We start from the raw sequence: 72,089 nt of genomic DNA on the forward strand, positions 1-72,089 counted from the left end.
CAGAGGAATTCCTGGACGGAATCCACTAAGGAAATCCTCGGAGCAGTTCTTGGAAAAATCATCGAGGGAATTCCTGGAAAAAAAATTCCCCAAGGAATTGCTGGAACAAATTTCCGGAAAATCCCAAAGAGAATTTGTAGATTAAAACTTCGGAAAAAAATCCTGGTGCAAATCCGCAGAGAAAATTCTGAAGAAAATTCTAAAAGGGATTCCTGGAGGAAAACCACGGAAGAATTTCTGGACGATATCCATGGAGAAGGAAATGCATACCCGAAGAGATTCCAGGAGAAAATCCTCAGAGATATTCCTGTAGCAAATCCCCGGAAGAATTCCTGCAGAAAATTTCCGGATGAATGCTTGAAAGAAATCCCCAGAGGAGTTCCTGTAGGAAATTCTGTTGAAAAACCCATAGGAGCTTCAATAGAATTCTTGGCAAAGCACATGGAGATATCTGTAGGCAGACTTCGTAGTGGAATATTTGAAAATATTTCCGTTGAAATTCTTGGTGGAATCCTTGGACGAATTCCTAAAGAATTTTCCAGGGAAATACCCTGATGATTCCTAGAGGTATCATGTATGAGATTCTGAAGGATTCTCCGAAGGAATAGCCGAATTAATTGCCGGAGGTATCGCTGGAAGAATAATGAATATTGTTTAAAACTGCTTCGATGAATTTGTTCTTGTTTTAACTTAACTCAAACGAGTAGGAACTAGAACGCAGTATCAGCGAGAAAAATCCGAACTGATAAACAAACATGTATCGAACCAGTTTATGAACAGTTCAAATCTTGGTCCAAATCCAACCATAAATAAACCAGGCAGTTAGTCTGTTCCGTAAAAAATAGACCAGAAAACTGGTATAAAATAAAATTGGAACAATATTGGCAACACCGGTGCAAGCTCCAATTTATAACATGGTTCAACAGACATGTCTTCCAACCTGGCATCCCTGGTGTTTACTGACTGGCAATCCACACCACGGAATGATTCAGTGAGTGGGAATCCGCTCAGTCAGTTCAATGCATTCGGCGAATGGATGCTTAACGCGTTCACTCGTGCCACGCAGATACAGGTGTATTGGTATTCACTTCTCTTCGTGTTCCTTCCGATTCTCGCTTTTACACAATCGATTTTGACGCTTTCTTGCTACACTTCACCCAGTACGATTCAGCTATCACTGAATGTTCGGTAACAGCAGATTTTTTGCTATTTTTTTATCGGTGGCGTTCACCCGAAGTGAGTGAATTTTCTCATGCTTATATGTTGTACCCCATATTCATCGTCGTTGCTAAATTCACAGTCATCACTTGAAGCATCATGACTGTTGTACAACTGGAATTGAGTTGTGGTTCTACCAAGCGCCGGTGGATATCTAAGTGAAGATAGATTCAATCTGGATGGATTGACCGATGGTTGGTTGCATTGCGATTCAATGCCAACAGGGGTAGAATTTTTCGGATAAGCGCCTCGGTGATCAGCGTTATTTTTGATTCACTGGATTTTGCGTTTGCTCCTCCAATGTCCTGTCATCTGTAGCATTTTCGTGCGCCTTCTGCTTCCTGTATCTCTAATGGAAATGGCTCTCGATCCATCGTGTTCAACGGACAATTCCTCTTTCCTTTTCTGAAAACTTTCTTCGGCCATCGTTTTCATCTTTAGCATCTCCAATACGCGTCTGCTCTTGGCGCTTTAACTCCCGTTGAAAATTCCGTAGCTTGATTTGCCTCATCAGCTCCAGACTAGGTTGATGTGCTTCATCGGCCTTTTGTTGGTCCTTTTCGTTAGCTATCCACTGTTCACTTTTCTCGTATCCTGTGTCGCTCTTTGTGGTATTTCTGCATGCCTCGTAGGTCCACGAAATATCATTGACCTCGTCTGTAACGTCCACTCACGAGAAGTGGAACCAGTGCTAACAGGCATCGCAGTAAACCATCTGCTGGTCTGCATGATTCAGCTTATCACAAAGTCCACAGTTATAGCCGGTGGCATTGAGGTTAGAACTATCTTCCTCGTTATCACTCATCATTTATTGTTGAGTTTGTTCGTACGAATGAAAGCAAAACTCCTTTTTGCAGCAACCTTCTACAGTGTAGCTGAAAACTAAAAGTAAAGCATTTCATTAGAATTATTTGATAGTTAGTGGATCGATTTCAATATTTTTCTACCACTCACATAAATGGTTTTCTTTTTCCCCTTCCAACTCCGAACAATACATTTGCGCTATATTTCGCTTAAAGCACGCCTTTCTTTCGTCTGATATATAGGCAGTCTGCTAACCTTACCCCTATACCTTCTTGCATAAACTGGTGTAAATGAAGGGGTATATCCGGTCTGCTGTGAGCCAGTTTTAAAATGCAACACCAATTTCTTCTCCTTCCCCTCGCTGGTTTGCATGCTGACGTGGTAGGCGAAATTGTTGCCAGGAAGTCTAGGAAATGTCCGTGAAGAAAATATTTCTGATCGTATGGGAACCTAACCAAGACACCCTCAGCATAACTTTGCTTATAGCCGCGGGCGTTACCACAACGACTAGAAACACCTAAACTGACGAGACGAACCAGCCAAGGGCTGAAAGTCTCGTTAATAAAGACAATAATAATAAGAACAACACATAAACTGTATTTCAAATATTCAATTTATCATAAAATATGTACCTGGGTAATGTTTTTTTGTACCAAAATAGAAACATAAAACAACAATGACGGGGCAAACACGGGAAATATCGTCAACATCCCGTGAGCTTTCCCTCTTGATCCAAAACAACGAGAAAAAAATCTTCTCAAGTCGATATTTTTGCTGCACTTCTTCTCCAAGAAATGCACTTTCTTTCCAGCTTAGTTTCAATATTGCATGAATGACTGCAGCAAGGAACAAATACAACTGGGGGAAAAGTAGAACACTTCTTGCACCGGAAATGGGTGGCACTTTGCTCCAGCTGTCGTCGTCTTCGTCGTCGTCGTCCAGTGGAAATGATTGTAATTCTTTATAGCAGATCGTCATGCCTTTTCCCGTAGATGGGGGCCACCAACTGTGCGACGGGACAACCCCAGCTGTAAATAATTTTCTTATCAAGCGGCACTTTTTCTTCCATTTAACGCCGCCTTCTGGCTTTGCTCGCCAGAAAATAAGGTGATGATTAATCCACGTTTGATGACGTTTTGTTCTTTTGTAAGTAAGTGGCCCACACAGTTTTATATACATGTTACATTTAACTTGAATGCCCTCAATGTGATTTTTAAAAGTTTTATTTTTATCTAGCATGAACCCTTAGATGCTTTACTTCATCTGACCAATTTATTGGAACCCCTCTCATCGTAACAACATGTCTATTTGAAGGTTTCAAATAAAGAGCTTTTGGTTTATGTGGGAATATTATAAGTTGAGTTTCGGAAGCATAAGGAGAAATCTTCCTTGTGTCATCCGCAAACAAGAATTTTTGACATGACTAGCTCTTACAGGAAGTCCTTCGGACTTGGAGTTCTGATAATTAACTTGAACAGATAACATTGGATTATTGTAACAATGTATGTTGTAAAATTTTTGTTTTAATTTTACGATGAAGCCTTCATTCAAAATCTGTCTAGAAAAACAAGACCAGTAGAACAGCCTTTAGATTTGTTGGAACGACGCAACGACTCCACCACGCAAGAACAGTAAATCACCCTCTGGGAAAAGCGGATGCTGTTGTTTGCCCAGTGCAGAAAAAAACGGTCATAATCGGAAACATGCTTTCCCTTAACGAAAAGGTGGTGTACGGCGGAAGTGACTCAACTCGACGACGATGACGACGGTTGAGCTTTTAGCAATCATGATTTGCCTCCTTCGACGGTCGGTGAACGGATGGACGATAGACGGTATGGTTTTTTTTCGCTGCCCGAAATGAGTTTTGAATTGATTTTCTGCTTGCTTTTCCAGCAGCTCTGTCTCGGATGACTGAGAGTTGTACGTGATTATCCGCCAAGATGGGGGCTACGATGGAATAAAATAAATGCAAATGAAGGCTCGTTATAAATCGCTTCGGCGATTTTATGGGTTCGATAATACAGATACTTATGATTATTGGTGGGTTGTTTAGGAAGTAATTTGAATATTGAAATGTGAATTTTGGAATTTCGATGAATTTTCAACTGAAGAATTGATGAAATATTTAGGCTCAAGTTTAGGCTTCATACTCAGTAAGCTTAAGTTCATAACTGTAGCTACACGCCAGATGCTATATCGACTCATAGCTGATAGATCACAGCTGGAAGCTATTCCAGCTCCTAGCTAGAAGCTTTTTCAGATTTTAGCTAGAAGCTTCTCAATCTTTAGGATGAAACTTTTCCAGCTTTTTGCTGGAAACTTTTCCAGTTATTAGCTGAAAGCTTTCACAGCTCTTAGCTAGAAACTTTTCCGGTTGCAGATGGCAGCTTTTACGGCTTCAGCTGGAAGCATTTAAACCTATTAGCTGGAATCTTTTCCAGCTTCTAGCTGAAAGATTTTCAGCTCTTACGTGGATTTTTTTGTCCAGCTTCCTGCTTGTAGCTTTTCAAGCTCTTTTTTTTACAGCTTGAAGATGGAAGATTTTCCAGGTTCTATCTGGAAGCTAGGGGCCCAGATAGCCGTAGCGGTAAACGCGCAGCTATTCAGCTGAGGGTCGTGGGTTCGAATCCCACCGGTCGAGGATCTTTTCGGGTTGGAAATTTTCTCGATTTCCCAGGGCATAGAGTATCTTCGTACCTGCCACACGATATACACATGCAAAAATGGTCAATTGGCATAGAAAGCTCTCAGTTAATAACTGTGGAAGTGCTCATAAGAACACTAAGCTGAGAAGCAGGCTTTGTCCCAGTTGGGACGTAACGCCAGAAAGAAGAAGAAGAAGATCTGGAAGCTTTCCAGCTCCCAGCATGGCGCTTTTCCAGCTCCTAGCGAAAGGTTTTCTAATTCCTAGCTAGACGCTTTTCCAGCTTTTAGCCGGAAGCTTTTCCTGGTCACAGCTGGAAGCTTTTGAAGATTTTAGGTAGAAGCTTGTCAAGCTTTAAGATGGAAATTTTTCCAACTTTTAGCTGGAAACATTTCCAATTTTTAGCTGGAAGCTTTCACAGCCATTAGTTAGAAACGTTACCAGTTGCAGCTGACAGCTTTTCCTGCTTCAGCTGGAATCTTTTCTAGCTCCTAGCTGAAAGCTTTGGATTTTTTCAGCTTCCTGCTTGTAGCTCTTCCAGCTCTTTTTTAACAGTTCGAAGATAAAAGATTTTCCAGGTTCTATCTGGAAGCTTTTCCAGCTTCTCGCAGATAGCTTTTCCAGCTCCTAGCTGGAAGCTTTCCAGCTCCTAGCAAAAAGCTTTTCCAGCTCCTAGGTGGAGGCTTTTCCAGCTCCTAAATGGAAGCTTTTCCAGCTCCTAGCTGAAAGCTTTCCAGCTCCTAGCTGAAAGCTTTTCCTGGTCACAGCTGAAAGCTTTTCCTGGTAACAGCTGAAAGCTTTTCCAACTCTTAGATGGAAGCTTTTCCAGGTCACAGCAAGAAGGTTTTTCAGGTCACTGCTAGAAGCTTTTCCAGCTCCCAGCTGGAAGCTTATCCAGCTTCTAGCTTAAAACTTTTCCAGCTCCTTGCTGGAAGCTTTTCCAGCTCCTGAATGGAAGCTTTTCCGGCTCCTAGCTGTGAAGACTTTCCAACTCCTAGCTGGAAGCTTTTCCAGCTCATAGCTGGAAGTCTTTTCTGCTTCTAGCTTGAAGCTTTTTCAGTTGCTATCTGGAAGCTTTTGCAGAAGCTTGCTCGAAGATTTTTCAGCTCCTCGTTGAAAGCTTTTCCAGTTCCTTGTTCGAAGCTTTCCAGCTTCTAGCTGGAAGCTTTTCCAGGTCACAGCTGGCTTTTCCAGCTCCTAAATGGAAGTTTTTCCAGGTCACAGCTTGAAGCTTTTCAAACTCCTAGATGGTAGCTTTTCCAGGTCACATATAGAAGGTTGTCCAGGTCACAGCTAGAGGCTTTTCCAGTTCACAGCTGGAAGCTTTTCCAGCTCATAGCTGGAAGCTTTTCCAGCTTCTAGCTGCTAGAAGCTTTTCCAGCTCATAGCTGGAAGCTTTTCCAGCTCCTAGCTGGAAGCTTTTCCAGATCCTAGCTGGAAGCTTTTCCAGCTCCTAGCTGGAAGCTTTTCCAGCTCCTAACTGGAAGCTTTTTCAGCTTTTAGCTGGAAGCTTTTCCAGCTCCTAGCTGAAAGCTTTTCCTGGTAACAGCTGGAAGCTTTTCCGACTCTTAAATGGAAGCTTTTCCAGGTCACAGCTAGAAGGTTTTTCAGGTCACAGCTAGAAGCTTTTCCAGCTCATAGCTGGAAGCTTATCCAGCTTCTAGCTTAAAACTTTTCCAGCTCATAGCTGGAAGCTTTTCCAGCTCATAGCTGGAAGCTTTTCCAGGTCACAGCTAGAAGGTTTTTCAGGTCACAGCTAGAAGCTTTTCCAGCTCATAGCTGGAAACTTATCCAGCTTCTAGCTTAAAACATTTCCAGCTCATAGCTGAAGCTTTTCCAGCTCCTGCTGGAAGCTTTTCCAGCTCCTGCTGGAAGCTTTTGCAGCTCCTTTCAGGAAGCTTTTCAGCTCCTAGCTGGAAGCTTTTCTAGCTCCTACCTGGAAGCTTTTCCAGCTCCTAGCTGGAAGCTCTTCCAGATCCTAGCTGGAAGCTATTTCACCTTCTAGCTGGAAGCTTTTCCAGCTCCTAGCTGGAAGCTGTTCCAGCTCTTAGCTGGAAGCTCTTCCAGCTCCTAGATGGAAGTTTCCCAGCTCCTAACTGGTAGCTTTTTCAGCTTTTAGCTGGAAGCTCTTCCAGCTCCTGGCTGCAAGCTTTTCCAGCTCCTAGATGGAAGCTTTTTCAGCTCCTAGCTGGAAGCTTTTCCAGTTCCTCGTTGAAAGCTTTCCAGCTTCTAACCTTTTCCAGCTCCCAGCTGGAAGCTTTCCCAGCTCCTAGCTGGAAGCTTTTCTAGCTCCTAGCTGAAAGCTTTTCCAGCTCCTAGCTGGAAGCTTTTCCAGCTCCTAGCTGGAAGCTTTTCCAACTCCTAGATGGAAGCTTTTCCAGCTCTTAGCTGGAAGTTTATCCAGCTCCTAGCTGGAAGCTTTTCCAGCTCCTAGCTGGAAGCTTTTCCAGCTCCTAGCTGGAAGCTTTTCCAGCTCCTAGCTGGAAGCTTTTCCAGCTCCTAGCTGGAAGCTTTTCCAGCTCCTAGCTGGAAACATTTCCAATTTTTAGCTGGAAGCTTTTCCAGCTCCTAGCTGGAAGCTTTTCCAGCTCCTAGCTGAAAGTCTTTCCAGCTCCTAGTTGGAAGTCTATCTAGCTCTTTGCTGGAATTCTTTTCAGCTCCTAGCTGTAAGCTTTTTCAGCTCTTGCTGGTTACCCTTTGTGTTCCATGCTGAAGGCTTTTTAGCAGCTAGATGGAAGCTTTTCTTAGTCATTTATGAAATCTTTTGTAGCCCACATCTGGAAGAATTCCTTGTAGACAGCTGGTTGCCTATAATTGACAGTTTGCTTATTATTTTTCTGTTATCTATTTTATTATTTCAAGTTAACAATTCTAAGGCTCTCTAGATCTTATTTGGTTTTGAGCTTTTCTTTCACTGCTTTTAGTTTTTCAAACTTACATCTGAATGCTTTTCTAGAAGCTCGTCCTCTTAATATCTTAAAGCGTTTAGATTTCATAGCTGAAAGCTTTCTTGGTTCTTAGTTGAGGACACTATCCAACGTTCAAATGTGTTCCAACAGTAGGATTGCAAAAAATTGCAAGTTTGCGTGAATCTTCGAATGATCTAACAGACATCTATGAATAATTTGACAGAATTTTTTTTGCCTGTATTTTTTGTTATTTCATAATACATTACTTTCCATATCTCACACTTCATTAAACACTACACGAAACCATGCAAGCCGTTACCTTCTGCCTGGGTTTATGAAAAACAACTTGCTTGTTGACTTCCTAGAGAAAAAAAAACACTCAAAAGCTCGACTTCATGCCTCCGGTGGCATTGTTTGGTGCTTCCGAAGAATTTATTACCGCCCTGTACGAGTGTCATAAATATTATTTTTAATTTTGTTGGTGCAAATTAAATGAGTGCCAGCGAAATTACAATCCTCCCGCTCGGTGTCGAGGGTAATTGACGGTGACAATGTTATTCCGAGGCTCCTCGCATCTGTCCGAAAGCTTTTTGTTCGCAGTTAATTAATTTTTCGCAACCATTCAAACACAAGTGATAAATAGCAATTTAATTATAATGCTCCATTCAACAAGGTTGCTCGGAAACGAATGTAAGCTCTCGGTATTCGAGACAGAGACATGTGAGCTTGTGCATAATTTCAACATTTCAAGTGCTTCTTTCCCTTGTGGGAGAGACTCTATAAGAGAACGGCAACGTCGGAGAAAGCAGAGATGTCAATCAATCATCGTCTAGCTTCTTGGTCGTCAATAAGAAACTTTCTTGGTGGATGATGGTTCTGTATGTGAGGTTTTCCTCGAAGCACTATTGTCGTCTACCTGAAAAAAAAAATGATGCAAACGAAGTATAAACGACTAAACAAGAAAAGACATAATCAGGTTGCAGTTACAAGTGACTTTCAACTGACACACTTTCAGTGAGTCGCTATTCGATCTAAAGTAGGCAAGATTGCTTAAGCCTCGATAAAAAAAAAATCATACAATTTTTAGTTGTAATCCACTGGTCGGAATATCTTTTTCGATCAGCCGAATAGCACTTTGTTACAATTTTTCTATCTATTAAGTTTTAATCTCCTATATTTCGTCCTAGAGGTGTGAATTATAAACAATTGGCGGCGGCGTGGAGGCGCAAAGGTCTTATCACAACCGTGTGAATGTTGCCAAAATTCAGAGCAAATTTATTTAGCAAATTGACAGAATCTAATCCTTCCATCGTTTACACCATCTCTCGCTCTTCGACTGCTTCCGGTTTATGGGAAAAGTGTGTTTATACTTCCACCGGGAAAAAGGGGTTCATAATTTTCATCCTTTCATTAGGTTCTACCTCCCCGGGCCAAAGTAGAACGAGGTGGTGAGGGACGTCAATGTTTGATCAAGGAAAAAAAATAAACTTTTCCCTGCAAGAATCTATAGAACCGCTTCGGCAGCCAACTCGCCAGCAAAGGATGGCGACCATTCGTCGAAGAGTAGCGGAAACTCTTAATTAAAGGATTAAAAAGCAACGAGGCACGAAACGTTGGAAAAAGCACCGAACGGACACTAAACGGATCATTTTTTGGCTTCTGGCGTCCATCGTCGAGTGTGCGCAGCGTTGGCAACCCTTATAAAATATATGTTTTACCATAAATAGATTTTACTGCATCAGTATCATATTTTCGATTTGCTTAATCATAGGATGAATTGCATTTTACTGTTGTTTTGTACTTCGTCTTCTTCTTCTTCTTCTTCTTTTTGACATAACGTTCACACTGGGACAGAGCCTGCTTCTCAGCTTAGTTTTAACTGAGAGCTTTCTTTGCCAAAGTTGCAATTTCCCCATGCTTATATTGTGTGGCAGGTTCGATGATACTCTATGTCCAGAGAAGTCAAGGAAACTTCCATAACGAAACGATTCTGGACCGACCGGGAATCGAACCCAGACACTTCAGCATGGCTTTGCTTTGTAGTTGCGGGCTTTACCACTAGGTTAAGGAAGGCTCCAACACATTTGTAGGAACTGCGAATATCTACAAGAATTTTCAAAGTTTTTTTGAGTGTTTTCACATTTTTTTACAAAATTGGCAATCACAAAACGTTAGCTTGTAACTCTTCAACTAATGACTCTATATGGTTGTACTTATTCTATTCTATAATTTAAAAGCTATTCTATTGAGTTCAACTATCTTTTTTGAAACTTCTTCTGAAGAAGACCATTGAAGATTTGCAAACCTTGAAGGTATCATTCCTTTTTTGTTCATAACAAGACAAAATTGATATTTGATTGTATTTCCATCAAAAAATAAAATTAAATCTGAAAATCAGAAGAAGCATAATAAGATTCATTTATATAATGAAAAAAAAGATAACTGTACTGTAAGGACAATAAATGTTTCAACTTTGCTGAATCATTTAACAATAACTAAATGATGGATTCTATTGTACACTAAAGGTGTTATGTTGCTCAAAAAAGTTAAACTATTGAATTAATTGTAAATTTTTATTCGGGAACCCAAGCCGAGGTTTGATAAAAATGACCTTTCCGTTTTGAATAGGTAAGTAAGGCAAGAGCCGCTCCCTGTCATTCAACGAGATAAAAATAATCAGGATGGAGAAAAGTGCAACCGGGGCAGACAGGGACAGGAACACGTTCTTTCCATCAAGAATGGTGGATGGCCGGCTGATCGTTCGCCCTCTCCGGAAGATGTTGGAGGCGCGCAGCGGAAATGGGCCAAAGCAGCCCGGAAGAAAGTGTAATTAAAAAGTTTCTCTCTTACAGTTAGCTGTTCTGTTTTGGCGTCGTTTTCTTGCAATTTCCGCTGCATTGGAGGCGCGAGATTGTAGCAAAAGTAGGGTCGGGAGATGTCTCTTCAGTGTCTCCTAGGAATTATTAGTAATTATTTTTGACGTGGTGAGCGAATTGAATTTTGGACAATGTTGGCTTTCGACTGGAAGTGAGGAAGCAAAAAGTGCCGCCTATCGTGGTCGAATGTTCCGAATTTGGGGGATTTAGGCAGGAGATCTTGAACTCCATTAGGGGAATCAAGGTTTCCTTCCAAATCGCAAAGAAAGGAGACTGTCGCGTTTCGCCGGAAACCATTAATGATCGCGAACTTCTTCTCGAATATCTTGAAAAGAAGAAGCACATTTTTTTTACTTATGACGACAAAACTGAACGTTTGTTCAAAGTTGTCTCGAAAGGTCTCTCAAGTGACTATCAGTCACCTGAAGAGATCAAAAATGGTATTTATGATTTACTTGAATTTTCCCCAGTCCAAGTAATCATTATGAAAAAGATAACCCAATCTGGCATTGTTCTAAAAGGGCTTTCCCATGAATATTATTTAGTTCACTTTAATAAAAAAAGATCTTAATAATATTAAAGCTTTAGAAAAAGCAAAACTTATGTTCGAAGTCCTTGTGACATGGGAACAGTTCCAGAAACCTGGAAGAAATTTCCAGAACCCCAGCCAGTGCCGTCGGTGCCAAAAGTGTGGTCATGGTACAAACAATTGTCGCATGGATACTAAATGCATGATTTGCGGAGGTTCCTCACGCTAAGGACGTCTGTCCAGTGAAGGAAGATACCACCAAGTTCATATGGTCTAACTGTGGGACTTATCATAAGTCACATTTTTGGAATTACCCTTCACGCAAAAGAGTCATTGAGGCTCGTGCCAGGCAGATGAAAGATAATATCCGTTACGATAACGGTCGTTTCCGGAATTTGCCTGGTAGAGTATCGAACAATGCTCATTTTTCAGTTAACGATCGCTTCATTAGGAATCATACCCATCAGGAAGATCATAATCATGCTCATTCACAAACTAATTTTTATCCATCGGGTAGCCGTTCGAATCTTTCAATTTCGAATGTATCTACCCACGGTAAATCCTTTGCCGATATCGTAGCAGGTAATTTTACTCCTCCTCTGTTCGTTCTATGAGTACCCATTCTACTACAGGTAATTCCTACTCCGCTTTTTCGTCTACCGAAAATTCCAATGGGAAATCATCAGATGTACCCACTTCAAGTGATATGTCTGCCTCTGATTTTAATTTTCTAACTGAACAATTGAATCTAATGATTGATGCAATGTTCAAAGCCACCACTATGACTGAAGCAGTCCAAGTAGGTGTAAAATTTACAAATCAAATTGTTATTGGATTCCGTTTTTCTAATGGATCCAAATAATAATTTAAATATTTTAAATTGGAATGCTCGTTCTCTGAATGGTAAAGAGGACGAGCTGTTTAATTTTCTCACAGCTAATAACGTGCATATTGCAGTTATTACCGAAACTTATTTAAAACCTGGATCCAAACTAAAAAAAGATCCTAACTTTTTTGTTTATCGTAATGATCGACTTGATGGGGCATGCGGGGGAGTTGCAATCATCATTCATAGGCGTATGAAACATCAACTGTTTTCGTCATTTGAAACTAAAGTTTTTGAAACTTTAGGTGTTTCTGTCGAAACACAGCTTGATAAATATTCTTTCATAGCTGCCTATTTGCTGTTTCAATGCTCTGGGCAGCAATTTAATTTGCTCCAAACTGACTTGCGAAAATTGACTCGCAAGTCAATTTTTGTCATTGGTGACTTTAATGCCAAACATCGGTCATGGAATAATTCTCAAAGTAATTCCAACGGCAGAATTTTATTTGATGAGTGCTCTTCAGGATATTTCTCAATTCAATACCTTGATAGCCTTACTTGTTTTTCCTCTTCTAGAAATCCATCTACGACTGATTTGGTCTTAACCGACTCTAGTCATCTTTGTAGCCAATTAGTTACTTATGCTGATTTTGATTCTGATCATGTCCCTGTTACATTTCAAATATCCCATGAAGCGATTCTCAATCCTATCAGCTCCACTTTTAATTATTTACGTGCCGACTGGAATATATATGAAACGTATGTTTAGAGAGATTAGAGATGTAAACATTTCTTTAGAAACTAAACTTGATATTGACAATGCTCTTGAAACTTTAACAAATTCCATTGTTGAAGCCAGAAGCATTGCAATTCCAAAATGTGAAGTAAAATTTGAATCCGTGATTATAGACGATGATCTTAAACTCTTGATCCGTCTTAAAAACGTGAGGAGAAGGCAATTTCAACGCACTCGCGATCCTGCTATGAAAACTATATGGCAGGATTTGCAGAAAAAAATCAAAAAACGTTTTGCAGATTTAAGAAACAAAAATTTTGAAAATAAAATTTCTCAATTGAACCCTGGCTCTAAGCCCTTTTGGAAATTATCTAAAATCTTGAAAAAACCTCAGAAGCCTATACCGGCATTGAAAGAGGAAAACAAATTATTACTAACTAATTGCGAAAAAGCTCAAAAACTTGCTATGCAGTTTGAAAGTGCTCACAATTTTAATTTAGGACTAACTAGTCCAATTGAAAATCAAGTTACTCAGGACTTCGAAAATATTCTCAATCAAGAGAACGTTTTCGAAAATGCCTGGGAGACTGATTTGGAAGAAGTGAGAACTATTATTAAAAAATTCAAAAATATGAAAGCTTCTGGCGATGATGATGATTTTCCTGACAAATGGAAAAATGCTAAGGTTGTTCCAGTTTTTAAACCAGACAAAAATCCAGCAGAAGCTTCTAGCTATCGTCCAATCAGTTTGCTTTCCTCCATCAGTAAACTTTTTGAAAAGGTTATTTTGAACAGAATGATGGCCCACATCAACGAAAATTCAATTTTTGCCAATGAACAGTTCGGATTCCGCCATGGACATTCGACCACTCATCAACTCTCACGTGTAACAAATTTGATACGTTCAAACAAATCTGAAGTCTATTCTACTGGTCTTGCTCTTCTAGACATAGAAAAAGCATTCGACAGTGTTTGGCATGAAGGTTTGATCATTAAATTAAAAAACTTTAATTTTCCAACATACACTGTTAGAATAATTCAAAGTTATCTGTCAAATCGTACACTTCAGGTTAATTATCAGAACTCCAGATCTGAAAGACTTCCTGTAAGAGCTGGTGTTCCTCAAGGCAGCATTTTGGGACCAATATTATACAATATTTTCACATCTGACTTACCTGAGTTACCTCAGGGATGTCAAAAATCTTTGTTTGCGGATGACACAGGCCTCTCCGCCAAAGGACGAAGCCTGCGTCATCTGTAGTCGATTGCAAAAAAGTTTGGATATTTTTTCTTCATACTTGCAAAAATGGAAGATTTCTCCTAATGCTTCCAAAACTCAACTAATAATATTCCCACATAAACCAAAAGCTCTTTAGTTGAAACCTTCAATGAGACATGTTGTCACGATGAGAGGGGTTCCAATAAATTGGTCAGATGAAGTTAAGTATTTAGGGCTCATGCTTTAATTAAACATTCAAAAATCACATTGATTGCATTCAAGCCAAATGAAACAAATTTGTAAAATGTCTCTATCCCCTTATTAATAGAAAATCAAAACTTTGTCTTGAGAACAAGCTTTTGATATTCAAACAAATTTTCAGGTCAGCCATGTTGTATGCTGTACCAATATGGACTAGCTGTTGTAATACCAGGAAGATATCGCGGTAGAGAATTCAAAATACAATTTTGAAAATGATTCTAAGGCTTCCTCCCTGGTATAGTACCAATGAGTTACATAGAATATCCTATGTTAAGAAATTGGAACAAATGTCAAATAAAATATTTAATAATTTCAGGCAAAAATCTTTACAATCTTCTATTGGAACGATAAATGCGTTATATATTGCTAAGTTAGATTAAAAACGTGTTTTTTCTCTTATAAGCAGGTGAAATCAACTCACCTGTAAATTATCTGAACTGCTACGGCAAATGAAATGTAATATGTTGTTAACAAAATGTTAATAAAATCTTAATTTGGTTTTACCTCATTAGGATGATAGAAAGAAAAAAAAAAACGTTACAAACAGAACGACACTTTATTTCTCGCGACCACTTAACAGTAATTTATTGCCCATTGCACGGTGACGTCATCAGAAAATTGCTCTCTTTCTCTCCTTCGGGAAATCTGAAAACAACGGTGCCAGTACCTGTCAAAATTGAGAGGTACTGGCACCATTGTTTTCATATTTTGTTGAAGAGCGAAAGAGAGAGCATTTTGCCGTGAAATGCCCAAATGCCGTCTTATACGGCCGACTAGCAATGTGTAGATCGCGACGGATTATTTACAACTTCCAGCTGATTGCTGACTGGCTGGTTGGCTAGCGATCGAGAAGCGATCGGAGAAAATAATACACGTACATGAACAAGTGACGGACTGACCAGATGTCTACATCAGAAAAAGATTCCCGTCGGTCGGGCAACATTGGTTGTTTGTTTTTGGCATCAACAACGGGGTACACTTCGGAATTTTGTGTATTTTTTCGTAGCTCAGAAATCAAAACGTGTATGAAAAGACGTTTTTTATGACTTTTTAAACTTTTTTTTTGTTTATGAAAATTGTTCGAAAAATTGTATTTTTATATAACCTACAAATGCCTAGGGTTCATTTAACGTGTAATATAAAAAAAAAATCGTGCCTTTAATACACAGAAGAAGATCCTGGTGATATTAAAATAATTTCAAACCTATTTTTCCGTTACTTACACGGAAAATAGAAAAGAATCTAGAAAAAAATAAAATTTAATATTTTTAAAAGCACCGTAAAAACTTGCATTTTATTATTTCCAAAAATCAGTAAATAGATGAGGCTTCAAGAAAAGATGAAAAAGGATAGGGATGTTCAAAAATAAAAATTGAAAAATTCATAGATTTGCAAATAAAAATAAATCATTGTCCCAAATATGTTTAGAACGATTTAAGATAACTTTAAATGATATTTAGAACAAAAATATAAATTTGGGTATTCCGCACCACAGCTCCTGTCTCTTTTGTATTATCAAAACGTTGGTGGAATGAATTCTTTATAGGAAGACTGGTACCCATCCAGACTAGCTGAAACTATCAAAATTAAAACTTGATGTATTATTTAGTTACAATCGTTTTTGTAACACTGATTATTATAAATTAGATGCAGGATGTTGTTGAAATAACCAAAATTTTGCACTACAGCGTATAAAATTGTAACATATTTTGTTACGAAAATCACTTTGGGCAAAAATATATTAGGGTAAAAACTAAACATTTTGGGTAAATGTTATTAAGTGTGAAGTATATTTAAAAAAAAATGACAGAAATGAAATAAAAAAGGTTTTATACTGTTTTTAATAACCAATTCTTAAATGGGAATCGACCCGAGACACGTACCTAGCCACCGGAAAGAACCTGACGCCCCTACCACTGAGGCTATTCGTACACTTGAAGTGGAGGGTGATACAAACTCAACTGGTTCTACGTTTTCTCATCCCATGTGAACATGAACTTTCAATTTGCTTCCGCGTCTGAGTTTAAGAAATCTTGACGTCACAGTTAGTGACGCAAGTAACCAGCACACTTCAGAAGGCCGGCTCCAAATGATTTGTAATATATTCCGATACAATCATGTTATGAATCATTGGAAAAATAATACGTTATATCTAAATATCATCAACGGGAGATATTTGTATTGATTATTTGATATAAGTTTGATAAGATCTGCTAGTCGGGATGGATCAATGCTACGACATCATAGTGTTACCCGAGACATGGTTGGATACTCGCACCGTTAGCTAGACATGGTGCGAGTATCCAACCAAGTCTTGGGTAATACTATGAGGAAATATGAGGTGTTGTGCCGTGATCTCTTTATACCAAAAAACCCACCGGTGGAGGAGTTCTTATCGTAGTCAGCTCCAGATTGGAAGCGAAACCATTGAGAATGTTTCGTGAAGTGCAGTTGAACAAGTTTCGGTAGCAATTCAACTTGCAGATCGTCAACTGTTTGCTTGAGGTATCTACCTACCTCCTGTTCGAACTCGTGATATTGAGCTCGTTAACACGCACTGTAGCTCGGTCTCATCCATTCCAGAATACGCAGTCCTTTGTGATGTAGTAGTGAACATGGGTGACTTCAATCTGTGGATTCTTCTGTCCCAATCATGAAGTTTCTTCATTTCATACTCGAATCAAACGCTTGGTAACGTGGAAATAACCGATGATACGATATCTAAAGCAGCTTTGCAACTCAAGACCAAACGGAGCTCGGGCCGTTATTCTCAAATAGTAGTTTACGGAACAAGTTGCAGAATGATGATTTTTACAGCACTCGTCGTTATTATCCTACTCGGCAAGGCTCGTAGGATAAATTTACGACTCTTGCTGTATAAATCATCATTTTGCAACTTGTTCCGTAAACTACTATTCCTGCACTGCATACTTCAGTGCAGGAATGTAGGCAGTTCCATGACAGATTGGCGTGATGAAAAACAGTCTATTACGATGAGATATTGCAAAAAAAAACCATTTGAATGCTTTATAGGTTCATAGAAGTGCTTATGCTAGAACTTATTCGTTTGCCAAGTTTGTATATTGAAGAAATTGCGTAGTCTTCTTATCCGAGTGGTTAGACTCCACGCCACAAAGCAAAGCCATGCTGAAGGTGTCTGGGTTTGATTCCCAATCGGTCCAGAATCTTTTCGTAATGGAAATTTCCTTGACTTCCCTGGGCATAAAGTATAATCGTACCTGCCACACAATATACGATTGCGATAATGGCAACTTTGGCACAGAAAGTTCTCAGTTAATAACTGTGGAAGTGCTCATAAGAACACTAAGCTGAGAAACAGGCTCTTTTTAAGTGAGAACGTAACGCTAAGAAGAAGAAGAAGACTATAACCTATCCGGGAAACCTCATCTTGCTTGTCTTACAAAGACAATGACTGCAATAAATAATGTTCAAGTCAACTTTAATAAGAAAATAGAAATTGCGAATATCTCTCTCTAGAGTCTGACTATCGTGTATAGCATATTAGCATATCTTGCTTGCTCCAATTTCCCGTTCTAGTGAGCAAACTATGCAGCATACAACATATAATTCTTATAATGTTAACGACCGTGGTTTACGTACCTCAAAACAAAACTCTTCCATCTGATCCCTCAAAATAAACCCTCTCGTAAAGCACAACTTTTCACCCACAACCTGCTATCGGCTTTAAATCAATCGCCCTTATTTCAGCCCCACCCCCTCAGCGAGTGCTCTACCACATCCTTCCCACAGGTTGTGAAAGTTTATCAAAACCTTATCAATTTCGTCGTATCCTCTTCCCCTAGCAGAAGCTAACGGCCCTCCAATACGGAGCTAACCCATCGCATCGTATCTTTCACCTCCCAACGGAGCGTCGAACGTCCCAATTTCGGCATTCCGGAACGTGCCTTCCTGTCGGAAGATGCTGCGAAATGCTTGTCGGGTCTGCCCACCAAGATAATATTTACTGCCACCTTCGTCGGCGGCATCAGACAACCATAAGTGCTGCTGCGCGTCTTGCTGGTAGGACGAAATCATACGTGTTCTTCTCTGGTTGAGGACGAGCGGTCGGCTCGGGGGGGAATATTGGTGGAAACGGTTGTTGCTTCATATTCTAGGTCTTCCGACGCGAACGGATCGATCGGTATATTAAATTTATTCCTCTTCCCTTATTTCCAATTTCCGAATGGCTCCAGCAGTAGCAGCCAAGAATGAGGAATGGAATTCTAGATGGAAGAGAAGACTGATGGTATTTTGATATTGTGGAAATTATTGTAGAAAATTTATAGTGAGCTTCAGAAATCACTTCAAATTTCTTCATTTCTTGACTTTTCTGGGATTCTAATGAAAATCTTAGTGTTTCCGTAGTGATGTGTCGGTATAGGCTTGTGATGCTTGATTTATTTTAGCAAGTCACAATACAATTTGGGTTTTCAGGCTTAGCAAAACAAAGCTCTCAGTTAATAACAGTGAAAGTGCTCGTAAAAAAACAAGCTGCAAACAGACTCTGTCTCAAAGAGGACATAATAGCAAGAAGGAGATAGACACCCGAGAGTAATTAATGTATTCATTGTACTCAACTATTGGATAATAAGAATTTATAACAGGTTATCCAGGGGTTTTCTATAATATAATCCTGGGTTTGCTGGCGGTTCGGGCTTTTTAAAAAACACTTAACTGATTTTCCTCACTAAATCACTTTATTACTTAAGCCGAAACGCAATGAAACACGGATAAAAATAAACTGAACACCGGTCACGGTCAGTCCGGTGGTTTTGTAGAATTGAACTGCTGACCTAGCAATTCCGGCTGTTGGGCATAAAGGTGTTGACGTTGCATAGCACGTGGCAGTGGTCCGATCCAAAGGTGATGACGGTGCATGTGACGTTGCACCTGTGGTGGCTGGTTCATGTCGTGACTCCTCCGGGGGGTGAAGAAGTGTCGTCCTCGATACTCAGCTCCTGGTTACCATGTCCTGGTGATTTGGTTTCAGGCTTCCTTTGGTGGGTTTTCCTCGATGTCCTTTTGTGGGTAAACCTTAAATGAATGAAGATAAGGTAAAGGGTGAAGAATAGTAGAGTCGACATCAGAGTGGTTCCTCCTAATAGACTCCATTTCCAAATCTGGTCGGTTTCGTGTTGAAGAGATACTTTTTCCAGTTTGCGTCTGTTCAGAAGGGTGGCTTTTTCTATTTTTGCAACGTCATGATTTTGCAAAATCTCGCTGTTTATCTGCAGATTGTGTAATGCTCCTTGAATAGACTCGCTTTCACTTATTTTTTCGGTAGATGTGAAATTTTGGTCCATAAATTCGATTGTACAATTTGAGAACGATACTATAAAATTTCCAGATAAGTATCTGTCGCTAGGACCGCAATTTGAGCGTAATTCTTGGTTTTTTGCATTTGAGATAAGAATTTTGTTATTGGTTATTAGTTTGGTTGTAGTTTCTGCGTTGATTTCCATGAGACATTGTGGCTCTGTTCCCATGATGAGTGGATAAATACACAGATCCTTGAATTCTTTGATAAAACTGTGTCTTTGGACGTAGTCGTCTGGTTTTGCAGTGGTGAAGAGTTGTTTTGCTTGTTTGATAAGGAATTGAGGGTAAGTCTTAATAATCGAATCATTTTGACTCAATGGGTGGATTCGCATGATTGTCGATTCTTCTGTCTCCAATTCTGGAACATGTAATATGTAGAGTAAAGTATTTTCGCTAGTTGCCATTTTTGGTGTAACAAAATTGAGTGCTTCTTCCGGGATGTCTAGCTGGACTCCTTGATTTCTGAGTATATCCTTGATCAGATGAATTTCTTTGCCAGATAACATTCTGCTGTTTGTGACGTGCATTTTAGAAAAGAGTATCGCTTCTTGAACGCTTGTTAGAATTTTGTTGAGTGTATCTATGTTCAGTATGGTGGTGATGACGTCAAGTTCATCGAGAATGATTTGATTGATTTGTTGTTTTTCGATTAGTTCGTTGATGGTGGTTGTAAGTTCCGAAATTCTTTTGCCGATTTGGTGATTAATTTTTACTTGCTGATTATTTTCGTTGACAAGTTCATTGAGGCTTCTGTCGATTATCCGTAGGTCTTGAGCATCTGGGCTGCCCGCTATCCACTTCCACGCTGTGCCGATGATGTCCCATCTTTTGGACCGTTTGTGCGATATTGGTTTGATTTGCATAAAATTAGAGTACAATTCTCGTATCTTGTATTTACTAATTTCAAATAAAGCGTTATTATTTTGTTTACGATACACCAAATTTGTGAGTTGATTGATAGTAATTTCTATGTCTGTTAGGTTGATCGGGTGTACAACTCGGATATTTCCTGTCTGAATTCTACATAGGCTGTTTTTTTGCATCATTATCAAATCATTATGAAGATTCCTGATAGTTAGGTCTTGACATGAGATGTTTGTGAGAATGAGGGTGAATGTGATAAAGTAGTGAAGCATCTGGAAGCAAAAAGTTATAAAAGTAAATGGTGTTACATTTTTTTCGGTCTTTTGATTTTGTTTTTATGTCTTTTAATGTGACGGTTGTTTTTGAATGTTCTGTCTGTGACTTCATTTGCATTTGTTTTATTGGCTCTGGGTTGAGTCTTTGTGCGAATATTTGGAATAACATAAACTTCTTGCCCATCATTTATAATTGGAGGGTCTTCCTTATTAGAATTTTGAGAAATCATTTGTTTTTGTGCTTTACCCATGTTCAATTTTGCTTTAAGGAATAGCTCTTGGGCGTCTCTTATAATTTCTTCCGGGTTAACAATATTATTCTGGTTGAACAATATTTCATTTGGAGTATATTTAGTTGAAGAGTGTACAGAGTTGTTATATAATGCAACGGATAATTTTACAATTGATTTTGTACCCATTCCTCTGAATTTGTGCTTGTTGGTATTAAAAATTTCTATTATAGTAGAATGTGTACGCTCTATTTGTCCATTCGATTCTGACGAAGCGGCGTAATGAATTTGTGCCCCTAGCTGGCTAAGGAAATTTCTTAGTTGAATTGATTGAAAAGTGGTTTCTTCTTCTTCTTTCTGGCGTTACGTCCCCACTGGGACAGAGCCTGCTTCTCAGCTTAGTGTTCTTATGAGCACTTCCACAGTTATTAACTGAGAGCTTACTATGCCAATGACCATTTTTGCATGTGTATATCCGTGTGGCAGGTACGAAGATACTCTATGCCCAGGGAAGTCGAGAAAATTTCCAACCCGAAAAGATCCTCGACCGGTGGGATTCGAACCCACGACCCTCAGCTTGGTCTTGCTGAATAGCTGCGCGTTTACCGCTACGGCTATCTGAGCCCCCAAAAAGTGGTTTCATGGTCGGTGACAATTTCTCTGGGTACTCCAAAGGAGCTGAAATATTTTCCTAGTGCTTTCTGCACATGTACAAGATTTTTCGATTTCAAAACTATTAACTGTAAATGTTTAGAGAATGAATCTATTAGAGATAAGAAGCTGCATTTATCCATGATGAATATGTCCATGTGGACTCTATCTAATGGTTTTTCTGTTATTGGCCTGGGTGAAATTTTTATGTTAAATGGTCTGCGTTCATATTTGTGAGTATTGCATATTTCACATGAGTTTATAAAGGTTCTGATTTTTGAGTAAATATTTGGGAAAAAATATGATCTTTTAATTTTGGCTTCGACTTCAGTTATACCTCGGTGAGCTCTATTGTGTTCATTTATTATTATTTGATTCTGTCTTTCTTCATTTTGCACGTCTTCGACCATATTGTTAGTAAAAACGAAATGACCTTTTTGATTGAAGTTTTCTTTGAAGGACTCCTGTACCGTCTGGATAAGATTTTCTGGTGCCATAAGGGCTGTTTGTCTACCATTGTGGAAGGTTTTCAAAAGATGTGTGATATTTTCTTTTGTGTAGGTTTTCTGAGATACTATTGTTCTATGGTAGTTCTGGAAAAGGGTTTCTTGGATAATAGTATCTATACGGGAAATACGGAATATTATCTGATTTTTGAAATAATTTAAAGGGCGTTCCGTGAAATGAATATAGTTATTAGCTGAATCATCAGCTGAGTGAACAGTTTGGGAATCAAGGGAATCATGGGATTCAGGGGAGTTATTGGCAATGGAATCTGCATCATCTTCAAGATCTTCGGAACCTGAAAAATAAGGAATTTCATCATTATTGGTTTCATTAATATTTACTTCAACAGGCCTTCTGCTTAGTGCATCTGCTACTACATTTGATTTGCCTTCTCTGTACTTGACTTCGTAGTCATAATCTTCCAGATCTAGGCGCCATCGCAAAATTTTTTGATTTTTCTCTGAACTTTTTATAAAAGTCAGAGGTTTATGGTCAGTTACTAAAGTAAATTTAGTCCCGTAAAGATATGGTCTGAATTTATTCACGGCCCATATGATTGCCAGCGCTTCCTTTTCGTTGGTAGCGTATCTGGTTTCTGCATCGTTTAGTGTTCTGGATGCAAAGGCGATTGGGCGTTCTATATTGTCTTGTATCTGAGATAGAACTGCACCTAATGCATATCCTGAAGCATCTGTTGTTACGATGAAAGGCTTATCAAACTGGGGATAGACTAAAACTTGATCTGTGGCAATTATCCCTTTGAGCGTATCAAATGCTGTGTGATACGATGAATCATTTATATTGATTGATGAATCTTTCTTGAGATATTTGGTCATAGGTCTAGTTATTTTTGAAAAATCCTTAATAAATCTTCTGTAATAACCTACTAAACCCAGAAACTGTTTAATCTCTTTCTGCGTTTTTGGTAGAGGCCACTTCAGAATTTTATCTATTTTTTCGGGGTTAGGTTTGACACCTTCATTTGAAATTATATGCCCTAGAAATTCGGTCTCTCGCTTGAGAAATTCACACTTATCGAGTTGGATTTTTAAGTTGAAATCCGATAAGCGTTTCAGGATAAGGCTAAGATTTTCTAAATGGTCTTTTAGATTATATCCGATAATAATTATGTCATCAAGATAGACATAACATTTGGTGCCGATATAATCTCCTAGGATATTGTTCATTGCTCTCTGGAATGTAGCAGGAGCATTCTTTAGGCCAAAGGGCATTCTCGTGAATTCAAAATGTCCTTTGTCCGTTGAAAAAGCTGTTTTTTCTATGTGGGCAGGATCCATCGGGATTTGATGGAAACCAGACTTTAAGTCGATCGTTGTGAAGTACGATGACTTTCCGAGGCTATCCAGAATATCCTCTATTTGAGGCATAGGGTATCTGTCGTCAATAGTGAGCTCGTTCAGCTTCCTATAATCTATTACGACGCGTACCTTTCTTTTGCCTGACGCGTCAAGTTTTTTCGGTACTACCCATATCGGTGAAGAGTATGGGCTTTTCGAAGGCCTAATGATGCCATTGTCTAGCATTTCTTCAATTTGCTGTTGGATATCGCCTTTAAAGTGGTGTGGGTAGCGATAGTTTTTTGTATAAATGGGAGAATCGTTTGTTGTTATAATTTTATGTTTTGTAGCTGACGTACATGAAAGTTTTTCTCCTTTCTTTTGGATCACTTCTTGGTGTTTGAAGAGAGTGCAAAGCAGTTCTTGTTTCTCTAGTTTCGAAAGATGATTTGTTCTAATTATAGACTCTATATCATTTTTGGAAATATGTTGAGAGTCAATCTTTTCTGGGAGAATTGTTTCAAAATTGTTTACTGTCAGTTGAAGTTTTGGAAGATTTTCTATGTTTTTGGTTGCAGAAATAACATGGATGGTCGATTTATTATTATGTGCTTTATATAGTCCTGGTTGAATGAAAACTTTTTTATGAAGTTTTTGGTATGTGGGTACCAACCAGTCTCCGTTGTTCATTGTATCAATAGTTATGAAATGATTGTAAAGTTTTTTTGCAGGGTAGAATTTTGAGTATGAAAATTGTTTATCCCTTAACGTAATGGTTTCATTCTCATAGTATGACTCCCGAAATGTAATTCTCTTAGAACTTCACAATTTAGGTTGGAGGGGAAGCTCTCTTAGAACTCTTCTCACTCCAGGGGTTTAGCAAATTTTAATTTCTTAATGAGTTCGAGCCTTTCTCTTAGAACGGGCTTCAAACTCACGGAAAAATAAAACGCCAACCTAGGCGATGTTTTCACTTTCACTCGTATTTCGGTGTGGAATAGAGGATAAAGAAAAAAAACACTCACCTTGCAATCGTTGTGCGTGGGTTCTCTCGACGTCCAACTTCACGCGGTGGAACCTCAACTCCGCTGCACCCTCGATGTTAGCGAATGCTTTCGCGGGTTCACTTCGATTCTGGCTGGTAGACCAGAGTCACTACACTGTTTTTCGCGAAATTGTTTTTCGAGCACTGCACGGCTGCGCCAATCCTGGGTTTGCTGGCGGTTCGGGCTTTTTAAAAAACACTTAACTGATTTTCCTCACTAAATCACTTTATTACTTAAGCCGAAACGCAATGAAACACGGATAAAAATAAACTGAACACCGGTCACGGTCAGTCCGGTGGTTTTGTAGAATTGAACTGCTGACCTAGCAATTCCGGCTGTTGGGCATAAAGGTGTTGACGTTGCATAGCACGTGGCAGTGGTCCGATCCAAAGGTGATGACGGTGCATGTGACGTTGCACCTGTGGTGGCTGGTTCATGTCGTGACTATATGTTTTACAAGATTTACCTCAAACTATCTCCAAACATTCCTCAAAATGTTTTTGTAGGTACTACTGCACTATTCTAAGAAATCCAACAGCAATTCCCCCTGCATGACTGGCTCGCATGGTAGGTTCCGACCAAGGAGTAGAACAAAAGCATTTCAATCTAAAAAAACGACGAATGGTTTGCTGAGCACCAGACAGAGTTTGGATTTTGATCCGAATAAGCCGATCGAACCATATTCAGAGAGTGTAACAGTTCGTGAATCAACAGTTGAGGCACATTTCATTCGGAGAGCCCTATGAATGTTATTATTCAGTCTATCGTGTGGTACGTGACTGGAGAGCGTTTAAGAACAGCAACTCTCATAGATGACAACGATATCGAGCCTTCGGAAGATTTATGTTTTGCTTAAAATTCATCACAACTTCCATGTTTTCTAGTGATGCAGCCCTAATCAACTTAACTGGTTCAAATGACACCTTTTTGATCCCTAACATTGTACAGGAAATAGAATATACCGTGATGAATCAAAATCCGGACGGTACTAATATCCGGACACTCTGATAGTATTCATTAGTTAAACGTAAAATTTAATGTAATTCTGCCTGTTTTTAACCATATTAAGTATTTATGATACTTCTGATCATTTTTCTGATAGTTGTAATCTAGTTATCATTGCCAAATAATCAATAAACATGCAAAATAAATATGCCGCTCCGTCTGGACGTAATTTTTGCGCATCGTTAGTTTATTCGGTAAAAGTGTTGACAAACGTAGGTCGAGTGATTTTCTTGTAATAATATTCATTCGTATTGTTATTGAAGTGATTTAAACAGAAATAGACTCAAAACGATAGTTTTACGATTCGGGGACATCAAAGTCGTGGAATAAGGTGAAAATGTGTACTAAGAGGTGTGATAAGAGGGTGTCCGGAATTATGGCCAAATGTTTTGAATCCGGACATTGCATTAGAAACCCAAGTTAAATCAAAATTAACGGATGTAAAATTAGTGGTAATTAAGTAAAACTTGTTAAACAGCTACAGAACGCATTATGAGTGAAAACAAAGTGGTTTATACGGAAAAACTGTGTGAATCTATCATTACTACCATAGAATCAAAAGGAAGTGCATCGCAAGTAATTCAAATACAAACAATACTCATTTGTCGTCTATTTGAAGCACTGTGGGTCGCAAAAATGCTTTATATTGTATGATATATGATGTAAAATTTGAAATTCAATACAATTTTCGTGAATTTTGTGCAAATAGTTCAAATTTTAACAATTGTCCGGATTTTGATTCAATAGTGTCCGGATTTAAAGACACTACCTACTTCAGGTGTCCGGATTTAAGGACAAGACATGGTTCATTATTTTAACGATTTCCATGGTAAAATCGTAAATTTTAAGGAAAAAATTATTACCTACATTAAAATCTGGTTAGAAGTTGCTCATGTAGTAACAGATCTTTGATTGTTTACCCATGATTCTCATAAAAAATACAATTTGAGCATTTGTCGTTGCTTAAGTGTCCGGGTACTGATGCATCACGGTACTCGCTTATGTTGCTGGATCAGAACAAAAGAGTGTCAGCGAATGTAAAACGTGGTGACACACAGTGATCGGCACCGAACAGACGATGGTGTGTGTCTGTTTTTTTGGTTTAGGGACAAAATGTCGAATGCCAAAATGTCGAATGCCAAAACGTCGAATCCCAAAACGTCGAAAGGGACAAAACGTCGAAGGGCCAAACGTCGAGAGCAGTCATTTTGGATAACTAGTGTTGCTAAGGAAAAAACGGTTGCGATACGGACGGCGTTGGAAATAGCAAAATTTACAATTTTCATCGCAGTATGCATGAAATTTTTTTTCAGAAAAATGTCACTCTTACATCCATTTCAGACGAGGACAGAAAAACTTTGTGAAGCAAATTGAATTTGAAGTACAGAAGTGACCAAATCAACCAAGTCAACCATGATGTTGAGGGTATAGGTTCGTGGGTTAAGTTGTATTTTTAGCAAGGAATTCCGCAGATCCCCCCGTTATGTGAATAATCATGTTCCTTTTCTTTCCCAATGAACATCCTTTTTCAACTCTTCTTTTAGTCTTTTCCTTCCGATAAAAGCGTTCAATGGTTACATTCAATAAAACTTCTTTATTTTAGTGAAGCAAGGCGCGCGAATTGCATGTCTATCGATTGGATTCTTACTGACTAATCTTTTGCTGTTGTTCAAACTGATCAGTTTCGTCTATCTTCTAGTTCCGTAAATGTGACATCACGCTATAGTTACTTTAGTGTTTGTAGTTCATGTTGTTTAGTATATAAATTGATATATAACATTTTGTGTAAAGTGGGAAGATATTACCAAACATGATAATTTCAATAACTTAATTTTATTTGAATGTTGAACTTTTCCAATGTGTTGTAAACTAATTACTAACAACAAACACATAATTTTAAACAATTAGTAAATTCGTTATTCTTTAAAAACTTACTCATTCTTTTGTCGAATAAGTACAACTGAATCGATTATCTGTTCAGAAACTGCTTATTATTTTCCAAAACATGATTATCTTTTCTAAAACTTTGGGATCACATATATAGAAGTCAGGATCTCCAGCAAGTTTCCTATATGAACTACTGGCTTTTTTTTTTTTTGGTGTTTTTTTTTGGTGTAGAGAATTTATACAGTTTTATAATTTAAGCGATAATGAGACAGTACCAAAATAGAAAGAACAATACAAGTATCAATTGAAAAAAAAAGGAAAACCGAATACGATACAATTAATTTAATTAGAGTTAATTTTTTTTTTTCATTTCAAAACACGCTAAATGTTTGACTCATATTAACACTTTGACTCATATAGACACTCTAACACATGTTTTGTAACTTGATGATTTAAACTTAGATATTGTTTAAATCATCAATTTCATCAATTTCGCCAAGTCTTGGTAATTTTCAATTTGACTTTTTGATATACCATCCAATACCAACTAAAAATTATGGTACCAAGGTAACAACATTTGAAAAAAATTTGTCACTGTTAAGACAGTTCAAAACACTGTTTAATTTTTGCATCTCACGTTATATTTTTATCGATTTTCTTCATATTCGTTCATATCCTTGAATAGATAGATGTTTTGTCAGACATTCGCTTTTTTGTCTGTTCCATGTTTTATCCCTCCGACGTTTTTTTCTTTCGACGTTTTGGCATTCGACGTTTTGTCCTTCGACGTTTTGTCCTTTCGACGTTTTGGCATTCGACGTTTTGGCATTCGACATTTTGTCTTTCGACGTTTTGTCACCCAACCTGTTTTTTTCTCTCTATCGTGACTCATTATTTTACACGAATTATAGATGTCATGCGTGATATACACAAACGAGCGCATTCAAGCGATAACATTATGGCTAAGACAAACAGACAAACTCAATCCTTTTTTTTTGTCAATTTTTACAAGATTTGTTCGGTATATTCAACGATTTTCCAGGGTTCAGATACCAAGAAAGTTTTTCTTTTTAACTTGCATTTATGTGTTCGTCAAAGAATACACAATTTGGCGAAGTTATCACGATTTTAATTGGGAATCAATATGACCCCAAAACACAGAAAAAGTAACTTATTTTTCTCACAGACAGAAGGTAAACAAAACATATTTTTACTGTCATTACTGTTTCTGTTTGGTCTTAAACAAGTGACATTCCGTCTTCTGTTATATTTTCATTACATTTTATGTAATCTTTGGACTAGGGGCAAGACAACTTTGATTATTTTAGCGTGAAGATCTCGGGCGAACACTCCAGTTCGTTCGAGTCTTGGCGGGGACTACGACAGGGCGACGGATTTTCGTGCCTGTTGTTCAATATTGCGCTTGAAGGTGTCATGCGGAGAGCCGGACTTAACAGTCGAGGTACGATTTTCACGAGATCCGGACAATTTGTTTGCTTCGCGGACGACATGGATATTATTGGGAGAAAATTTGAAACGGTGGCAGATTTGTTCACCCGCCTGAAACGCGAAGCAACAAGAGTCGGGCTAATGGTGAATGCGTCGAAAACAAAGTACATGCTGGTTGGCGGAACTGAGCGCGACAGGGCCCGCCTAGGAAGCAGTGTTACGATAGACGGGGATACCTTCGAGGTGGTGGACGAGTTCGTCTACCTCGGATCCTTGATTGACGGCTGACAACAATGTTAGTCGGGAAATACGAAGGCGCATCATCAGCGGAAGTCGTGCCTACTATGGGCTCCAGAAGAAACTGCGGTCAAGAAAGATTCACCCCCGCACCAAATGCACGATGTACAAAACGCTCATAAGACCGGTAGTCCTCTTTGGGCATGAGGCGTGGACTATGCTCGAGGAGGACTTGCAAGCTCTTGGGGTTTTCGAACGCCGAGTGCTAAGGACGATCTTCGGCGGCGTGCAGGAGAACGGCGTGTGGCGGCGAAGGATGAACCACGAGCTCGCTCAACTCTACGGCGAACCCAGTATCGTGAAGGTAGCTAAAGCTGGAAGGATACGCTGGGCAGGGCATGTTGCAAGAATGCCGGACAACAACCCTGTAAAGATGGTGTTCGCCACGAATCCGGTCGGAACAAGAAGGCGTGGGGCGCAGCGAGCTAGGTGGATTGACCAGGTACACCAGGACCTGGAGAGCGTGGGTCACAGTCGAGGATGGAGAGAAGCGGCCATGAACCGAGTGATATGGCGAAATATTGTTGGCGAGGCTTTATCAAGATAATTGATGTAAAGCCAAATAACACGTGAATAGGGTTGTATCCTTTTTTTTTCGAATTCTTTAAGAAGTTAAGTTTTAAGAATAGGCTTTTTAAGTGAACAGGTTTCTTGTCTGTTGTAAAACTGTGTTCCTAGAACAAAAGGGGCAATTTCCGACGTCTTCAGCTGAACGCAAACTCGAATGTGTGGTACGTGTACAGTTTGAAGCTAAAAGTTTTATTCACCATTAGATACAGTTTTTTGAGATGTAAATCTAACTTACACATTTCGGTGAGCCTTCCTCAGGAAACTTTACTTTTCTTCCTGCCGTAGATTCCGTCTACGTATATCTGTGATATTGATTTTAAGGTAAGTTTTTGTTATGATTGCACAAATGCAATTAACTTTTGTGACTCAATTTTTAGGGATAAATTTAGCTCTACAAATGTAGGAATAAGTTCAACTGTTAATAGATTTTAGAAAAGGTTAATTCAAGTGTTTAACTAAATCATTTGCACATCACGCACATGCATGTTCTTCTACCACGTTTCACATCACAAATTGCTAAAGATCATTCTCTTTCGTAGGGGTAGCAAAACGGAGTGTGGTGTTTCGCCAGAAAATTGGAGCGAAGAACGATCGTCGATCGCCAATTGCGTACCACGACTCCGGACCTGATCCAATGGTAAGGGTTCATTTCGTCACGGGCGGTTAGAGCGCAATACGCGAGGCAGCGCGGAAGTACGTTGGCCCTTATCCGAAGGAATACGGTCAATTCCCGGGCTGCACGACATCAGTCGAGGAAGTCGTTGGCTAGAGACATCTTTAATCAATATTAGCTCACTGGTTCTTAGCAAAATACAGCCACTAATCACATTTACATTTATTTGTTTATATTTATACTATGTTTCATTCATGGCTTTTCAGAATGAGCTTTTCTCCAGCGCTTCAGGTTTAAATCCATTCTATCATTTCTACATGAATGTTGGAGACAAGGCCTTTGAAGAATCTTATCCCATTGTTGACGTTTTAAAAGCTTTAATTGCAAAAATATTGGACCCGATGACTGCATGATAAAACATGGAGGTGTGCTCCCATTTTATCCCTAGTAAGGAGAGAGAAACTGGTAGAATCCATGTCCAAAGTAACGAACATAATCTGAACGGATTAAACAATACAAATAACAAATAACATTTTTGCTTTGTTTTTATTTCCATATACACTCCCGTGCATAAGTTTGGGTTCACCCCCTAAAAAACATGCAAAAGTGTTCTGTCCATATCTCTGTGATTACACGTCCAATTGAAACTCTCTAAGTCGCATTCGGAAGGCAAAGAGTTATTCTTACTTCGTATGTATTTTTCCAAAAACATTTTTTGAATTTTGTACACTAAATTTTTACTTAAAGTTGTGACATTTTTCAAAAAATACGCTGAAAAATCATATCTAATTTCCTCAGAATTGGGTCGACCAAAATTTTAAATCAAAGTGTCATTAGAATCGTAATCTTATATTTTTTGAAGAGACTCCACGAAATTTTGGCGGAAAAATCTGGAAAGTATTCAAAATCAATGAAACAGTCAGTCAAGTCATCGTGCAAAAGTTTGGGTTCACCCCTCAGTATGGTGTATCGTGCAAAAGTTTGGGTTCACCTGAACATACTTAAATCTGTGAAATCTCGAACCAATCATGTACGCGCCATTATTTGCGCTCAAAAAAGCTTTAAACTATTAAAATCGGTTGAAAAACGGCAGAGATATTGACAAAAATGATGTGCGTGCGGCTCAGGTGAACCCAAACTTTTGCACGATTTGCATCATACTGAGGGGTGAACCCAAACTTTTGCACGATGACTTGACTGACTGTTTCATTGATTTTGAATACTTTCCAGATTTTTCCGCCAAAATTTCATGAGGTCTCTTCAAAGAATATAAGATTACGATTCTAATGACACTTTGATTTAAAATTTTGGTCGACCCAATGCTGAGGAAATTAGATATGATTTTTCAGTGTGTTTTTTGAAAAATGTCACAACTTTAAGTAAAAATTTAGTATATAAAATTCAAAAAATGTTTTTGGAAAATTACATACGAAGTAAGAATAACTCTTTGCCTTTCGAATGCGGCTTAAAGAGTTTCAATTGGACGTGTAATCACAGAGATATGGACAGAACACTTTTGTATGTTTTTGAGGGGGTGAACCCAAACTTTTGCACGGGAGTGTAAAAACAACCGTAACACATAATACAGTCGCCTCTCCAAATCTCGATATCGAAGGGACCATCGAGATAAGGAGAGATCGAGACCTAGAACAAATTTTTAATGAATACTAGATTGAAAATCACTCCGTTACTAGGAAAATCAAAAACAAACAGATGTCATTTCGTCTTCGCAAATTGTTTTGATTCCCTCAAATCTAGTCTAGTAACCTTTGACAATGGGCACATCGACATACGGAGAGAAAATTGGGAACGATAATCACATCGAGATAGAGAGATATCGAGATAAGGAGGATATCGAGATATGGAGAGTGAAAATGTATGCAGATTGAAGGGACCGGAAAAATCATCGACATAAGGAGAGATATCGAAATGTAGAACATCGAGATGTGGAGAGTCGACTGTATGACGATTTTCGCATTGTTTTTTACTAGACCATACTGTATGCGCCAGGAAGGCAAAGAAATGTCCTATATTAGGCATTACAGGATTCCTGCTCATTAGATTTCGAAGCCCTATCAAAGCAAGCAATAGAAAACATTCCAATTCGTATCGGTCCATGATCGGCAATGTTTCGCAAGGAGTAACAAGCTTGATAAACAAAACTAACGGACGAGAGCCCCAAAAAGAAAGAGGTGATAAAATCCATTTCTCTCGCTTATATATCAAACTGCTGATAAGAAGTTTTATTTTACTGGCATGATAAACAATCCTCGAAAATCAGATGGCAATAATTTCACCCAGGTTTGGAGCTTGTTTAGACAGGTTTCATAATGAGCAATTCTCGCTGAAACCAGGCCGCCATCGGCACTCATAGTTAGAATTCCAATTTTATGTCACTGATCGTTAGTTTTCGATTAAACTTAAGGGTGGTCCTTTCTGTTTTCTCAAATTGGTGGACCCCTCGTACGCCAGCTAGCTGAACAGTTTGCGAAAAAGCCCATTTTTTGATAAAACTTGGGTATTTCTTCACGTGATATGTCTCATATTTCACTTGGAACACAAAGCAAACTTAGTGGCATCGTATAGAGAAAGGATATAGCTTTCATATAAACTTGAAAAAAATTTGGCAGCCATCTTTTATTTTGTTAGAAAAATCGTATTTTCGCCATTAGCGCACCGCTCGTTTTGAATTCTGAGATCACCATCAGAGAGCTGAGGAAACATTGCGTAAGACTCCCTTAAGGCCGCACGGGACGTCATCATAATCAACCTATCCATTTCAAGAAGCAAATCCCAAGAACCACTCCATATATCGATGCGAAAATGTATCACTATGATTCTATATATGTAGTGCACTACCCGATAAATTTTCAGCTTCATCGGTTCACTAAAACTCGAGATTTGCATCCACAAAGTTTTGATGATTATTGTTAGAGTGAGACGAAAGATAGGGAAAATAACACGGTCTCCCGTGTCCCCTTAAAGATTTCGATTAGAAAAACATGAAATTTGTATACAAGTACCTTTGCCAAACCAACCACGTGACAGGTTGTTCGTTTTGTGTACCGTCCGTTTGTCATGGCATACTTGTTTAAAACTCAGGCTTGATTTTGCCAAGTTTTATAAATATTAGACAGAAAAATTATGATATTAACAAGTGTCTTGACCTTAGTCTTTGGTTTTGTTTCTTCCAAAAATAACACTCCATTTCCTCAAACTAAGATTTCTTATCTAAACCATGTCATCACAGTAAAAAAAAAAACATTTTATCGTAATTCCCGAATCAGTAAGGTATTTTACAAATTGCTCGTTATATCTCATAAATATAAGGGAAAATCTACAAATCAAACCACACATCATTCGGGTTCCTTACAGACTTCTTCCTTGCTCTTGACTTGACTCTTGACTTTTACTCTTGACCCTCAACTGCAAAAGACGAATTCCATGTCAAATCATATTCGATTTGCAGTAAATTTCACAAATGTTTTCGTTATGGGAAAATAAATGTTTTCCACAGAAAAATCAATAATTTTGACTCTAAAATAACTTTTGAAAATGGCCTATGAGTTTTTACATTGAATTTATTGAAAATAATATAAGAAAACAGATGGTTGGGACAAAGTTTTATAATGGAGAACACATCGTAACAAAAACGACATTTTGCGTGCCTCAAGGATTAAATCATGTGTCTCTACTTAGTTGATTTGAGGTCGCTGAATCAGATGTTGTTCTCAGAAATGTCCCTACACGTCACAATTTTAAGCTACAGGTCGCCAAAGTTGTATGAAACACTGGTTTTATTGATGTTTAAATGAAATTTTAAGTATGATTTATCAAACTTTTTTGTAATCCGATTCAGAAAGCATGCAAAAGAGAACTTAAACATTCATTTCAGATATGGTTGAAATTTTACGATATATTTTATATTAAATCAATTTTTCCAACTTTCTTGCTGTCTCCATTCAAATCTTTTTCGTTTCTCTTATATGGCAAAATACAATACTTTTCTAAATCACCAAAAAGTAACTTTTGAGCATCGAAAATATTATGAACTTTGCTGATGAGTATTGTTATACACATAAAGTATGAATTTTGAGGCAAATTAAGCAAATAAATTGCCATACAAGCTGAGAAACTTGCATACAAGTTGGCTGATATTGGCAAATTTAGCATCTTCAACGGCCAATATCTCAAAAACTAGACGTGCTATGATATTTCTGAAAACGGCAAAGTATTCAGCAACCCTTAAATAAGTAAATAGCGGTATTTTGATGCTTGAGACAAAAACTTGTTCCGCAGTGGAATTTTTCAACAAAGAACGATTTTCTAAGAACAACTGGTCAGTGCTAAGTCAGAGTGGGCCAAGTGCATAACTTGGAAAAATGAGATTATTCTGCCATTAGATGCAATAGTACCTTACCTCAATTTCACTTCAGGTTTGATGAATGTTGTAAACTACGAGAGATATGTAGTTCATTTACTTTGGATGATCAATAAAAATCGATATAAGTATGCAGTCATAGCGGACCAAGTGCTTTTTACCATAACAACGAAAATAATCAGACCGCTGACGAATTTGAGAAAATGCAAGAAATTTCAAGTGATCTCTTGTTTTTCGGCATGAAATGAGTCTTATTCTAAACCATAATGATTATCATAACCACTTCTCTGAAAGTAGCCATTTTTTAAGTACCTTTATTAAGTTCGATGCAAAAAAATATTATTTAAATAATAAAATAGTCCATTTTCAATAGTTATTCGTAATTCTTCATCAAGAACAATACGTTCTCAAGAGTACAGGCCATATTTATCTCCTCTTACTTATTTTCTTGATGGTGGTTCGCGAATAACTATTGAAAATGTCCTATTCTATTATACAAGAAGTAATGTTTTGCATTTAACTCAAAGCAATTCAGAAATGGCAGCTTCTAGAGAAGTAATCATGATATTCGCTCTTGTTCAAAATAATTTCAAGATTCCTATTGTATCAGCAGAACGTATTTATTTTGCCAAACACCAAAATGAACCAAAATTTTTATTTTCGATCCAAGTATCATTTTTTGCTATTCAAAATCGATTTAAACACGTTTTGGACAATGATTTATTTTGATTCTCAAATTTATTAATTTTGGTTTTGGTCAAATTTTTATTTCTGAACAACCCTTTCCTTTTTCATATTTTCTTGAAGCCTCTTCTGGGTACCAATTTTTGACAATAACAAAAACTTGTGTTTTTGTAGTTCTTTTGAAAATGTAAAATTTCTTATTTTTAATGAACATATTTTATTTTCCCTGCAACTAACGGACAAATCTATTTCAAAATTGTTTCAATTTCTCCAGGCTCTTATTCTTTATTGTAGAACAATACAAAATGTGCAAGTTTTTGTACATGTTTAATTAGATCTAGGAGTTTGAAGGTTATAGAGTAATAATTTTTTTTTCAAACATTTTCCAAATATACAAAGAAGTTTCAAAAGTTGTATTAAACTTCCCTAGTTTGCGTTTTATGGTTCAAGGTTTAATCCAAAAATAATGACAGTCCATTATTAAAACTTTTGGAAAATGTTTCACTACAGTCCGAAATTTAATAAAGGTTAACGTTTCGTACAAAAAGCGTATTGGAAGATGTTAATACGGCTTTGATGTTGATGAAAGAGAAAGAAAGGCTCTCAATGTTGGATAGGTCGTTTAGAAGAGTTTTCTTTGATTCAATTTCTTCGAATTAAGGCAGCAATCATGGAATTCATGTGTAAATGTTTTTCTGTGCTATGCATGTTTTAAAAAAATATCTCACATGAATAATAAAATTCCCAGGTAGCATATGCAATCCGATTTTGAATTCTAACGCATCACTTTTTAATGACGGTTTGCTCACAACTATCTATCGCACTTGCACAGCTGCAAGTGGATCGAATTCATGCCATTTCCATACAGTTTCAATATTCCACGAAGACATTGATTATGCATTCCACTGCACACTGCAACTTCATTCAACTGAAAACCACTTGTTCATGCGCATTTTTCCACCTGCGATTTGGCTTCGCCTGTTGCAACTTTGACGAATGCATTGGAAACATTTTCACTTTCCTCTCTCTCAAGTGCTCAGAGTTCTAGCGACGACGATATGCACTCGGAACGGTGTTCACCTTCAAATAATAAGAAGAATGAATAATGAGTTTGCGGAAGCGCACCGGATCTCCAGGCCTCGCCAGTCCCCAATGTCCGAACCATTTGTTAAGGGGTCAGTATGGTTGCTACGTGTGTGTGAGCCAGTTAGGGAATTTCCTGAATAAACAACTTTTCACACCCCCTCCGGATGGGGATAGATGAATTAGCATAGACCTCCCGGTCAACAACAAGTCCGTATATAATGCTTCATACGAGTCCAAAGGGGAAGAACTGTACGTACAAATGAAGGCAAAACGGGCGTATATCACATCGACAAAGTGCATTTATATGGCACCATAAACCACCTAACGTGAGTTCACCTCTACATGGACTGAGGCGAAGCACTTTAAATGCCAAGCAACGCACTATGGTCTGAACCGACAATTTAGCTAGATATATATATATATTTTTCTCTGGGCCTTTCTTAGCCGAGTGGTTGAAGTCTACGGCTACAAAGCAAAGCCATGCTGAAGGTGTCTGGGTTCGATTCCCGGTCGGTCTAGGATATTTTCGTAACAGAAATTTCCTTGACTTTCCTGGGCATAGAGTATCATCGTATCTGCCACACAATATACGAATGCGAAAATGGCAACTTTGGCAATAAAAGCTCTCAGTTAATAACTATGGAACACTAAGCTGAGAAGCAGGCTCTGTCCCAGAGAGAGACTTAATGCCAAGAAGAAGACGACGGCTACGTGTAGGTTCCCCAAGAAATTTCGATTTCGAATTCAGATCAAGGTGACCAATGACCAAATCGACACAAATTCTGAAATAAGAAGAGTTTTTTGAAAATTTGTTTAAAATGGTTGAAAAGTATTGGTATTTGAATAATTATTTGTGGTGAGAATATGATGCTAGTAGAAGAATTGATGCCTGTAAGCATCAGACTTATATGATGCACTTTAGTACATTTAGGGTTTCCAATATTATTTTTAAACACAGGTTTTTTAGGGTGGTCAAAACCGGTGCTTCTACCCTAATACAATTTCGAAGCGCTATAAATACTGTCATTGGGCGTGTCTGATTCTAATTTATGGCTTGTTATTAGTGCTTTTGATTATTTAAAAAATGTTAAATTACGAGTTTGATAGATCAGAAATGTTTCCAGCAAAGATGTTCATAATATACATTTTCTAATGAACGAGAACAGCAAAACTAGATTTTTTTTATACTAGAATATCGATTCGGACCATTGTGCAAAGTTGAAACACAGTTGCAGAAACTGTGCTAGCTTGACAAAGTTATTCCGTTCGTCCGTCGTCGATGGACTGACTGATGGTATCCTCTCCACGTCTGTCGGTGTCAGTATGGTGGCATCTGAACGAAACGAGTATGAATTCATAAACATTTTGTAGCTCTCGGTCGTGAAACTGACCTTGCAGAGTCGTTTGCAGACGACAACCTTGAGCAGGATGGAAAGAAAGAGTTGAAAATGTGCCATTGAATGGGCAAAGTCAGTCTGAAATGCTCGGAAGCTAGGGGAACTCATGACAGGAAACTTTTCCTGTTAAATGTACGTGCGAGTTGTTTATGGACAGTACGTTGTTTGTTTGGATAATTCCAAATTACGTACATCAATGCAGTTCATGTCAGGAGTTTAATTCCATTTACGTCATAAAACCCATTTGCTTTCTTCACTGAATGCAAAGAATTTTATGAATTTTTTGGAATAATGTTGCATTTTGATTAATTCTATGAAACTATCATATATTTTTTTTTAATCTGAACATGAACATGAAAATGGTTTTATGGTAGTCTTGTACTCAAATCTTCAAGAAAATTCCTAAATATCTTTTCATCTGTGACTTCAAATTACAAACTACGAAGTGTGTATGGTTCCAGTCCAGTCTCCCCACAGTATGCAGATGGAATTAAAAGGAACTTCAAGAGTCCGTTGCCCCAGTGGAAAGGAAGACAAAACAAAAAGTGGGGGCGACACAGAAGTCATTCCAAGTCATTAAAAATATATACCGGGCTAATTGGACCACAGCAGCAGCCAGGGGATTGCTGAGGGCTGACTGGCAACAATCACTCCCCCGTTGGGACCGGTGCCAAATTGAGCAGAACTTTGCGGGACGGTCATTTCTCGATTTATTTTTTTTTTCAGGAATGGAAGACGATGTTGTATTGAATTGATTTATTTGAAAACTGCAAAAAAAACATGCTTCTAGGGCAAACCAACATTATAGTTTGACTTCACGCTCTTTTTACACTCTGAAAATTAATTTGAAAACTTCTATGAAAGCTTCTGCACAGAATAATGTGAATTTTAATTTCGATCTTCTTCTTGCCATTACGTCCTCACTGGCACAGAGTCTGCTTCTCAGCTTAGTGCTCTCATTTGCACCAGTAACGCAACCTGGTTTTGGGGTAGTTTTTACATTTACATTGTGAAAAATGGAAATGTAAAAACTACTGATATTGATATTGATTCTCACAATTAACTGATACTCAAAACTTAGTTACAGATATATAGTTGTAGTTGTCCCACCCCCTCAAAAACCAAACATAATAATCTTCTTCTTGTTCCTGGCGTTACGTCCCAACTGGGACGGAGCCTGCTTCTTAGTTCCTATGAGAACTTTCACAGTTATTTTCTAAGAGCAATTTTTGCCGATTGAAAATTTTTGCATGTGTATATCGTGGGGAAGGTACAATGCTCTGGGAAGTTGTTTGAGCCCTCAGCTTTGTCTTACTGAAATGATGCGTGTTTACCGCTATGGCTATCTTGGCCTCGCAAACATAACATTGTGATTTTTGAATACCCATGACTATTTCCGTCAGCACAAACAAGCAAGCACACTTCGTACCTCTAAGTAAAATGACGTTTTATCACTGACGAATAAGGACTTTCGACCGCAAACACAAACGACCAGTTCAAACATTGCTCCAGGAATTCCTTCAGGAAATCCTCCAGAGATTACTCCTGAAATATCTCCAATGTTTCCACCAGCCGTTTCTCCGAACACTCTTCCAGAGATTTCTCCAGAAATTACTTCGAAGATTCCTCCAGGGATTGTATCAGAGATTTCTCCAAGATAATCTCTACCGTAGTTCTTCTTTTTCTTGGCATTAACGTCCTCACTGGGACAGAGCCAGCTTCTCAGCTTAGTATTCTCATGAGCACTTCCACTTGTATTAACTGAGAGCTTTCTTTGCCAAAGTTGACTTTTTCTCATTCGTATATCGTGTGGCAGGCACGATGATACTATATGCCCAGGGAAGTCAAGGAAATTTCCATTACGAAAAGATCCTGGACTGACCGGGAATCGAATCTAGACACCTTCAGCATGGCTTCGCTTTGCAGCCGCGGACTCTAACCACTCGGCAAGAGGAAGGCCCTTCAACCGTAGTCCTTACAACGATTTTTCTAGGAATTCTTCCAGAGATTCCTCCGAGAATTCATCTAGGAGTTCCTCCAGAGAGAAGTTTTGATCGTGACTAGATTTTTAGACCGTTTCCGACAGGGCTCCAGGAACACCTTCAGAAATTATTATAGGAATTCTGTTAGGTGTTCTTCTAGGGATCTTTCCAAAGATCATTCCCGGGATTTTTTCAGGAAAATCTTTCCAGGGATTCTTCTAAAGATTTTGCAAGGAGTTTCTCCAGTGTTATCTTTACAGAGTTTCCTCTGAGAATGTCCCCGCGAACTTTTCAAGCAATTACTCTAAGGATTTATTTATTTATTTATTTCGTCAAGCATAGGTAGACTACATACAATAATTACAATACTTTCTTACATGCTATGGATTACTTCTATTGTTCTTTAGTTGTGTTTTAAGCTGCTCTTTGGACATAGTAATTCCAATAAATTCGCAATGTACAATATACTGACGCATCATACGGTTTATTGGTCCGTTTTGATCATAATGCGTTCTGCATGATTTTTCTGAAAATAATTTTCTTGTTCTTAAATGCCGAGACGGTGTGTAGAAGTTTAGTTGAGAAAGAAGTGCAGCGGAGTCTACACGGTTCGAAATAATGTTGTTTATAAAGAGAATCATTGCGAATTCCCGGCGTTGCTTAAGTGTTTCCAAGTTGATGAGCATGCAGCGTGCTTCATACGACGGAAGTGACAGCACAGTCCAATTCAATTTCCGAAGGGCGTATAAAAGGAATTGCTTCTGTACTGATTCTATGCGTTCTTCGTGTACGACATGATACGGGTTCCATACTAGGTGACAGTATTCCAGAATTGGTCTTACATATGTAGTATACAATAGTTTAATAGTATATGGGTCTTGAAAATTGTTGCTGAACCTCTTAATGAAGCCAAGCATGCTGTTTGCTTTGTTTATTATGGAATTATAATGTTCTACAAAAGTGAGTTTAGAGTCTAGGATTACGCCCAAATCCCTTACAATTTTACACTTCTGCACTACTTGATTTCCTAAAAATACTTCAATTGGTGGTGTTACATATTTTCGACTAAATGCTATTGAATTACATTTTTTGATATTGAGCTGAAGTAAACTTTTTTGGCACCAAGTGAAGAATAAGTTAATGTCATTCTGGAATTTTTCTGCTTCGCTAGAATTACTTACTTCCATGAAGAGCTTCATGTCGTCTGCATATATAAGAAATTTTATTTTTCTAAGTAAAAAGGAAATGTCGTTTACATACAAAATAAAAAGAAGTGGGCCTAAATGAGAACCTTGAGGTACTCCAGAGGTTACAGAAATGGGTGCTGATAATTTATATTGAAAGCGCACAATTTGTTTCCTATGTGATAGATATGACTGGATCCAACTCAAGAGTCCTGGCTCCATTCCTATTTTTTGCAATTTGAAGATTAATAATGGTATGTCGATTCGGTCAAATGCCTTACTGAAGTCAGTGTAGAGGGCTTCTACGTGCTTACCATTGTCCATTGCGTTGAGAATAAAAGATACAAATTCTAGCAGATTGGAAGATGTTGAGCGGCCTTTAAAAAAGCCATGCTGCCTACAAGTAATTTGGTTTTTTACTTGCTGGAAAATTTTGTCGTTTACGAGAGATTCGAAGAGTTTGGGAATACATGAGATAATGGCAATTCCGCGATAGTTCCTTATGTCAGATTTTGTACCTGATTTGAAAACAGGCACCAAATATGAGGATTTCCAAGCTACTGGGAATTTTCCATAATTTAGAGACATGTTGAAAAGGCGTTCTAAGGGAAGGGTAAGTTCTTCTGAGAGATTTTTGAAGAACACGGGTGCAATGCCATCCGGTCCTGCTCCCTTAGTTGCGTCCAGGTTTTTTAGTGCCGATAAGATTTCTTGTTGTGATAGTTTTTCAATAGATATACTATTAGAAATTTCTGGGAAAAAAGAAAAGAAATTGCGGTCGCGGTCTTCTTCAGAGTAGGTGGTATACACTTCTTGGAAGAAATCTGCAAAGAGGTTGCAGATATCGGAAGAGTTTTCACCTACGTTTCCGTCAAAATGCATTCGCGAAGGGAAATTGCTACTTTTTAATTGTGTGTTTACATAATTAAAAAAGTTTTTAGGACATGATTTGACTTCGGATTCGACCTTACGATTATATTCTTCATGTGCGGAGTTAATGGCTGAGTTGAGTTTACATGTGTCATGATAATTTTGTAAGTTGGTGGCAGTATTTTCTTTTTTGTATAATTTATGCGCTTTCTGTTTCTTGTTCTTTAGGTTTTTCAGATGTGGGCTAAACCACACCGGTAATTTGTTATTTTGTATTCGTCTTTTTCTTCTTGTTGGTACAGTTTCATTAATTATTTGTTAAATAATTGAATGGAACTTGTCTACTTCGGTGTCGACATTTCCATCAATACTTATGATATGTTGCCAATTAATTGTACATAGTCTACGTTTGGCTTCTTTGTAATTTGCTTTATTGTATTCCGGCACTTCCTCGTACTCCCAGTCGCTGGGGAGAGAAGTTTTATGTATGAAGATTGAATATTCAATTGCTGTGCAGATTACTCCAGGAATTCCATAAGATATTTCTTCAAGGATTCTTCAAACGTTTTCTTCTGATATTCCTATAGAGCTTCCTCCAGAAGTTTTTCCAGAGGCTCCTCCAAGGATTCCGCCAGGAAATTCTTGGCTTTACCCTGGAACTCCTCCAAAATTTTAAAGAACTACTCCTGTTATTTCCAAAGAGATTTCTGTAGAAATTCCTCCAAGCGTACTTGCAGAGATTTCGCCAGGTAGACTGCTCGAGATTACTCCTGGAATTATTTCGGAGATTCCTCCAAGGATTTACCAGAAATTTCTTCAGAGGTTCCGTCAGGAATTCCTCCAGGAGATCTACATGAAATTACTTCAACATTTTCCTTCAAGAACTCTCTCAGGTATGTATCCAAGAAAACTCCAAAGACAAGCACTACTTGCCTCAAGGAATGCCAATGATTCGTAATTGGCATCACAAAATTCTTGTACTAATTCCTCTAGAGATTCCTTCACGAATTACACCAAGGATTTAATCAGAAATTACCCCACCCCAGTGCCCACAGGGATTCCTCCAAGATTTTTTCCTCGTTCTCTTTGTAAGAATTGTTGCTCGAGAAACTCCCTTACTGAAAATGTTTTGGAAATGCCCCTGGATTAGTTCCTGAAGGAATAGCTGGAGAAATTTTTTGTGCCATCCCTGGAGGAACCTCTAGAAAAAATTGGTGAAGTAATCCTAGAGCAATCTCTACAGATCCCTGGATGAAAAAATATGGAGAAATCTCCGAAAGAATATCTGCGAGAATCCCTTGCGGAATCCTTGCCTAATCCCTGGAAGTTTCCGATGAAAATCCTAAGTAAAAAAATCTTGTAGGAGTCTCTGGAAGACTATCCGAATAAATCTCTGGAATTCCTGAAGAAATCTCTGAAACACTGTTTAGAGAAACTCATGTTGGGACTTTTCTGGAGTAATTTTTGGAGAAACTCCGAAAGAAATTGCTAGGTACATTTCTGGAGGAATCCCTGAAGGAGTCTCTGAGGAAATTCGTGTAGAAATTTCTGGAAGATTATCTGGATAAATTGCTGAATGAATCAATACAAGGTTATCTACATTAATTGATGAAGGGATCTTTGAAGGATTACCTGGGTAAATTGCTGAAAAAATCCCTTTATGCATCTCAGTTGGGATCTCTGGAGAAATTCCTGAAGTGATCCTTGGAGACATCTCTGCAGAGATATTTCTGGATAATCCTTGGAGGAATCCATGGAGACATTTTTGGAGAAATATTTAGAACAATCCATAAAAGGGATTTTTCTAGAGGAATCTAGGTAGAGATTGCCCTAATGTAATCTCTTGAAAAATTCCCATAGTATTTTCTTATAAAATTCCAAGAGGATGATTCAATGCTTAACCTTTATAAGAATTTGTAGAGGAATTCTTGAATGAATCCCCGGTGAAATTGTAAAGATGCCAGAAATCCCAAACTACAGAATCTACGGAAATCTACGTGAGATTACAGCACGGCCTATAAAAAAAGCGAAAATAGTCATATCATGTTTTATAGTAGTTTTTATATGCAAAATGGAAACGAGATAAAAATGTTATTCATTATTTGTATTGTTTAATCTGTTAGGACTTTGATTTTGGCTCTTGACATACATATCCTCAAATTTAATCATACTGTCATTGAAGCTCAATATCTTTGTGATGAACACTTTTGAAACGTCAACGATGATATAAGATTGTTCATAAGCAGAGTTGGGAAAAGTTCTGAGATTCACACTACAGTAGGCAAGCGTAGTAAATCACAGTCAGTGAGGCCAATGAAACTCACGCCTATCGATGCACTAGGCGAATTGCCAAATTGCAAAACACTCGTTGCTAAGGGTAACCCAAACCTACTGTAGAAAAATGCTCTAACTCCCGATGCAATTCCCGCATTTACAACCTTTACATTACTGATTAAGAAAATTCATGTACCCAACATTGGGTTTTTGCGAAAATCACGTGGCTCTTCTAATACAGTAGTTCAAAATTGTGAATCTCATCAAGTAGCCTATGTTGGGTACATGAATTCTCTAAAACAGTAGTGTCATTGAAGGCCATAAATGTGGGAAATTCAGCGGGAAATAGAACATTTTTCTACAGTAGTTTTGGGTTGCTCTTAGCAACGGGTGTTTTGCTATTTTCAAGGCATTTTGCCTACAGCAGCAAAAGGCGTGAGTTTCACTGGCTCCGCTGACTGTGATTTGCTGCGCTTGCCTACTGTAGTGTGAATTTCAGAACTTTTCCCAACTCTGTTTTAAACTACTGTAGTGAGAGAAGCCACGTGATTTTCGCGAAATTCAAGCCTACTACTATTACCATTCCCAGCCCTGTACACAAGCCTTGTCTTGAACATGTCGCCCATGTCAAATGAAAGAATGCATGTATACCGGAAATGCTGGAGACTTAAACATATATCAGAATAATCGGCTCATTCTGGAGAGCCGTGGTTGAACCTTCATACAAGTGTGATAAGCAGCTCTATTTCCCTAAAATCTTTGAGCTAGTATTCATCTCAGTTGTCTCTAATCAAAAAAGCAAACTTTTCCTCAAAAAACTCCCATCAACCTCGGTATTTATTTTTTATTAAACTCTACAAAAAATAAAGACGCACCAAATCCATATGAAGCAAACACTCTCTAAACCATGATCCTGGAAAAAATATTTTATTGTAACTTGGAAAAACACGTTGTCTAAGAACTTCTCCTTCAGGGATGGTACACAAATTATGTCACGCTAAATTTCAACTTTTTTGAATCCCCCCCCCCCTTTGTCATGTTTTTTGTATGAGTCCTCCGAATTTTTTGTAAGGCTTGTCACGCTTGACTTGACCCCCTCCCCCCCTCGGAGCGTGACGTAATTTGTGCATGACCCCTTCCGCTGATACCAAACAAAATTTTCAATAATTAAGTGTGATTTTCGGGGGTGGAAAGTTTATCGCCAGAGTATGCAACGGACAAACGCTTTTTCTGACTTTTAAAGAACAAAACCTTCAAACTTGTTTGCCTTAGTACATTAAATATGATGAAAATTGTCTCAGAAATCATTGTGATTAATAGATCTCCCCGGAGGAATCTCCGGAGATATCATTGTAGGGATTATTATATGAGGAATTCTGATAAAATATCTTGGGAAATCTTTGATGGAATTCCTGGAGAAATCTCAGGAAAAGTCTCTGGACCAATTTTTGGAGACATTTCATAAACAATACTTGAAGTAATCATTGGGTATTTTCCTGGAAGAACTTGTAGGGTATTTTTTGTAGCCATATATGAACTGATCCCAACACTACGTGTGCGGGTAAATATTCTCATTTGTCAGCGACTATATTTTTGTTTTATAGCTCCATAACATAAAAATGGCGTGTCGAATCAAATTTCACTAATTTGGCCAAACAGAAATTGTTACGGGTGCACTGAAACCTCGTTTCACGAATTCCTTTTTAACGTAAATTCAATATACGTAACTTTTTTAAGAATTTCGTTAATTGCGTCAATACGAATAAATGGGAAATTTTGTATTGGAAAGATAAGTTAGTGGATATAATGTGATTTGATTTTAACTTTTGCTGTATAGCTTTTTGACGTATTCGCATAATAACTAACATATTTGAGCTGGATGAATGTTTGAGTTCAGTGGGCACTCTTCGTTTAGTTACACGAAGGCTAAATAATATATAGCATAAAAAATGATCTTTATACAACTGCTCACGTTTGTAGATCTCAAGGCATGTAGTGCATGGAGTCCTTGTAGGATCAAGAAGATTGGTATGAATTAAAGCAATAATCCGTTTGCTTATGTGCATGGTTGAGGATCTATGTCATAACTAAAACCTATCAATAGACCACTGGTTACGCTTGTACATCTAAAGTTCAATATTTGATGGACTCCATGAAGGACTAAATCATACGTATAAATTAAAACAGCACTTCAGTTTTATTGGATGAATTATTCAGAGTCTATGTCAGGCTTGCAGATCTTTTGGCCCATATTCCATGGAGTCAATGGAGGACCTAGAACATCGATACTTATTCATAATAGACTTCGTTTGCTTTAATGAATGGTTAAGGGTCTCAACCATATCGAAAAACCTTCAAAAGATTGCTTATTACATCAGTAGATTGAAGATGTGTACTCCAGGAAGTTTTCAGATGAATTACCACACCTATTGTACTCATTATGTGACCAAAACAGGCATCTAGACAAAACAAATGAATTATCAAAAAAAACACCAATACTCTAGTGTTCAGAAAAGCTAGATGTTCATGTACTTGAAAATAATGAATAGATCTTTATAGAATTTTTGGAGCTTGAACACATGTTAGCCTGATTGAGAACCATATACACCTGTGATAACCTGGAATAATTAAAATAAATTACTTATGTACTGCTGAAAAGTATTTCTTTTCAGCATTTTAGGCCTATTCACAAGACGTTCCAAAACAGTTGATCGAGAAGCTCTTTGACAGCTCTTCTATGGAAATGACAGCCTCGTGTTTGCACCGGTCTTCCACCGATGTAAACAAATGCATAGATCGACCTGTCACATGAAAAAACCTCTAAAGGGCTGCTCATAAACCACGTGGTCTTATTTGGGTCTGGGCAAATATTGCGGCCCAAGCAAATTTTTAAATGTTTTTATGGCCGAAGGTGGACGAGGGGAGAGGGTGTCTGAAAATCCGGTAAAATGATCAACCCAGACAACCAAACTGTATGCATGACAAAATTTCACTTATAAGATGTCGTGAAAAGGCCTTTCAAGCGGAGGCGATATACGTGCATATATTATGTGATGAATAATAGCATACATTGCGAGTGTATAAATTCTCTACCGAACTTACCTGTAATCTTATGCGACTTGACTTATGATAACAAATGTTGATTTGACAGCTACTACGAATCGATACGATTTACCTTGTACGAGTATACGGGACGAAACAAAACTTTCAAAACATAATAATTACTTTTCCTCTTCATACGCTGTTAATACCAGAAGTCACCAAAAGGTCAATTACTCGTACAAATTACGTCACTAGAATACACCGCGATAAATGAAATCGTTTGATTCGCAAGCTTCCTCGTTAAACGCGCTATTTTATAAGTTCACCAGTGCATTTAGTTTCGTTACATATACGCATACCACAAAAGTCAATTCAATCCATTGCAGCTGTCAAATCAACTATGTTATCATAAATTAAGCCACATACGATTACAGATTGATTCGTAATGAAATCAGTACATATCCAATTTTGTCATATAACATGCACATCGCACAATTTTTGAAGTAGAAGACCACTTGACAACATCTTTTACATAATCCTTACACATATAAGCATCGAATAACGCAATACCAATGTCAAAAACGTGGGTCTAGGAGACCTCCGTCAAACAAATCACTCGAAAAATGATCAATTATGTCAAATATTATCATGGAACATTTTACTTTTTCTATACTACCTTTGCAATTGTACTAGGGGCAAGTCGCCTCAAACCGCAGATCATGCTTCTACATTAAATCATGCAGGGAGCCTTCAGGAAGTCCACTCCAACCAGTGCCAAGTAATGAGAAAAAATCAGATCCTGAAAGCAAAGGAAAGCTGCATCCAAAATTTGCATACTTCTCCACCTTTCTCTTCAACGGCATCACGGAAGGAACGAATCATTTGCCACAATTGCTACTACAACTACTGGAGTTACAAGCAGTATAGTAGAAACACAGTCACCACCAACACCAACACCAACTGGGCTGAGTGCATGCAAACTTCAAGGATGCACTTCAAACACTACTGCACTCAAACGGTAGAAAAGCGTTTGACGTGCTTGGCATGAGCTGCTGCAACCCTTCAAGGGCCGTAAAATGGGGTAAAATTGAACACTAGGTTGAATTTTATCAGGTCCACACCAAGTAGCATTTCGTTTCAAGGATGCTGAATACTTAGTTGGTATCAGATACATTCCATGTTTTCTAGTTGAAACATGTCTGATGATGATTTTAACTATTGCACATGTACTATATGCAAACTTTGAGTGTTTGAAATGTTGCACAAGCTTAAGTGTGATCTACAGAACTCACACAGCATTTTAGGGATATTTAATCGCCCATTAAACAATATATTCCTGAAAAACTTGCTTTTTTCTCGGTTAATTACCTACAACATATTACATTTCATTTGCATGAGTAGCTCAGAATTATTACAGGTGAGTTGATTTTACTCACTTATAAGAGAAAAAAACGCATAACCTAGATATATAACGCATCAAACGTGGCAATAGAAGATTACAACGATTTTTGTCTAAAATAATTAATAATTTTTTTCAACATTTGTTTGAATAATTCAAAATTGTATATTCTATGTGGTTATGACTATACCAGGGAGGGAGCCTAAGAATAAATTTTTAAAATTTTATTCTGAATTCTCTGCAGAGCTCTCTTCCTGGCATTACAACAGCTGATTCATATTGGTACAGCATACAATATAGCTGGCCTGAAAATTTGTTTGAAGATCAAAAGCTCGTTCTTAAGAAAAAGTTTTCATATTCTGTTCTGAAATGATTTCTTTAAAAATCAATTACTTAAACTGATAGAGATCAGTACTGATATTGTTGAAATAAGTTTCTAAATGTTTGAATTCCTAAGGGTAATATGACAAAACACGTATAATATTGATCAATTCGCCCCCGTTTTACAGTTCCAACGACAGGAAATGGTAACGAATGCCTCGACGAAAGCGTCATTGGCGTTTGCGGAGAAGATGCAAGTTGCATGATTATGCAATTTTAAGCTAATATTTTTCTTACAACCAATTTGCATTTAAATGCTTGCATTCGTAACAGTGCGTTTCCTGCACTTCCTGGAGGAAGTGATTGAAGCAAGAGGATATAAATCGAGTCTTCCTGCTTTTATGAAGTTCTTGATGCTGTGGAATGCGGATATGGCTGCGATGGCTTGATGATTGCAGAAGTTATTGGAGGGATTCAGGTTCAATTCAATTTGAGTTAGCAGTTTCCGGAATTGTAAGGAGGAAAGTCAACAAAACTCAAATGTATATTCAACCATTTATTTTTAAATCCTCTTCTAGTAGAGTATGGTGGGGAGTTGATGACCATCTCAATAACTTCGGTACCCTCGTATCAAGCGTAAACAAATTATTTCTGCTCTCGTAGAAAACAGAAATTCTCAGTGCACTTCTAGATCCTTGTTCGGACTCGTGTCTCGGTTTTTTGTTGAATCTGTTTGTGAAAGCTAGCGGTGATAATCCTTCTTGGATACCGGAAAAAAAACTCTTAGAAGGTCACTTCTTCTTAAGTTTATTCACTAAACATGGTTGCAACTACAAACAAACTGAACTCACAACATCCTTCGAAAAAAGTGGGTTTTAACACTGTCACTAGACGGATGGAAAATGGAAGAAACGACGTTTCTCCGGAATGCGCGCTTTCTTCTAAAATTGAAATAGTAAATGCTAACAATTGCATCGAAATGAGCAATCAGTTCGATGCTTTAGACAAATTTCCTGAACACCAAATCGAGGCAGTTTCTAGCCCAGGCTCTTTGGTTCAAGTGAGGAAGCAAAGAGTGCCGCCTATCGTGATCAGTTGTTCCGAATTTGAGGGTTTTAGGCAGAAGATCTTGGTTTTGTGACATTTTTTGTTATAAACGGACATCGTTTGCTTTGGATTTTGATGGTCTTGTAGAAAAATGTGAATGTCGAGGTGGTAAATGTTTGCTACAGTACATTTCCCATCCTGGGAGCATAGTGAACATATCAGCATCCTAAAAGCATTCTTATTCATCAGAAACAACGAAATTACCACTTTTTGAAACTCAGGTTTTAGTTTTGCTTTTCTTATTTTTTTTTCGGGTCGGTTTCATCGATTTTTTTTTTGGGTTCGGGTCGGGTCCGGGCTTGAACAAATTAAATAATTCGGATACTGGTCGGTTCGGGTATAAAAAATGTGAAACCCGGTCATCTTTAAGATTCCGGAATAGTTAACATCTAAGAATAGGAAACTCCCATCCTACCTGCTTAGTCACAATTGTTGTACTGAGACTCGGTTTTTGTATGAATCGTCACGTTTTGTTTAAACCCTTTCCGTCCTCCCCGAAAAACGTGACGTAATTTAAGGACGTTCCCATATAAAGGGGTATACGGTAAAATGTGATTTGTTGCTTATTGACTACAACCACATTACAAGAATACTAGCCTCATGGCTGCATAACAAAGGAAAGCTATCTCAATTGTAGCCTCATTAAGTTATCGTGAAATGATTTTTTTAACGTAGACCAAACTTCATTGAAAATAATAGGCATTAGGCCAGGCCCAGATTTGGGAGGGTGCCAAGGGGGCAAATGCCCCGGGCCCCCCGATGAAGGGGGCCCCCCGAGGAATCAAAATTAAGAACAAAAAAAATTAAATACGTTACAATAGTTTCTCTTTCGACATTTGGACATATAATTCTAACGTCAAAGTCAACATTCCAATATTTGAGTTATATTTTTTTATTACCTGATCGCACAGTATGGTTTCGTCAATTGTTATCCTTCAGACTATTACAAATTACAAAAAAGTCATGAATGTTAAGCCAAAATCTTTGAAATTCTTCTCTAGTTAGTTTTCAAAAAATATTTTAATAGAAAATGCCTTGACGTATTTGCAGGATCTTAAAAAAATGCGAATAAACCTCTCCTCAGTAAAGGCTTATAGTAAACTTCGAATAGAATTTATAGAATATACAGTACTGCCAAGAATAAAGTACATGAAGGCCGATTTTCATACAAAAATGATCAAGTTAAGGGCACTGTATAACAGCTTTTAATGAACCGATTGACCTGAAATTCGAACTACATCTCATAAATAACTTGAAATTTGATTTATGAGTAATTAATCAAATTCTATTCAAGAGTTTTGAAGCTATTAGAAAAATACTGTTATGAGAAAAATGCCCAAATTTTCAAATTGGAATATTTTTTTAAATGTTAATATTTAGTAAAAGGCATGCTTCAGCAAATTGGTTCACTTTTATTAATTGCAAAACTTTGTAGAAGATTATAATTATCCTAAAAAGTTTGTTTTCAAAATATTCAAGTTACAACATTTGGACATTTTTGTCGACATGGGTGGATTTTAAGAACTTAGATACTTTGTATAGAATTTGGTGATTCATTCACAAATGAAGCTTTTTCCAACATGCAGTTCAATTTTCAGTTCAATCGGCCTTGTATACTGTATTCTTGCCAATACTGTAAATATTTTTTTTCCAGAGAATGCGGCAACCGAGACAAACTGGAAACTAAATAAAGTCAAAAGGAAAAGAAAAACGGTTTTAAAGGTTTTCAGCAATTTTTTACTCTACACAAATTATTTAGCCATCAAAAACAGCCAATCTTCTAAGAATTATTATATTTTTCACTTTGGACGGAAAAATCACCACAAAACACTATTGAAAAGCTTGAAAACAGACGAATTTCGCAATGTATATAGCTCACAACCGAAAACGTCACTTCCACTACTTTGAATTTGGGCCCCTCATATGTCAACCGGTCGTGAGAAAGGTTAAAGTGTAGCTGGATTTTTAATAGCTGTACTGTTTACACGGAATCAACTACGGCGGATATTCCAACTTACCTGCAACATAGACTCATTTGTACACCAAAAATGCAATAAAACTACTGTATTTATTTATCGTTTAGTTCAATTATTCATTTTTCTCTTTTTCACCGAAATCGCATGGACAAACACGATTTGAGAGAAATGCTTAGTGATCGACACCAGTCACACCACTTTATGGTACAAGCTTCTTTCCCTGTGTGACTTACTTCGCCGGGCACTACTTTTCAGTATAGAAAGCCTTCGTACTTCTGCACTGAAGGATTTCATTACAATCACACGCCGTAAAAGTTCTTTAATTCACGAAATTTTATGAAATTTCCTCAACGACTGCGTATAATTGAGAATGTAAACAAAATTCAATCCGTCGTACTGAGATAAAAAAGTTTATGTGCATGTGTGCGCGATTCTCGACGTGATAAAACCGGTTCCTTTGATTGTGTTGTTTTCGCTGCACTGTGAGCAAATGCCATAATTGTTCCGTCAAAAGGAATTCTCGAAAACTTATTCAAATAGTCTCAAGTCAGAAAAGTGAACAAACTTAAATTGACGGTTATATTGAGCTGTTCGGTAATCGAATCCGCATGGTTATTAAATTAATTAACTCATTACGCGTGGTAAAGATGTACAAATTATGGGTGAAATTATGAAAAAAAATCCACGTTCTCAGCTGGGATTTGAACCCAAGACTCTTGTATGCTAGATGAGCGCTTTACCAACTAAGCTACCGAACCACTTGGTGACCCAATAACTGAGTTGATTACAAGTTTAGAATTCAAATCCCCACAGAACAATCTTACTTTATCGATTCTACGTGTTTTGCAGACGAAATTCCACACGTTCCGCTCTTAACCAACTACATTTTTCACTTTTAGAACGTTCAATTATGGAATTACAAAACGGCGTAATTAAGAATTTCAACTCTCACAACCCAGCCGCTACTTTCATCGCTCCGTTGTATGGAGAGACAAAGTGACTTAACCACGAATCAAAACAAAACACTACTTGAGTCGATTTTACACTGGTAGAAAAACGTATCATTTTGTTATAAATATTTTTGTGGGAAATAATAGAAACTACCTAGTTTTTAAACGCAAGCTGATTGTATGCAAAATTTAAGCGATTTACGCGGCGAAAAAATGTTACAAAGTTGATTCATTTTAATACAGTTTAAGAAAGCAGGTTGTGATTCTTCCTAATTAATTTTCTCAAAACCATATGAAAGATACTTACGTCGATTTGAAAAAGTAATCGAGAATTGTGTTTATATGCTTGAGCTGAATTTTATAAAGACAATTTACACCGCTTTCAGCACATAGGCTGGGCAGACTGAACGATCACAAACATAAGGCAACGGATAACACGAAACACCCAGTAGCGCAGCGATGATTTTTTTTTCACCGACTGGAGCGGGAATCGAACCCACACCCCGTGGCACAATACGCCTAGACGACTGATGCCGCTAACCGCAAGGCCACGAAGCCCACCAAATTTAATGGCGAACAAATAATTTTAAAGGAAACTAATATGTTTCATCATGCTGAAGGAATGGAGGGAGATGCCCGTAGGTCTATATATTCTAGCAAAACATGTATTATGACCACTCACTATAAGTTCATTATGGGCGGTTTCCATACAGACTGGTGGTCGAAAATATTTTTTTCCATCTCATGTCGTATTTATGAGTTTTTTTTTCATTGTATCCAAAAAGACGATTGAGATTTATCAAAATCTTATTGTACAATGCGAAAGCCGCTTTGGGAAAGAATTGGTTGTCATCGGTTTGTATCAGCATCATTCACTACAATACTAGGAAAATTGCAGGCTCTCACTGATCACAGCTTAAGACGATGGAGATGGATACTAGCACATCACCCTTATTTAAATGATTCATCATTTTATCATTTTTCACTTCATGTTTTCTCAGAATATCAAGACTCTAAACAGAGGTGAAAACGTAAACCTTCTATCCGTTCAAACTGAGTTTAAACGCAGGAAGTGGAACGTCTCATCCTTGATCGTAATCATACTCATCTTGTATTCAGTGAGAACACTTATCTCTAACCCGGTAAAGTCATTGGATGTACCCTTCTTACAATGTATCCCGGTATCCGGTAATAAAAATCGTTGAGGGTCGTCTGGTTACTGGTTGGTACCTCTTCACAACCGCCCCAACCGTCGACCTCATCATCACCATCATCGTCGTCAGTGCCCTTGTGCTCCATCCTGGTAAGGTGTAAAACTGCTTAGAATGCTTCCCACGGTTTCACTGGTACACAACTCACCAGACAGACACCACCAAGACGATAAGCTACAACTTTAAGATTTTACTTCCTTTGGTGCCGGAGCGAATGTCAAGGCGATGCGGATCCCGGTCAGCCAGCCATTTGTTGCTTCCATTGTCTTTTCCGGTGGCAGACCCTCATTCATTTCGTGCTTCCGGCCTCCTAATGAGGTTAAGGATCTGGGCGTTAATAAAGAGTATACTTTATTAATCGATTCCGGCATCCTTCTGCGTAGGAAATTGATGCTAATCTTTGCTCTCCTGACAAGTGGTTGAAAATGAGAGTCCTCTTGAGACGAAACGAATGGCTATGAACCTTCCACAAGTTAAATTTTCTGATAGAAGTGAAAAACCCTTGGCCAATCTTACTCCCACATGCAATCAATTTCGAGTCTGTAGAATCAGAGGCTTCCCCTCCGGGGCGGCGGTATTAGTTTCTTGCACAAGATGTGCCGAATCGCTCCGTTTGCATCCAACCACGACATGGATGTAATCCACGAAGCGTTCCGTCTTTTTGTCACAAACAATAACAAAATTGCATCGCATTGCTCGGTGAATAGTGAGCAGTCAGCTGTACCTACATCTGTTTGCCTTGTCACTGTGAAGCTTTGTGCATCTGTCAGAAGTGATGCCACACGGGAAGGTATGATTTTGATTTTACTCAAGGTGGCAATTTTAGTTTGGAATGCACAACACTTTGGTAATTTCAACTTCATTACACATGATGTCTTCTTTTAGGAATTCTTCTTAGAATTCCTAGTGGAATTTTCAATGAAAGCTTTCTCCCACAAGTTTTGCACTCATCCGGCATCACTGCATCAAATCTCTGACGAATTCGCCAAAAAGCATTCCTCTTATCCGACACCGCCCCATTTGTGCAACGACAAACCATCCGTGTGTGCACATTTTAATCTGACGTGAGACAAAATGGATCCTTGGGCTTGATTCACCGCTACACAATATTCACAGACAGCATAGCGACTTCGTATCGCCCGAGGGAACACAGTTATATTGCATTTTTGTTGCTGTCGCTGCAAATGCATCGCAAAATTGAACCAGTTTAACGAACGTGCTCTGGACGTTTTGTGTTTTTCTGCAGGCTACAAACATTTCAAATCTCACATAGTGAATGGCTCTAGCAAATCATGGTACATATCTACAATCATTTTTTTTTCTTTTGAATCCTCCTCCAATTCGAGTTTTAGATAGGTGTCTCTACACAGTTCGAAGCAGTATCAAAAGGCGCTAGAGCCAGGCATATTAAAAATTAATAAAATTCCTTTTGAGCTCTTTCAGTTAAGAAGAAATTTCTCGGATCATCTTTGTCATCTACGTCATTGACCTGTCAACTTGAACTTGTCGTCGCATCTCAGCATATTCTCGAAAACGGCCTATTTCATCCAATGCCGCACAGTGGATTAAGTGTGTCTAAAACTTTCTTCAGTGTTCTAATCGGCATAGAGTCTACGGATGAATGTTGTCAAAAGGTATGGCGCATCGGGTGGCTGTAAACATTTAAACAAATTTTTTTCGTTTTTGAGTTATGGCCAATTTTGTGGAAAATGACCACATAAGCCTGTTATTTGAAAACCCATATTTCAATCGAAGCATCGATAAAAAAAGATTTTTTATCAAAGCAATTGCAAATTTTCTAAAACATCTGAAAAAAAGATATGGAATTGGTTTTAATGAAGTATAAGTAAAAATGGATGATATTTTTTATGAAAAATTACACCGCTAAGAAAAACTGAAAAAAAAAACTGTTTCTACCTCAATTTTTCATTACACTGAAAAGGAATTCTTTCTTTTCTATGGAACAAATAAGATTATTAGTATTATTTTTTTAATTTTATTTATTCAATTATTCAGTACATAACTTACATTTTCATCTTAATACTATCTATTTTTTCAACCGGGAAGATTGTCTTTGGTTGCTAACACTAGAAGTTTTTCGTTTCTTTGTATTATTAAGAACAAAGCATGCTGTATTTTCTTGGTTTTCATGTGCATCTGAGAATTCACTCGCAAAAATGCTTCATTCGTCTTTTGGTATAAATGAATGATATTTTTTTTGTTCCAGGATTTGGAACAAGGTTAGAAAATCTTTCCTGAAAAATTTCTTCAGCCTCTGAATAGTCATTTTCAATTGCATAGATAAATTCCCAATCTTTTTTAAATTGGTCTTTCACCTTTTACGACACAGCCCAGTCGAAAAATTGTTTGGCGTTATTGATTTCTGCTGACTTTCTAATACTAGCATCTCTTGCCATTCGCTTAATGTTGCCACCGATACCATCACAAGGAGCTTTTCCATGTGAGGTTGGGAAAAAGTGCCATTCTGCTTTAATTTTAAAATCATTTTCATGGTTGCAAACATTTTTGAAATTTGATTTATTTTTGTATTGCTCTCCGCAACCATCAGAAAGATAAATGATTTTTGCAAGCTCCGGAAATTTGTTTTTCAATCTTGAAATTAGTTTTGTTTGAAAAGCATAAACTGATGTCGTGTTATGCTTTTTAATCTCAGCAATTTCAACAAAATTTAAGACTTTGATCGAAGATTTGTCTTTGTAATAAATAACAAATGGATGTATTGTTACTTGAGGTCGTACGAAGTAATGGCTTTGAATGGAATCTTGTATCACGCACGAATAATTTTCCGCGAAATCCATCTGGCACATTATTTCATGCAGATTTTCATCTTTTCCGTAATCCACCGAACTCCATTCGTATGAAACTTAGTCATGATGCCTACATTATGATTGAAGAAATCTTTGTTTCTATGCTGTTTCGTTCTTAAGTAGTTTTGTGTATAAACTTATAAATTTGAAAATAAGCTTTATAAACATATAAATGTATAAATTTGTAAACAGCTCATCTTGGCAATATTTGATTATGTTTAAGGAACGAAAAATGAGCGTATTTAAAAAATGTTTAGGATTGGATCTTATACATCGCTCTTTTCAAATCTACTTTGTTTGTAAGCTGGAATAGCTAATCGGGTTATCATTATTTATTTTCCTTAACGGTAAAAAATGTCCTGGAAACTTATTTCATTTCAAAAAATCTCAAAGTTTTGAGAAAATTTGATTCCAATTTGACAAAAAAAAATGTTTCTGTGACGCTTTTATCTTCAGTTATGATTTTCGAACGAAAAGACTTGTACGAGAAATCTGCGCATTTCTCACAAAACTATGACCAAACGCAGGAATTAAAAAGTAGTACATCTTAAAAATTTCAGTGATTGAAATTTATAAAATTCTGTTCTTAAAAATATTTCTTTGAAAATCTTACACGAGTTGGAACATAGTTTTTTTCCGGCTTTTCTTTACGAATTTTCTCAACGGTGGAAAATTTTGTGGAAAACTTTTTCCAGTTAACATTTTTTTCTATTCCTTAGAAAATTTGCTATCATTTTCATAAAAAAACTTGGTTTCTACGATGCTTCTTTCTTGAGCTATGATTTTTCAAAGAAAAGGCTCAAAATGGCACATTTGCACATTTTTTACAAAATTGGCCAAAACTCAAAAACGAAAAAAAATACCATTTCAAAAATTTCAGCGATTAAAGCTTATGAAATTACCTTCTCAAAAATATTTCTTTGAAAATCTTACACGAGTTGGAACATAGTTTTCCCGGCTTTTCTTTACGAATTTTCTCAACGGTGGAAAATTTTGTGGAAAACTTTTTCCAGTTAACTTTTTCTTCTTTTCCTTAGAAAATTTTCTTTCATTTTCATAAAAAACTTTGTTTCCACGATGCTTCGTTCTTGAGTTATGATTTTTCAAAGTAAGTAGTGTCAGGGGAAAACAAAAAAAATCCAACTGAGTTTTCCGGAAAAATAGGCGACCCTGGCGACGCAAATTCTCAGTTTTTTTTTATTCATATATTGATGAGTCCTGCCTGTGGAAAAAGTTTCATGAAAATCTGAGACCTTTCGGCCCAAACCCGTACAGATATAAAAAAAATCCCAAATGACAAACAAGGCCCAATAAGTAACTCAAGATAGAATATTCAAGAAAATCATCATATATTTCTCATGTAGTCAGATTTGATTTCAAATTAAGCATGACTCAGTTCACTCTGGCTAAACAAAAATTGAAGAAAATGGTTTTCAGTTCTGTATGGTTGAATGTGTTTCATGATTTCTAGCAAAACAAGAAAAAATGAAGACATATGGTTTATATCATTGCCATGCATGCAGAAATGCATGTCACAAATGTGTTTGCACTCCGAATGGGAAGAATTTATAATTTTCCATGGAACTGGCCATCTTCTCATGTTGAGGACCTATGTAAACAATAAGTATGTATAAGCCATCCTGAACATATGTTATCTGTCTTTCTCTTGATGCATTATCTATTTTAATAGAAATTCCCTCAATAGATGGGCCTCACGCGTTCAAATATTCGAAAGAGACAATAATGATGTAGCTAAGAAATGTGATGATCGAAGAAAACTATGAATTTGTTCTGCCATACCGCACCAAGTTAGTCGCATTTAGCGCACTTTGACTGAACAAGTTTACGATTCTTTACGTGAAGTGGATACCAGGAATGGTATGAAATTCATCATTCCCGCTGTATATTAAACTGCTTGTGCTCTATAGTTCCAAAATAGTCTGACTGTCTGTTAGAGGCAACGTTGAAAAATATTAATCGGGATTCAAACTCGTGTCCTTCGAGTGATAATAAGGCGTGCTACCTCTCGGTCATTTCGAACTGTTGAATTGGGTCCTAAAATGTTTAATGAAATCTTGTTTTTATTTAATGACACGAAAGAGCATGTTACTGCAACTATTTTAGCAATTTTTCCCGCTAAAATAACGGCTACATCATATTTAAACTTTACTTTAAAAATCGGGTCCATAAATGAGCCTTGACACTTTTGATCATGTTTGACGTTCGCTTAATCGACAAAAACACCGCAGGGCATTTAGTTTTAACACTGGAGTTGTTCTTATCTGATATTTCGAAAGGGACACGGAAAGCAAAATACACCCAAAATTTGAGTTTGAGCCAAGGAGTGTGACAAAATCTAAAAAAAAATGGCTCGGTTTTTCATTACGGCCTCTGCATGAATTCATCAACATATTATGTACAAAACCACGGGGACCGTTTATGGCATATTGGTATCTTTTCTTCATATAAAAACGTGATTTCTAAATAAATGGGACTCGGTGCGGTGTGGCTAAACAAAACTACAATGGAAAAAGATCAACATCACCGAAACAATAGTTTATATTACATAGCCGATCGCTCTGACTGCATACTTTCATCGATTTTTATTGGGCATCCAAAGTAAATTTGTTACATATCTCTCGCAGTTTACAGCATTCATCAAATCTGATCAAAGTGAAATGAAGTACCTCAATTTCGCATCTAATGGAAGAATAATCCAATTTTCCCAAGGTTTGTACTTGGTCTACTCTGACTTAACGCCGACCATTTGTTTGATAAATGTTCGATTTTGGTGTACATAATATTTCATGAAGTGGTGTAAATAATTGGAAACACCACTTACATTTTTGAGCTTATAAAAGTTAATCATGATATTAAGGTTTCCTAAATTGGATACTTTTGGAAACAAATTGAACTGTTAGAACACGCAACTAATCATAAAATAGTTGGAAGCCAATGCGATTTTATGGACGCAGACATCATCGTCCACATCAACATTAAAACCCTGAAAATGGTGTGTGTTTACTGGAAACTTACCATAACAATCCTGTTTGCGTTTTAGAATATTTTTAATTCCATACAATTGTTTATTCAGACTTTTTGCAGGATTTTGTAGAAAATTGTTGCTGTACAAAACATAAACGTTGAAAAATATTCATGTAAAACGATATTTTGAAGTTCTTTCATGAAATTCCTCTGTATTTCGATAAATAGAGAGTTGGTGTATTCAGCAAAATTGTTTCAATTTCATTGATCTGTATTTTGCAATAGAGCAGTGTAACTTCGAAAAAAAATTTGAAATTTCGTGGCTAACTGATACGATTAAACCAAAATTTCGAGGGTTTGTCGCGGTTGCATAATTCCAACCATACTTCATCAAAAAAAAAGGCAAATTTTCATTGCAAACATCCTTTAAGGATAAGAATTCATCGGTATTCTTCTTCTTTTACTTCTTAAAATTACATCCTCACTTAGACAGGGCCTGCTTCTTGGCTTAGTGTTCTTATGAGCACTTACACAGTTATTAACCGAGAGTTTTCTTTGTCAATTGTCATCGGTATTCTATTGATAGTAAATTGTTTTTTTTTTATTATGTTTATATCAAGGACATATCTCCATGAGTACCAAAATGGCATCTAATATGGCACCTTACATTCCCCTTCACTTTCCGCTCCCTCCTCCCACGCTTCTCACAGTGCTTTGGAGAGCGATCACAAAAAATGATTATTTGAAGTTACTAACCTTATTGTAGGGGACCCAGATAGCCGTAGCGGTAAACGCGCAGCATTCAGCAAGACCAAGCTGAGGGTCGTGGGTTCGAATCCCACCGGTCGAGGATCTTTTCGGGTTGGAAATTTTCTCGACTTCCCAGGGCATAGAGTATCTTCGTACCTGCCACACGATATACGCATGCAAAAATGGTCATGGCATAGTAAGCTCTCAGTTAATAACTGTGGAAGTGCTCATAAGAACACTAAGCTGAGAAGCAGGCTCTGTCCCAGTGGGGACGTAACGCCAGAAAGAAGAAGAAGAAGAACCTTATTGTAGAGGGGTGGTTTCTTAACTGAAAGCATTCCAAAATGCGTTTTTCACAAATTACCAGTTTTTGAATGCAAACACGTAGTTATTGCTGCGATTTGTGTTGTAAAATATCACTCACTACCGAACCACTTCTTCTTCGTGCACCGTGTTGTTATTTGTTGGCTATTCGGTGCCCGTTCTAAAACTCACTTTTAATGGTTTTTCTACTCACCGTATCTATTCAAAAAACTGATGCGATAGTTGAAACACTTAAACTTCCCTCGCGCCGTGCTCCTCGGAGCAATAAATCACTTAAATTAATAGATTTGTGCTCGAAAAACAAAACCGGAACGCGAATTCACTAGGCCAACATTGTTTATGAATGGGAGGCGCAGCTTTCGTTGATTGGAGGTGATGTCAGTTTTTATGTTTAGAATTAAAATTGTTGGAATATTCATACGCTTGATTCAACCTCGTAATCAACAATTTCAAAACACACAAAAAATGTACATAATGTCACAAGTGTTGAAAAACATTTTTTTTTGCAAAAATGAATATTAGATATTATGCAGTACAATTGACTGTAGAATTCAAATGCATACTGATGGCAACTTTCTCCATCCGTGAGAAGTGAGAGAAGAGAGGAGAAAACTACCAAAAAAAGTAAACAACACACGCATGGTGTGAAAAACGCTTATAATTTTGGTCAAAAAACATGTTTTCACTACCAAATGAAATAAGTTGTGATTTTGAGCTTTTATGAAGCTTGTTGATGAGTTCATATCGACAATAATACCTTTGTATGAAACGTGTGCAAGTAATACTGCCTACATAATTCTGTCGGTGGAGGTATACATGGAACATGATGATTTATTTTTGGCCGACGCACATAACATTGTGCTCCGCCTTGTTGGGTGGCTCGAGAGGGTGCTTTAGCGGGTGGCTCGAGTGGGTGGCAACATTATGTTTACGTGCTCAATGAACTTTCACCTTAAGATTATATTTAGATAATGTCAATTCTCAATGAGTGCTTCGTGAAGCCCAAGCAGGACAGTTCGGTTTTGCATCGTCCGATAGATTTGGCTCACGTTTTCGCGCATGTTTTCGTCGCCGGAGATTTTTTTTTCCTGTTTTCAAGCGTCTTGCTGGGTAGTGCTTCGTAAAGCCCAAGCAGGACAGTTCGGTTTTGCGTCGTCCGATAAATTTGGCTCACGGTTTCGCGCATGTTTTCGTCGCCGGAGATTTTTTTTTTCCTGTTTTCAAGCGTCTTGCTGGGTAGTGCTTCGTGAAGCCCAAGCAGGACAGTTCAGTTTTGCGTCGTCCGATAGATTTGGCTCACGGTTTCGCGCATGTTTTTGTCGCCGGAGATTCTTTTTTTCCTGTTTTCAAGCGTCTTGCTGGGTAGTGCTTCGTGAAGCCCAAGCAGGACAGTTCGGTTTTGCATCGTCCGATAGATTTGGCTCACGGTTTCGCGCGTGTTTTCGGCTCCTAAGATTTTTTTTTCTGTTTTGGAGCGTCTTGCTGGGTAGGTATTTGGAAGGCACAAGCAAGACGGTTTGTTTTCGGGACGCCAAGAAGTTTTGCTGTCAGTATCAGTTTTGTGTTCAGTCGAGGATGGATTACCAACTGGTGAGTTCGTTTCATTCTTGTGATAACACATATTTTCTTGAAAGCGTAACTTTTAAGTAATTTTAAAACAAACTTTGTATGGTTCGTCACTATAAGTGTCGGCATTATGTTTTTTTCTTATACAATTTCAATATACATATATTTGTCTCTTTTATACGTTATTAAAAATTATCTTTTGAATTGTTCGACATTGTGAATGTTGACGTATTTTTTAAAACTTGTACCATATCGAGACAAAATGCACAGTAATACTCATATGTAATTTTCAAACAAACTATGTATAGTTCGTCACTACAAGTGTCGGCATTATTCCTGTTTCATATAATTTAAAATATATACATGTAATTTTCAGTTTTCGTCATTAATAAAAACATCTTTTGAATAGAGTAGTGTTTGATCCTTCGACCTTGACACTTGCTCCTGCTGGGGCGGGTGATGAGGGCAGGATCAAATATGTCGCGCGTCGGTAGTGAAGCGGTGAAAAAGTGATCGGTTCGTAAGTAGTGTTTGATCCTTCGATCTTGACGCTTGCTCCTGCGGGGGCGGGCGATGGGGGCAGGATCAAACTTGTCGCGCGTCGTTCGCTCAGAGAAATGAAAAAGCGCCGCGGATCGCTAGTAGTGTTTGATCTATTGATCGCGTCGCTTGCTCTTGCGTGGGCGAGTGACGAACACTTGTTCGGCGTTTAATGCGATTATCGAATTATTTCGCGAATCCGGTTAGGCGTGATTATATCATGGCTCGCATCACCAAACATTGGTGACTCCCAGATCTTTACCTTATCCCACTAACCCAATATCCTCTCCATGACAACCGTGGAGATGCAGAGGTGATCTCGGTCTCTAGTAACAACGGTAGTCACACTAACATTCCTTCCATTCCCCGATGACCGTAAGGACGTGGCCGGCGCCGTTATTGACTTTTAAATTTGAGCTCTCGATTTGTGCACATTGAAGAATGGTAAGCTAATCCCAAGCCCCATTCATTAATTCCCTGTGCAACTTCGATTGTTCTGGTCAATCACGGAGTAGCAACTACGAATTGTACGGTCATCTATGCTTATGCTTAATCCCAGGATTTTCACGATTTTGAGTTGTGTTTGATCCTTCGACCTTGACGCTTGCTCCTGCGGGGGCGGGCAATGAGGACAGGATCAAACATGTCGCGCGTCGGTCGGGTGAAGTGAAAAGTGGCGTGATCCGTTAGTTGTGTTTGATCCTTCGACCTTGACGCTTGCTCCTGCGGGGGCGGGCGATGAGGACAGGATCAAACATGTCGCGCGTCGGTCGGGTGAAGTGAAAAGTGGCGTGATCCGTTAGTTGTGTTTGATCCTTCGACCTTGACGCTTGCTCCTGCGGGGGCGGGCGATGAGGGCAGGATCAAACATGTCGCGCGTCGGTCGGGTGAAGTGAAAAGTGGCGATGATCCGTTAGTTGTGTTTGATCTATTGATCGCATCGCTTGCTCTTGCGAGGGCGAGTGATGAACACTTGTCCGGCGTCCAATGCGATTATCGAATTATTTCGCGAATTCGGTTAGGCGTAATTATATCATGGATCGCATCACCTACCATTGGTGACTCCCAGATCTATACCTTACCCACTAACCCAATATCCTTTCCATGACAACCGTGGAGATGCAGAGGTGATCTCGGTCTCTAGTAACAACGGTAGTCACACTAACATTCCTTCCCTTCCCCGATGACCGTAAGGACGTGGCCGGCGCCGTTATTGACTTTTAAAATTTGAGCTCTCGATTTGTGCACATTGAAGAATGGTAAGCTAATCCCAAGCCCCATTCATTGATTCCCTGTGCAACTTCGATTGTTCTGGTCAATCACGGAGTAGCAACTACGAATTGTACGGTCATCTATGCTTATGCTTATGCTTAGATAATGTCAATTCTCAATGTGAAACGGAATGGGGAAACCAGCATTATACAGCATATTTAAAACGAACTTTAGAAAAATTGTTAGCGGAAGCTCGACAGTATAAGTAAGCTTTACAACGATTGCCATAAAAATTCTTCAGATTTGATTTTTTTCGCGACGTTTCGCGAGATTTCATAAATTTCACATCAAAGGCCAAATTCGACTTCCGTGAAACCGCGAAAATTTATTGTTCATAGATATAAACATCATTTTGAAATCAAGATAGTGAACCAGAGCGCAAGCTGGTGATTTCTAGTTTGTATTTTTGGAGAGTTGATGTCGGAAATCGATGTTTGACACCATTTCGTAATCCAATATGCCGGATCGAAAAGCAATGTGGAAACTTCTGAAAACAGGTGAAAACCCATGAAAGCTTCGTTTATCGACATCTACTCGTAGAGTTCGTTTCGAAAATGCCCATATTGCTTTGGTTTACATGGAATTCGCCAACTTGATCTGACATCAAACATCAATTTCCGACGTCTTTTCCTCGAGCCCATTCCGAAAATACCCGTATTGAATTGGTTTCCAAGAGTCAACATCTTTCCCTCCGGTCCACCATCTTGGATTTTAAAATAGTGTCAAACATCAACTTCCAAAATTATCCCGTCGAGCCCGTTCTGAAAATACCCATATTGCAAAAGTTTTCATGTGTTTTCATAAATCGGAAGACGCTATCTAGCATTCTGGTTTGCCATATCGGATTTCAAAATGACATCAAACATTTTTTTCTACTCATCGATCCCGTTCCAAAAATGCCCATGTTGCATGACTTTTCAACTTTATTCAGTCAGATCTCCAACACCACGGTACTATCCAGTTCCCACCCACCTCTGCATTAGTTCATTTTACACAAGCTCAGACTGAATTTAAACATGTAAGTATCAAATAGGGATGGTGTACCAGTATTCGCCTCCCCGGATTAAATAGCGTTTTACGACACATTTAGTGTTTAGTGTTCGCCAAATCGCTTTGAAATGATACGGAACCATTCATAGAAACCCCATCATAAGCACGAAAAATAAAAAATAAAAATCCTAAAATGTTGGCTCCTTTGCACCTATTTTCGCTATGGTGAGATTGCCACCCTTCATAAGAAATCAACGTAGGTAGCGTATTTAGGAACCGAAAATAAAACCATGGAGAATAGTAGTGAAAATGGTCCACTAACCGCCCCCCCCCATTTTCAATACAAAAAAATTCTGATTGGTTCATATATTTTCCTGTTAAACATAGATTGAAGCTTTCGATTAACGTATTGACAGTAATGAAAGGTCGTTATTTATTTATAACAATAATTTTCCTTAGGGTGGCGTATACTGATACACGTTTCCTAGTAGAACCTAAAACAACACGAGGAATCAGCTTAATCGAATGTATAACAGTTTTCATTTTTATTATTTATTTTAAATTACGTTGGGTGAGAAGTGGTTGGTAAGTCTGAACAATCAAAATCGCAAAATTGTGGTCGCCTTTTTTACTCGTCGCCATCTTGGATTCTAAGACTAATTGAACAACTGTGTCGAAGGTCCATGTACTTTTATGTCGTAAGTGACGGGGATGGTGGTCTAATGGCTACCGCTTCTGTTTCATAAGCAGAAGGTCATGGGTTCAATCCCAGGCCCGTCCCTTTCCTTGTCCTCTGTAGTCGTATATTTCACTTGCTTCTGTCTTCCGCTCTTAATATATCACAGTTCATAGCATTTGCTACAACCCGAGACGGACAAAAAAACCGTTTACCTACGCTTCCATTCTCTCATCATAATAGCACGCCTTTCCTTACTCCTGATACATAGGCAGTCTGCTAACTTAACAGCAAGCTTCTCTGCCATAAAAATTACCGCCCCTCTACACCCTTCCCGCATGAACTGGCGTAGACGCAGTGGTATATACGGTCTACTTTGGGATCCAGTTTAATGCATCATCAATTGCTCCCCCTTTCCCACATTGGTCAGCATTCTGACGTGGCAGGCGCTATTATCGCCTTAAAATGGAAGATCACTAGCACTTATACATTGAGGGTGTCTGTTACTTCCAAGTAGTCATCTGGTTGGTTCCTTGTGTAAATTCAGCTGATCTGGCAATACTGAAGTACCTACCACGGATAGCCTATCAAGCTCAACTCTCACGCGTATCTGTCTATGACAAGCAATTAGGACAGAATTAAAAAAGTTAGTATTTTTTAAGGTTGGAATGCCGCTGTAATCTATGATGAAACTCCGAGCACAATATCCTAACACATCATAGATACAAAAAAAAATACATTTTATTATCCTATTGAAAAAAAGTTCACGATTTACAGTATTCATCCCACTGCGCACCACCTCTCGGGAGACTCCAGCATACCTTGTTCCGTTCCAATTTCAACGGCCCAAACCCCACTCGACATCGATCTTGAGTGAGTTTTCGAGAGTTTATTCTCATTGTCATCATCTCTGGTGTCGCCCTCTTGGCCCGGATATGAAGTGTGGAACTGTTGCTTACCTGCAGGGTTTTCAAACACAACGCAGAACGGAAACCGGAAAACAGAAGCATCCCTCAGTGACTTAGCATAGAGGCAAGGTGTCGGCTAATCATACTTGAATCTTCAAGTATCAATGGATCTTTTTTTTTCCTTCTGAAGAAGAAGGATGTTCGCCTTAACACACACGCTTGGGACCTTCTAGTTGATACGATGAGGCGACGTCTGGGCCGAAGTCGTTGCTGAAGGAGAAATGTCTTTTATCGTGTTTCACCTTGTTTGAGGGGGAATCTTCAGCTCACCTTACGGCAATATCTTTCGCGCAGCCGAGTGAAAAATTAAAGCCATCTTTATGGTACGTTCGAGTTCCATTCGGATAATTTGAGGGTGGATTGACGATTTCAACCGGGGGTCGTAAATTGAATTTTGTTTTATTTGCCGCCGAGCTTGTGTAAAGGAAAACTTTGTGTTAGACGAACCTTTTAGTCTGGAAAACGGAATTGAACATGTTGTTGCTTTTGGTACTGGGTCATCAGGTATAAATAAACTGATATAAGGTTTGTTCAGTAAATTGGGCTTAAAGTTAACAGTAGACAATGTACTTACAAAGATATAAATGATTCAGTTACAACACATTTTACGATATTTGATGATTTCATATAATAGAAAGTTGAAACAAAACAGATCACGACAAGGAAAATATATCGGAGGAATTAAAATATATCAAACAATAGTTACGAAACAGCGATAGTTTCCAAGCGTCAGTAGCTCTGTCATTCGCCAAGCTTCAGGGAAGAAGCTTTCCAAGCAAAAACTTAGGAAGAAGTATAAAATGAAGTGCAAATAATTTATTTTAATATCAATTCAAAGTATTCAGAACCTACATAATGTTATTTTAACAACTCTCATCATAGAGCACTATACAAGCGGTATGGTACAACCACGGATCAAATCCAATCAATATAGCTTGAACAACTCAAGCAAACTCTGTTCTTCTTCAAGCGCAAACATTAGCATAACCTCATTCATCCCACAAGTTCGGCTTTATGAATTCATATTTTTTTCCTCCGCCAGGACATTATTGATGCTCAACTAGACACTGTCACTGGCAAACCAAACCACCGTATTTCGAAGAGCAACTACCGAGAACATGACAGCCTGGCCTATCCGACAAAAATGTCTCCAACTCTTTCGCCGCTTCCCAGATAGCAATCACTACCAACGTCGTCGTAATCAAGAACCGAAGTTCATCAAAGCGTGCCAATCCGGGAATCTTTCGAATTCAGTTCAGCCATTCGATGGAGGAGATGAATATAACGGAGGCGACTAGAACCACTCACACACAGGCAACTTCTAGTACCGTAAACAGGGGGCAGATTGATCACTATTTTTCAACTTGTGATATTCAAAGGAATTCAAATAATGTAAAATTATTTTTTTAAACTAGCACTTCATTTTTCCTGAAATAACATTTATTATTTCATGAAACTAGCTCTTACATTAAAATTGATATGAACTGAAATCTAGATCTACGAAGTCTTTTTTGAAGTGAATCTAATTTACATCACTTTTTTTTGCGGAATTCGTTAATCTAGTTAATAGGATTGATTGGGAAGTTTTGTTTTGGAATGATAAGTTTCGCGGAAGTATTCTGATGTGTTTTTTTATAATATTTTCTCTGTATTTTAGTTGAAACGTTTTTAATGTATGAAATATTAACACACATAATAGGCCATGTCTGTCCTGAATTTCATAACACTATGGAATATACTCTACAAGCGTCATCTATGAAGCTTTGGTAATTTATTACATAGCCAGATATATTGAAAGTTCTAAGTCATGCAAGAGCTTCCGCAGAGACATTCCACAACAACTGCAAGATCTAACTGAAAGAAAACTTATAGTTTTATAAGTAGTGCACGTTCTGTGGACTCATATTATTAAGCTGGATGAATGTTCAACTGGCCATCTTCGTTTATTACATATAGGGTTAAAATTCTGTATCATAATGAAAGATGATCTTTTTACCAGTGATGCATTTTAAACTGAAAGCGAGCCAAAGGTGAACTGAACGCATTCTGATTTTGCACGAGAACCTAGTAAACATTGAACTCTCGTGCAAGAATCATCATCATCATCATCATCATTGAAATATGTCGTGTGTCTGCCATGAAGACAGTTTTCATTTTACGTTCAATATTCCGCTCGCACGGGTTCAAATTTTTGAACTGCTCAATGTTCAAGCCTACTTGATATTCCGTTCAAAGGTTTGAACTGGAACGCAAACTGAACGCGTTCAAATATAACACTGCTTTATAAAACTGATTACGTTTGTAGGTATCAAGGTTTGTAACGCATGGAGTCCTTGTAGAATCAAGAACATCGATACGAATCAAAACAACGGAATACTGTTTACTTGAATGAATGGTTGAGGGTCTGTGTCAAAACCAAAAACTATCAATAGAACCGTGGGATCACAAAGGCGACAATTCCAGTGGATATGGATAGTAGCTCTTAGGGGGACCCATAAGAGATGATCCATCAAATTTGACAACTAGTGGAATGTGAAGGAGAGGCTTCTGGACCCATGAGTAATCGGCTAAGGTTCCCGCCCTTCTGCTTAGTTTATATCTTCTCTAATACCCCTCGCAATCCCTACATTATTCTCCTGATCTACTCTTATAATAATAAATCGTTCCATCTATTAAATTTCTTTGAACAAATAAATTCAGATTATTTTTCATTCATCCCTTGGTTGTCCTCGAGTTCTTTCAAACTAAACTGGGAGAATTTTGTTCCAACATTATCATCATTCTCCTCATTCTTCACTCTTCGTTCCCCATTCTTCATTCCGCATTCCCCACTCCTCACTCCTCATTCTTCGTTTCTCACTCATCATCATCATCTTTCCTCATTTCTCATTTCTCACTCTTCATTTCTCTTTTCTCACTTCTCATTCCTTATTCCTTACTCCTCATTCCTCACACTCCTCGTTTCGCATTCCTAACTTCCTACTTCTCAATCGTTACTCATCATTGCTCATTTCTCATTCTTCACTTTTCACTGTTCAATTCTCACTTCTTAATCCTCATTCCTCACAACTCATTCCTCACTTATCACTCCTCAGTTTCTCAGTACTTACTTCTCATTTCTCACTCCTCATGTCACACTCCTCACTTATCACTCCTTATTCCTCATCTCTCATTCCTCATTCTTTAACCTCATTCCTCATTCCTCATTCCTCACTTCTCATTCCTTATTCCTTACTCCTCATTCTTCACTTCTCATCCCTCACTTATAATTTTTCATTCCATACTCCCCATTTCTTATTCCTCACTTCTCATTTCTCACTCCTTATTTCTCGTTTCTCATTCTTTACTCGTCATTTCTCACTTGTCAATACTCATACCTCGTTACTCATTCGTCATAAATCAATTCTCATTCCTCACTTTTCACTCCTCATTCCTCATTCTTCACATTTTATGCCTCATTCCTCACTCGTCATTCCCATTTATCACTTCTCTATCCTCATTCCTCACTCCTTGTTCTTCATTTCCTCTCGGGGGAAATGATCTATCCTCTCGGTAGAATTATTTTACCTCTCGGGGGATTGATTTGCCGTCTCAGTTTAGCAATGCCTTGATGCAATAACGTCGGCTTTATCTGGAGGATTCGCACAATACTATTTTTCGGATGTGTTCCAAGTTAGTTATTTATATCACATTGATTAAAACTGTCTCATTCATTAACATAAAATAAATAAATATATTTTCCAACATTGAAGTTCACTACAAGCAACAAGAAAAACAAATCTTATAATATACTAATCGTAACTTCCAAACTCCATCAAAGCAATCCAGCATAAAATCAATAAATATTGTTAACACAATATTAAAATTTTCCATCCTGCGGTAGCCGCCAAGTTCTACTGCAGCTGTCAAAGTTCTACCGCAGGCTTGAAAATCATTGTATCATTGAACGAAACCATCTAATCAAAGTATGCTAGTAGAGTAAAAAGCTATGAAAAACAGCCGGAAACAACAATCATCAGCGAGGTTTCCAAGGTATCATCGCAGCCGGTCGATGGTGTTTTGTGGAAATCAGTAATGTGAGAGATGCGGTAGCTTTCCATTCAACCATAGAACGGAAAGTTATCTCTAAAAAAGCAATATACCGTGGTGAATCAATACCCGGACACTTAAGCTTGCGCAAATTATTAAATCCCGTTTTAATGAATATTTTCCGTTATTTATTAAAGTCTTTTTATCAAATGAATAGTTTGGTGCCAGATCTTAGTATAGATGATGAATTTTTTGATAAAAATTGTAATTATACTATTAAACTAGATAAAACAATGTGGATTGTCTTGTCTTCAAATCCGGACACCTGCAGCAAGTTATGTCTGTATATCCGGACACTTTTGGATCAAAATCTGGACAGCGACATTTTAACATGGAATTATTCAAATCAATCACTCAAAAGTTTCGAAATCGACTGAATTCAACACATTTTTAATAGCTTGTCGAATGTATACTTACTGTAATAATTCAAACATTGAAACGTATTAAAATATTGTGATATTGTTACCTGAACTGAAACGCATGTGGCTTCAACTGCAACTAATACGGATTTGTTCAATTTTACCACACAAAGCAATGCGTTGAATTGTTCTTAACACTCATTTGGCATGTTTTGGTGTTAATTGATGTTCTGTCTTGATTTTCATTGTAATACATATTTTAACACCATAAAAATATAGGGTTTCACTTCAATGTCCGGATTTAAAACCACTTGAATCCAAAACCGGACGGACAGTTCTCCGAATTCAAAACAGATATTTTCTGCATATTCCTGGAACGTGGTGCCACTAAACTCTTAAACTAGCGCTTCGAACTGGCTAATCGACAGCCAGTAGTAATAGCTGGATTGCTTTTGCTTTTGCTTCTACAAACCTTGAGCGCCTGTACTCCATGTTAGGAGCGGCTCACAACAGCGTCTGTTCCCCATGTCAGGGGCGGCTGATCATCGTCCGAGTGCCAGAGAAGGACTCTAAGCTAAACTGTGCACTATGGTCCTCCGAAAATTTAGGGGGAATGGTCCTCCGGAAATCTAGGGGGTTGGTGTCAGGCCCTGCAAGCCAGCCGTAAAAAATCAAGCAACGAATAATCAACGAGAGAATACGAACCGGGACAATCGGCGAAGACCACAGCGACGTAAAGGGACTAGCGATTGGAAGCTCGGTACGTGGAACTGTAAATCTCTCGGCATCGTAGCGTTGCAGGAAGTGTGTTGGAAGGGATCAAT

The sequence above is a fragment of the Aedes aegypti genome, chromosome 1 (assembly GCF_002204515.2).
Source record: "Aedes aegypti strain LVP_AGWG chromosome 1, AaegL5.0 Primary Assembly, whole genome shotgun sequence".
In the NCBI taxonomy this organism is placed as follows: Eukaryota; Metazoa; Arthropoda; class Insecta; order Diptera; family Culicidae; genus Aedes; species Aedes aegypti.